Source organism: Ipomoea nil, unplaced genomic scaffold (assembly GCF_001879475.1).
Source record: "Ipomoea nil cultivar Tokyo-kokei standard unplaced genomic scaffold, Asagao_1.1 scaffold2845, whole genome shotgun sequence".
Classification (NCBI taxonomy): Eukaryota; Viridiplantae; Streptophyta; class Magnoliopsida; order Solanales; family Convolvulaceae; genus Ipomoea; species Ipomoea nil.
The window spans coordinates 6,339,606-6,409,311 of record NW_017619273.1 but is presented as its reverse complement, the minus strand read 5'-3'; the positions used below and the strand labels follow the sequence as shown (position 1 = coordinate 6,409,311).

At 34.2% G+C, this 69,706-nt stretch overlaps 9 protein-coding genes, 1 long non-coding RNA gene and 1 other non-coding gene across 24 annotated transcripts in view; 7 read left to right on the top strand and 4 right to left on the bottom strand.

Annotated features, from left to right (window-relative positions):
* Positions 1 to 1,004, top strand: part of LOC109160149 (protein-tyrosine-phosphatase MKP1-like) — a 5,035-nt gene extending 4,031 nt beyond the window's left edge. Inside the window, exon 3 of the mRNA XM_019308338.1 lies at positions 578 to 1,004. Within this exon, the coding sequence (XP_019163883.1) occupies positions 578 to 652 (75 nt within the window). The 3' untranslated portion in view covers positions 653 to 1,004. The remainder of the gene's footprint in view (positions 1 to 577) is intronic.
* Positions 1,005 to 1,044: 40 nt separating this feature from the next.
* On the bottom strand, positions 1,045 to 7,187 carry LOC109160150 (coilin-like). Of its 10 annotated transcripts, none has more exons than XM_019308340.1 (17): positions 6,841 to 7,186; positions 6,333 to 6,397; positions 5,971 to 6,255; positions 5,634 to 5,849; positions 5,211 to 5,280; positions 4,075 to 4,176; positions 3,922 to 3,987; positions 3,778 to 3,843; positions 3,636 to 3,701; positions 3,385 to 3,559; positions 2,838 to 2,869; positions 2,417 to 2,614; positions 2,183 to 2,254; positions 1,951 to 2,100; positions 1,717 to 1,871; positions 1,588 to 1,635; positions 1,097 to 1,485 (listed from the first exon to the last, which is right to left on the bottom strand). In XM_019308340.1, exons 1-15 carry the CDS (start codon positions 7,039 to 7,041, stop codon positions 1,743 to 1,745), a joined length of 1,893 nt encoding a protein of 630 aa, XP_019163885.1. In that variant the 5' UTR covers positions 7,042 to 7,186; the 3' UTR covers positions 1,097 to 1,485; positions 1,588 to 1,635; positions 1,717 to 1,742. The 10 variants fall into 10 exon arrangements, with proteins under 10 accessions (XP_019163892.1, XP_019163885.1, XP_019163886.1 ...); XM_019308341.1 differs by having other exon boundaries at positions 3,778 to 3,840; XM_019308343.1 differs by lacking the exon at positions 1,717 to 1,871 and having other exon boundaries at positions 2,018 to 2,100.
* Positions 7,188 to 12,640: 5,453 nt separating this feature from the next.
* On the top strand, positions 12,641 to 18,988 carry LOC109160275 (eukaryotic translation initiation factor 4B2-like). The gene is made up of 3 exons (XM_019308571.1): positions 12,641 to 13,836; positions 15,806 to 16,276; positions 18,428 to 18,988. The coding sequence occupies exons 1-3, from the start codon at positions 12,686 to 12,688 to the stop codon at positions 18,450 to 18,452; spliced, it is 1,647 nt and encodes a 548-aa protein (XP_019164116.1). The 5' UTR covers positions 12,641 to 12,685; the 3' UTR covers positions 18,453 to 18,988.
* Positions 13,845 to 14,142, top strand: LOC109160276. The gene is made up of 2 exons (XR_002050728.1): positions 13,845 to 13,919; positions 13,977 to 14,142. It is a non-coding gene; the product is annotated as an uncharacterized LOC109160276 (long non-coding RNA).
* A 220-nt stretch (positions 18,989 to 19,208) lies between the features above and the next one.
* TRNAR-ACG lies at positions 19,209 to 19,281 on the bottom strand. Its single transcript has one exon. It is a non-coding gene; the product is annotated as a tRNA-Arg (tRNA).
* A 2,043-nt stretch (positions 19,282 to 21,324) lies between these two features.
* Positions 21,325 to 25,697, top strand: LOC109159744 (GDSL esterase/lipase At3g26430-like). Its single transcript, XM_019307857.1, has 4 exons — positions 21,325 to 21,573; positions 22,141 to 22,523; positions 24,403 to 24,673; positions 25,169 to 25,697. The coding sequence occupies exons 1-4, from the start codon at positions 21,339 to 21,341 to the stop codon at positions 25,426 to 25,428; spliced, it is 1,149 nt and encodes a 382-aa protein (XP_019163402.1). The 5' UTR covers positions 21,325 to 21,338; the 3' UTR covers positions 25,429 to 25,697.
* A 6,184-nt stretch (positions 25,698 to 31,881) lies between these two features.
* On the top strand, positions 31,882 to 34,499 carry LOC109160338 (GDSL esterase/lipase At3g26430-like). 3 transcript variants are annotated; one of them, XM_019308666.1, is made up of 6 exons: positions 31,884 to 32,189; positions 32,312 to 32,521; positions 33,416 to 33,585; positions 33,677 to 33,947; positions 34,035 to 34,314; positions 34,352 to 34,499. In XM_019308666.1, exons 1-5 carry the CDS (start codon positions 31,946 to 31,948, stop codon positions 34,295 to 34,297), a joined length of 1,158 nt encoding a protein of 385 aa, XP_019164211.1. In that variant the 5' UTR covers positions 31,884 to 31,945; the 3' UTR covers positions 34,298 to 34,314; positions 34,352 to 34,499. The 3 variants fall into 3 exon arrangements, with proteins under 3 accessions (XP_019164212.1, XP_019164211.1, XP_019164210.1); XM_019308667.1 differs by having other exon boundaries at positions 31,882 to 32,150; positions 34,035 to 34,499; XM_019308665.1 differs by having other exon boundaries at positions 34,035 to 34,499.
* Positions 34,500 to 38,407: 3,908 nt separating this feature from the next.
* Positions 38,408 to 51,602, top strand: LOC109160340. Its single transcript, XM_019308668.1, has 17 exons — positions 38,408 to 38,591; positions 38,683 to 38,728; positions 39,448 to 39,529; positions 39,653 to 39,764; positions 39,905 to 39,988; positions 40,084 to 40,221; positions 40,359 to 40,442; positions 40,529 to 40,644; positions 40,735 to 40,836; positions 40,928 to 41,047; positions 41,118 to 41,174; positions 41,275 to 41,341; positions 41,425 to 41,478; positions 41,641 to 41,715; positions 42,161 to 42,196; positions 42,273 to 42,411; positions 51,331 to 51,602. Exons 3-17 carry the CDS (start codon positions 39,510 to 39,512, stop codon positions 51,507 to 51,509), a joined length of 1,383 nt encoding a protein of 460 aa, XP_019164213.1. The 5' UTR covers positions 38,408 to 38,591; positions 38,683 to 38,728; positions 39,448 to 39,509; the 3' UTR covers positions 51,510 to 51,602.
* On the bottom strand, positions 42,783 to 44,006 carry LOC109160341. Of its 3 annotated transcripts, none has more exons than XM_019308670.1 (2): positions 43,372 to 44,006; positions 42,783 to 43,269 (listed from the first exon to the last, which is right to left on the bottom strand). In XM_019308670.1, exons 1-2 carry the CDS (start codon positions 43,965 to 43,967, stop codon positions 43,209 to 43,211), a joined length of 657 nt encoding a protein of 218 aa, XP_019164215.1. In that variant the 5' UTR covers positions 43,968 to 44,006; the 3' UTR covers positions 42,783 to 43,208. The 3 variants fall into 3 exon arrangements, with proteins under 3 accessions (XP_019164215.1, XP_019164214.1, XP_019164216.1); XM_019308669.1 differs by having other exon boundaries at positions 43,383 to 44,006; XM_019308671.1 differs by having other exon boundaries at positions 43,400 to 44,006.
* A 3,519-nt stretch (positions 51,603 to 55,121) lies between the features above and the next one.
* Positions 55,122 to 55,871, bottom strand: LOC109159986. The gene is made up of 2 exons (XM_019308108.1): positions 55,778 to 55,871; positions 55,122 to 55,705 (listed from the first exon to the last, which is right to left on the bottom strand). Exons 1-2 carry the CDS (start codon positions 55,832 to 55,834, stop codon positions 55,166 to 55,168), a joined length of 597 nt encoding a protein of 198 aa, XP_019163653.1. The 5' UTR covers positions 55,835 to 55,871; the 3' UTR covers positions 55,122 to 55,165.
* Positions 55,872 to 67,569: 11,698 nt separating this feature from the next.
* Positions 67,570 to 69,706, top strand: part of LOC109159890 — a 3,567-nt gene continuing 1,430 nt past the window's right edge. Inside the window, exon 1 of the mRNA XM_019307999.1 lies at positions 67,570 to 69,706. This exon is cut by the window's right edge and continues 1,430 nt beyond it. Coding sequence (XP_019163544.1) covers positions 67,570 to 69,706 — 2,137 coding nt within the window.

The following is a 69,706-nucleotide window of genomic DNA, read 5'->3' as shown; positions in this document are numbered from 1 at the left end:
TTCTCAGATCTGAAGTCTTTTATACATGTTTTACAGAAATTTGTTAAAAGCTGGGCTCCAGCGGGAAGCATATCCGCATTTGAGAAATGCTTTTTCTCATATTATACGAGAAACGCATTTGCCAAATGCAGATTTGCAGTATACTACAGCCGCATTTGAGAAACGTAGTTGGAGTATTTTATATATCAGACGCATTTGGGAAATGCGTCTGATGTTGACGGGGAGAGAGAATAGCATTTACTTTGACCGAGTTTGGGAAATACGTTTATCAACCCAACCGCATTTCCCAAACTCGATTTTCCCTTGACCGTCCAAAATTAATCAGCGTCCTATTTTTGTCAAGTATAGTGTTGACTGTCCTATAACAGTCAATTTCCCGTAGAAGTCTAATAGAATGGACAGTGGGGGTGGTTGAAAGCATTTTCTGAAACTTGTTCGTAGACTTTAGGATCTCTTCCAGAATCTGAGAATGTGATAACCATGTATTTTTGGCAAAGCATACCAACATTTCTTTTGTATTCTCTAGTTTTAGCGAGCCAAATAATCGAAGCTAACTTCCAATACTACTGAATTGCAGATAGTGAATCAAGGCAAGGAACCCGATCATCTCCTTAAAAACGTATCCTGCCTCTCTCGAGAACGCACTAATTAGGCGAGAGGTATTGTAATCTCGGGTTTTTCAGCCGTTGTGCATCCACCTTGGCAAGCATCTTAGCGGTGGCGAAATGGCATCCTAGGTAGATGTTCTCGACTTTCTGCCCGTGTGATGTGTGGAAGGAGGAGATACATGCATGTACAGAGAAGAAGAAACTGCTGTCGTCTTAGGAATTACAAGTATATAATTTTGTCGCTAATAAGCCTCTACACCAACTTCTCTTAAAATTGTTTTATGGTTTGCCACCTTCCTCTGTTCCTTTCCATTTTCACTCAAGGTTTGTTTTTCTGCTACAGATACAGATATAATATAGCACTAGTCTCCTAGACTTTGTTTATTCTGTGTTTCATAAATTAGGCCATCTCTATTTTGTCACATCTTTACAACAGTTTTCCCAGAAAGCAGTGGATTACAGAGGTACCATACATACCCATACAGGAATGGAGAAGAAACAAAACCACACACTTGGATAAATATATATCCATAATGTTCTTTTGTTCATGTTGGGGCAACTAGATCACATGAATAGACAATATGAACATTAAAACTTCGGTTCTGGGTAGTTCTGTTTTGGGCTGTGAAATTAGTTCATCCTCGGCATTTCCTTCGCACAGGTTGGAAGTGATGGATGGAGCATACCAGAGCATAGAATACCATTTATCTCTTATTTTTCCACCGAGAGAAACCCTTTTTTCTAGGCGCATATCCACTGCCTCTCGAAGCTTCATATGACCATGAAATCTTGCTTGGAGTCACCTTACCCCAACTACTTTGCTGCTTTTTCGCAGATAAAGCCTCGCTGAGTTGCTCCCAAAGGTTCACTCCATTTTCTACCAATAGAGAGAGACATTATTAGGTTTTAAATAACATCTCAATAGGCAAAGATGTGACCAAGGTAATGATGGAACTGAATACAATTCATAGTTCCATACCTCTGCTGCAAGTATGCATTTGTTTTTCATGGTTTACTTCCCCATTTTCTGGAGAACAAAAGACAATATTTTAAGTTCAGAATAACTTCCATCTGAATTGCTCACTTCCAAAAAAAAAAAAACTAGTACCAGGAATAGTAGGTGTTTGCTTATCACTAGAGCCACTCGATAACTGTTAATGTGTTGGTGGAGGCACCAACACCAGTCCAAACAGAAACTTCTTTTGAAGGGTTAAAGGTGGTAGTTTTTACAACACGAACATCAACAAGTGATGACAAATCTATCTGCATACCAGTTATGGTTCAAATTTAGAGCGGCTGCACACAGTGGAGAGAGTTTACAAAAGAAATGGAGAGAGCTTACCTCCAATGATCCATCCTCTTTATAAAGAGAGCTATCAGGTTGCATGGCGCATTCATCTTCACCTGACTTTTTGGAATAAAATGGATATCCGGCAACTGGCATCAGTGAAGCTCTACTTGATTCAGAATTGAATGATGATACTTTGCCAACCTTCAGTAAAAGGGAATGTCAAAACTTTTTTTCTCATGATCCTATCAATAACCAAAATACAAAGCATAATGCAATGAAATACATGGTACGGGGAGAGCTCAGCAGTCCAGTTGGATGATAACTTAAGCAGCCGATATGCAATCACATCGCCTTCCTACAATAGAGAGAATAACACTTGGGATGTATATGATAGATATTGCAACACAAAATAGTCTTAAGCTATGTGTAGTAGGTTGCATATACCAATTCCGTCAAAGCAAAATATTTATTGTGGATGAAAGGTAGCAATTGAATTCAGTAATATACTCGAGCTAACCTTAGGTGTATCAGAGAGGGATGGAAGTTTAGCAAAGTCAATTGATCCATCACAATGTGTAATCTTTTCAGCACTTGACATTTCAGATGATTTTTTGTTCAACTCATTAATTTCATTTCTTTGAGAGAATGAAATTTTCTCTTTGCCCAATTTCTGGTCATTTTTCTTGTTGATGACCCCATTCCACCTGAAATTTTCCTGAAGTAAAACTTGGAAATTCATCATTCATGAAACTTAAGAAAACAAGAAAATTTTCTAACAGATCCTCCAAATAAAAAACTGAGAATTATCATGGCATAATAAATTAGCAATTACAATAGACTAACAGTTCTCTATAGATTTCAACTGAGTTGGAAAGCAGTAATGCACTAATGCACATCCAAAAAATATAAAATTTTACTAAAAAATTAGATTATTATACCGCTTGAGCTTGATTCTGTTGCACAGCTTCTTCTGCATCAACCAGAAAAATCTGACATGTTAGGTATTCTATAATACAGCATACCATATATGCATTTATTCCAAAAGGGATCAGGTCATATTTCTGAAATAGACAAATACGCATGCCTCTTATAGCACAACCCCAACCTCCACGGTGAGTTAGAAGATAAGTAAAAATAAGGAAACAAGATTCATATAAAATTAAAAATACAGGCAATAGTTCAAAAAATCATAGGTTCTAATATAATCTACAAATAAAAATATGCATTATGGATCTAGGTAGCATTTTACAATCTCAGTAATGATATTTAAGTGGATAAGCAAACAGAGGTGAGAAAAATTCCAACACTCATTCAGACCAAGTGTCTAATAATTGAACTTTCAGAATCCAGATTATCATTTGAACAAAGATTGATAAGTAATCAGCTGACAGCTTTAAAAAGCAGAAAAAGCCACAGCACAACAAACTAGACATCTAAGAGAATGATAGAGAAAATGTCTGTAAAGTGAGTGAAGGATCATAAGACCTTTCCCTGGAAGCTCAGAGTGGATGTGTCCCGGAGTAAGTTCAATTGGAACAACCCCATCTGCATTATCACTATTTTGATCAGGCTCACCACAGGAAAGGTTTTTAGAATTTGTACATTCCTGTTTGTCCATATCTTTAGTCATATCGTCGCAAAGCAATCCCTTCCAATATAGCTGCAAAAAATGATATACATGTTTGTTGGGAATTCTGTGACAGGAAGAGAAGATTTACATTTTTTCAATCACTCACAAGTCCCTTGGGTTGACCAGGGGTTTCTTTGATTTCATCTCCAGTTTGTCTCTGCTTCCAATGTATCTGGATATTCACAATATAAGCTTTAAATGACAATACAGTATCTAATAGAAACAGAAGCTTTATATATATTACTCACATGTCCTTTTGGTCGGCTTATATCCTCTTCTCTTTTGGCCCTAGCTTGTCCCTTCTTCCACTTCTGCTGCAAATTCAGATCATAAGTTGTTAATGGTGCCTATCCATGAAAAGGGGGAACTTTAAGCAAATTTATTTTACTTACACGTCCTTTTGGTAGCCTAACTGCCTCTTCGCTTCCATCTTTGGATTGCGTGTCCTTCGAACTGTTCTGTAAAATCAGGAATAGAAGTAGGCAATAGAGGTCAAACTACTGAAAGGAAAGTGGGTTCTCTGCATATTATACTATAGTACATACAAGTGCCTTTAATTGAGAATCTGCATTTTCCTTTAGAATTTTAGTCATTTCCCGTATGAGCCTCCTCTTTGCATATTGTCGCCTTGAGCTCCTGCTTGGCCGCTGACCAAATCAAGTATATAGACTATCATAACTTCAAGTGAATAACGTAAAACACTAAGAAATCAGCAATTTAATTAAGATGTTTGGTTCGCTTAAATTCCTAGGAAAATATTTCCAAGGACTGTATTTGATGGGAACCTAGGAAACATAAGAATTAAATTACCTAAAAAATTAATTAAGATGTTTGGTTCGCTTAAGCTTTCCTAGAAATTTTTTTTAAATCCCTAATATATCCTTGCTATATACAAACATTAAAAAAAATAATAAATAAGTAAATAAACAACAACAACAACATAACAAATAATTGAGAGTTTACTAAATCACTTGTAAATTAATAAACCATATACCAAAAAATCCCAGTCTACAACAAGAATATTCAAAATACAAAACAATATGCATGTAAAAAAGTGTTGAGAGAGACAATTTTTTTGATAAACAGTGTTATAATCTTTTGTAATGGTTGGAGAGACAAATTTCTTTATATTTGTAAGATACTCTTCACATGGCGCCAAAAAGGATAACGTAATTGAATAAATTTGGTAGATTCCCAGTTACCCGGGAAAAGGAATTAGAATCTCATTGACTCGAACTTTAAGTCAAGGATTGCACCAAACATGGGAATAATTTTCCCAACCTTTTAAATTCCCAAGAAAGTTTGAACTTTCCTGGCTACCAAACGCCCTCTAAGGGAAACTAATGGATGCACGAAATAAAATATAATCTGAGAAAAACAAAGCTGTCATCTGAAAGTGTTATTCAGTTATATTCATGAATTAGATTAGAATATAACGTACATAACAACCTCTTTTGGAGACAAATTTCCCTTACTTCTACAATCTCCAAAACAATGTTTCAAAGTATTTATAAAGCCATTGCAAGTATAGTAGTCCATAAAGCATGTTAGACATAGATTGAGAAACAGTTGTAATACTTCAAGCATAATCTAGTTTAAATTGTATAACCAAAAACTGACTACACAGTATGTTTCAATGAATCAACTTCAATAAAAAATCTTAAATTTTGATTGAGAATACCTTTTGTATTTCTTCCGGCTTGGCTGTCACGTCCACGCATTCCTTCCCATTCTCTTGAATGTGATCATTTCTAAAGTAACAACAAGGAAACTTAGATAAAACCAGATAATTTCTAGAAATCTAGAATATATAAGCAATATAAAAGCATATAATTTCTAGTCTGAAATATCAGCAACACTGGAGGGCCATGAAATGAAAGTGAGGAGATAGTCATGCAATAAGAGTTCTAGGTACGAGTTACCTATTTTCCCCTGGGGTCTAAAATCAATCAAAGAATCAGATTGGGGAAAAGTTTGAAAACATTTAGCCTCAATACAAATAAAAATAAAAACAAATGACATATAAACTCATAATTTAGACTATGGAGATCAAACACCACAAAACCATAGAAGAAAGACAAGGCATTTGAGTAATAACACATACTTCTTTGTGTTGGGCTTAGTATGATTGTCTTTAGTCATTTCCGCAGTTTCATTATTATCTTCAGCCCCATCCATCTTAGATTCAGATTTTCGTTGTTCCTTTTTATTACTTATCTTGGCTGTCCGATCTCGTTTAGATTTCTTAGTCGGCTGACTCGGCTCTGTCTGAGCATCAATGTTGCACTCCTCTGCAACTTGAGAGCACTGTTTCTTCTTCCTGTATTCAGAGAAAGTGAGTTATCCATTGGCCCATTTGAAGCTGTAACTGCAACCGCCATACAATTCTCCCACAAATTTTTTTAAAAGAGGAATCCACATATGGAGAGCTTAGTTCATACTTTGTGCTATGAAGTTCCTCGGATGCCTTCCTTTTCTTGGAGACTGCAACTCCATCCAGCAAATTCTTATGTAAATTGTAATCATCCACCTGGCCTCTCCTCTCCTCTTCAGGTCTGTCACTCTCATAGCCCCCATGTTCCTTGTTAAATGCCTCATTTGCCAAAAGCAGAGCTTTGGTATTTACAGATGGTTTCTCAACACTTTGGACATTCTCCACCAAATTAGGTGCATCCCCTACAATAACCAACGAACCTCCCTTCTTCTTCTTCTTCTTCTTCTTCACACTAACATAATATAGAAATCACATTAAAAGTGCACATAATTCACCAAAACGTAGTACACGAAAATTAGCTATACTCACCTGATTACATCTTTATCTTTAAAGAAACAAGTTGACTCAAAAGGTGGCAAGACAAACCCATCCATCTGCACACAATTAAGGCCAACACAAGCTCTCACAATAAATCTAATCTCAGAATCACCAAACTCAAATAAATATTTCCTAACACAGACGGTTTAATTTCATGCTTCATCTCACTGAATCCAATAAACCCCCCTTCTTCACCCACCCAAAGCCCCACTAACCCATTCCCAAATTCTAGCCTTTTATTTACTAGTTTTTTTTCTTCTCTTCCACTCGTTTCCAGAAATGGTAAAAGTATGTGAATCGAATTAAAGCAACAAACAACGATAACCAACACAAAACACCCATAGGCATTGTATAAAAGCATACCACTAGTCATTCTATAACCTACATTTCCAGATTATCCATGAAAGTAACAAGTTTCTCCCACATCAGGGCACGCCGCATGCATAATTGCATATACATACAAACATACATAGAGGGAGGGAGAGAGAGAGTAATTTACAGAGAGGAGGATGCCATGGGGACAGGAGTTATGGAGTTTGAAGTTGTGGAAGAGATCGGAAGAGAATTGGGAGATTATTGTGTGGTGCGTGGGTTTGAGGAGAAGCCAGCTTCTCTCGAGGCCCTCTGATTTCTGGGAATCATTGAGAATGTCACCATCTTCGAACACCACTTTGATCCTTAAACCCTCCTCGTCCTCCATCGCGTTTGCATATCACTGATTGATTGCTAACCTCCTCCCTCCGGCTTAAACCCTGGTACCAGCTCCGACGTCCGACGTAAACTTGGGAATAGCCTACTCTACTTCAGTACTTTGTTACTTGGTCGACCCTACAAAGGCCCACAACATTTTCCAACACATTATAAAGTCACTTTTTTTCTTTTTCCTTTTTTTTTTTTTAAAGCAAACACAAACAAACTCATGCATAAAATTATATTGGTTTGGTACGAGAGTAATGGAAGGTGAAATAAAAAATCACTCCCTATAATTTGACAAAGAAATCGGCTATTAAAAAAAAAAACAAATGTAGCACCAAAAGTGGAAGACCCAAACTCACTATTAAAAAATAATAATAAATGTAGCTGGATGTGGGGGTGTTATGAGAGACAGCTTGGGTGAATGGAAATATGGCTTCGTAGCAACCATTGGCACATGCACCCCACTAGAAGCAGAAGCCTGGGCATTGCTCAAGGGAATCCAACTCTCCATAGAATCGGGCTTCACTCGGGTTCACCTTGAGAGTAACTCAAAGGAAGCAGTCGACTTTGTCAATAGTAATATCCCTCCTCGCATCGCAGCACACAACATCATGACTGCCTGCAGAAAAGAGTTAAGAAGATTTGAAAGCTGGCAACTCACACATATTACCAGGGAACAGAACAATGTAATTGATGCGCTGGCGAAATTCTCTCATCACTTCAGCAATGGTCTACACAGACTCCCTGAGCCTCCTGATATCATTAGAGGCCCCTTAGAAGACGATTTAGATGAATTCCCTTTATGGCAAAATACTAATATGTCTATATAAACTGTACTTTGGGTCTTCCCCTTCCTCCTAGAAATAAAAAAAAAAAAACAAACAAAAAAAACAAACAAAAAAAAAACAAAAAAAAAAACATTAGATTGGACGCGTTTTCTTGCAAATGTTGATATAGAAGAATACTCATATTCACGCACAAATCATTGCAATATGTTTTATCCCTCTCAATTTCTGATACAGTTTTATCTCCATAAAATGATTCAAAGAAGAATTGAACAACTCCTAACTTTATATATACATTGGATCAAGAACATTAGCTAGTGCCATAATCTCATGCACCACTTCACAATATTTATCAAATTTTGCATGCATACTCTTAGTCATATTTGTCATCATTAAATCAGTTGACTCAACCCAAGTGCACAAATTATTAACCTTAATCTCAAACATCAATAAGAAAAAAAATATTGGAAGTTGGATATTTTCTTCCTGAAAATGCATTTGATGCAGTATTTTTTCACAAATGCTCTCAACTAACTCCCAATCTTGTTCAAATGGTGCACAAATAAATGAATTTTCATGCAATGCAACAGAAAGTATCAAATAAGTATAATTCCACTGAGTCTTACCATCTTGAACTAACTATTTGAGTATTCTATACCCAAATGTATTGCACCATTTTTAAAGAGTTGTTGTCTTTTTGGTGTAGCTAACCAAAAACTAACACTATCTCTAACTCTTTCTAATCCATTCCCCATCATTTTTAACCCGGCCATCTTGCACTATCAAAATTATAAGAAGATACACAAATTGCAAATTTAGTAATTTAATAAATACTCAACTACTCAAGAAGCCCACCTTCAACAGTTTGGCTAGTTACTTGAGTTTCTGTTTCATTCCTAGCACTAGTTGAATCCACGGAAGATGAATTAGGGTACTCTATCGGTGAACTCATAGGCGTTGGAGTAAATGAGTCACAACCGCCTACATAAAAATTGTCACCTTCCATTCTAATAAAAGTAATAATAATATATGATATAAAAAAAATTAGTTTAAGATATAGACAAACACAATAAAAGCTAGGTAAATAAACTACTTATTACAAAAATTAAACGACATAACACCGAATCATTAGGTAATCAAGTATATGTAGCACAATGCGAACCAATGAAGACCCAACATTATATGGTTCCATGTTTGGTATAATGTTGGGTGTCACATTGTCACCAACTTTCTATTAACAAAAATAATCTAAAAGTTGTTGGAAAGAAAATTAAGATCTTTATAAATTAACTAGTGTTTGCAGGCTCAACCAATATAGCGATGGTTTACAAAAAGGAGGTGAGAATAGAGAAATTTAGGATTATGTCACTGACTCACAATGTCACATAAACATATTAATAGAGGAAGTTAGGACTATTGACGACCTCTATTAACATATTAATTACCTAAAAGCAATGTTGAAAAAATCGTTAGGCGCCCTCTAGGCGCCTGGGGACCGCCTAGGGCGCCTAGGCCGCCTAGGAGGCCAGGCGCCTAGCGCTTAGGCGCTGATTAATCGGCGTCTAGGCGCGATTTTTGCAACAATGCCTAAAAGTGAGAATGGATGAATTATCTAAGTAGCATCGCAGAGTACCTGTCGGCATATTTTCTAAGATAGCCATGGTGGAGTATGCTACCTTTCATTTAGCCATCTTAGAAAATTTGCATTCATCCCATTCATTGCTAGTAAACATGGCCTTAATTCAACTTTTTTCTTGGCTAAACTTTGTAAAGTAAGGAATGAATTAAGAACTATTGAGTATGCGATTTTGGCAAGGTGTGATGGCATGTTTGAAGGTTTTTGCATAGTTGGTGAGAGCACTACGACTTGTAGGTTGTGATAAGAAGCCTTCAATGGGGTTTGTATATGGTGAGATTATGAGAGCAAAAGAGGAAGTCAAACATGCTTTGTCCGATGTCTCAAGGAATTATGAACCGCTCATACAAATTATTGAAGCAAAAATGAAAGATAGATTTGATACTCCTATTCATTTAATGGCGTATTTGTTGAATCCTTATTACCATTATAAGGATCCACAACTTCATCTCATTTAGATGAAGTTGTAAGTGTTAGAGTTATTGAGTTCGGTGATACTATATTCTTTAATGATATTGACATGTAAAATAAGATATTAAGTGAAGAATTGCTGAAATATAAAAATAATGAAGGAATGTTTGGAGGATCTATTGCGATCAAAGCATGTGAGGTGAATGATGACAACTTTAATCATGTTAAGTACTTTGAAATAAAATTTTCAAGTCATTAATACTTTATTAAACCGGTATCTCAACCCTTCTATAATGATTGCAGCAAATTGGTGATCAACTTTTGGTATCTCAACCCCCTTTATGGAAAAGAATAGCTTTGAAGATCATATCTTTAACATCTATTTCTTCGGGGTGCAAAAGAAATTGGAGCACGTTTAAAGCGGTTAATTATTTAGTAATTTAGTATTGAATTATTGATACTTCATTATTTCAATACTTAATTTAGTATTTTGAATATTTAATATTTTAATTTTGTTTGTATTACATATACATACAAAGAAGAGAAATAGGTTTGAATCAAGTTGTCTCGACAATTTAGTTTTCATCCAATTCAATGCTAATTTGATGAACATGCACAGGAAAAAAAAAAAAGATAAAAATATTGAAATGTTGCTTAATAGTGATGCAAGTTTAGTACAAGATTGGATTGTAGAAAATATTGAGAATGATGAGATTGAGCCGAGATTGGATTAGCAAGTGATTAGTGATGCACTGATGCTACAGGAGCAGATGAAGCATTACAACCTAGAAGAAGTTGTAGATTGAGAGATCTTGAGGAAAATAACTTTGAATCGGGAGAGGAAAGTGAGGAGCAAATCAATGATGTGGAACTTGCAAATGATGAGCAACGTGTTATTAGAAAAAATGGGTGTTGAACCATAATTCCTTTGGGAATTTGAAGTTGAATGTTCTATGTTGATTGTTGACAATGTTTATATGTTGTATTATTGTATCACTTGTATGTTGGATCATGGATGTTGTTCACTTGTTTGATACTTTAATTAGTTGGATGTTCTATTATTGTTTGAGTGTTTGATTTGTTTGAAAGTTTGGTGGTTTCACTGGTTTGATTAGTTGGAAAATTGGACTTGGATAATTGGATGTTGTTTGATTATTATCTTATTGCTTATTAGTTAAATAGTTATTAGTTATTTACTTTAAATGTATTGCTTATTGTGTTAATGTTAGCAAGAAAGGCAGGTTACGATGAAATACTCAAGATGGCCGATGGGGAATGGTGGGGAGGATTTGTGGGAAGGCAAATTATGGGGATGTGACCGTGATTGAAGTACTCAGGATGGCCGATGGGGAATGGTGGGGAAGATTTGTGGGAATGCATAATTATGGGGATGCGGCCGTGATTGAAGCCATAGCTATTGTTAAGGCTATGGAACGGGCTTGAGGGAAGGGTGTTAGAAATGTTGAAATACAATCGGACACTAAGAATGTGGTGAAGTGGATCAATGAGCGTGCTTCACTAAGGGGTGAAATCCGGGGTGTACTTGAGGAGGCTGCTAGTTGGATGGACAGAGAGCGGAAGATTTCAATCTGCACAATATACTGCGAGCAAAACAAGGAGTGGAAGATTTTGATCTGCGCAATATACCGCGAGCAAAACAGGGTGGCGGATGCTCTTGCTTCCTTGGACACTCAACAACAAGCCACTTTAGCTGATTTGGATACTTGCCCTCCTTGTTGTGAAGAGAGTACTGTTACTGATATTGTGCGGGTAATGAGTACCCGTAGAGCGAGGGAGAGTGGCTGGTTTTCCCTCGGAGTCTCCCATCCTGTATTGATCTAAAAAATGTTATTGTGTATTAATGTTAATATGTTATTGATGTTGCTGATGTTTTTTTTGATTCTTGACCTTTTTTTTTTTTTATCCAAGGTGTTAGGCGCCCTAGCGAGTTTCGTAACACTGATTAACATTGCACTTTTCGTCATTTTATTAATTTTTTTTCTCACTTTTCGTCATTAAGTTATACTAACGTTGCTAATTTCATCCATAATATTTTGTTAGTAAAGAGACTAAAAGTGCAAAACCAATAATAATTTAGGGTAAAAGAGTGAGCATCTGAGCATTATCACCAATTAGGATGAATTCTACAATTATTGTATAATTTAGAGACAAAAATTGCAATTAAAAAAAATAAGAGTGAATTTCATTTTTGGTCCTACTGTTATAGGGGCGTTTCCAATTTTAGTCCACCTTAATTTTTTTTGCCACTTTATAACCACTATTATTGAATGTGTTCCACTTTTAGTCCCACCGTTAGTATTTCCATCAAGAGGCCGTTTAATTTAGGGATATTTTGACCTTTCTTCTCATCCAAGACTATGTTTGACTAAAGAAATGAGAACATTAAACCTAAAATCTAAGAAACCTCGCCGGACCATGTTGGAACGAACGAAACAATGTAGCTTTGGCTTCCCATTCTCGTTGTTCGAAGAGCCATCTTTGAATATCGGAGGAGGAGGATGAAGCGCCTGGATTAAAAGAGAAGAGACAAACATAAAAAGACCAAAATACCCTTTGATTATACGGCCTCTTGACGAAAATATTAACGGTGGACTAAAAGTGGAACACATTCAATAACAGTGGTTGTAAAGTGGCAAAAAAATTTAAAGTGGACTGAAATTAAAAACGCCCCTGTAACAGTAGGACCAAAAATGGAATTCACTCAAAAAAATAATAATAATTAACACCTTTTATATATAAGTGTTCGTTTTAAAAGACAGTTTCTCATTTCTCGTTTTAGATCTTGATCTTCGGAAATGTCGAAATCTCCGTGGGGGAACATCGGCGACTGGGCTGCTGAAGCCGAGCGAGAGGAAGCGGAGGAGCGCGAGCGAGCTGCACAACATGCCGCCGCCGCTGCCAATAAGCCAGCCGCCGCGGCAGCCGCTGCAGGGGACTCTCAGAACTACCCAAGCCTTAAGGAGGCTGCCAGCACCAAGCAGAAGAAGAAGACGAAGATGAGCTTGCAGCAGTTCACGATGCAGAGCTCGTATGGCTCAGGCCATGGCTACGGCTCCACTAGCCGCTTGACGACGGAAGAGATGCTCCGGCTCCCTACGGGTCCCAAAGAGCGGTCCGCCGAGGAAATGCAACAAGGACGTCTGGGCGGAGGGTTCTCTAACTATGGGGCCAGGTCCATGGGCCCTCCACCGGGTCGGATCCGCGATCGAGACATCGATGGCGAGGCTTCCTGGGGCGGCGATCGGAGGCAATACGGGGGATTCGAGAATGAACAACGGAAGGGCCCACAATCTAGGGCTCCAGATTTCGATCAACCCTCGAGAGCTGACGAGGTTGATAACTGGGCTTCAGCGAAGAAACCCTTACCATCGTACAATTCTGCTCCTACTCAAGCTCCTGCTCGTTCAAAGTATGGTGCACTCGGAGGCGGCGGTGGAGCATCTAGGGCTGACGGGGATGACAACTGGGGCGCTTCGAAGAAACCCGTTTCTTCACCGCCCGCCAGATCTTCGACTTTTGGCTCGGGAATGAGAGACTCGAGGCCTGAACCCGATCGCTGGTCGCGGGATGGAGTTCAGAGATTGGTTTTGGAATCGCCCAAGAACGAACAGGGAGGTGACAATGTGAAGGTGAACAAGCCTAACCCATTTGGGGCAGCAAGGCCTCGGGAGGAGGTGCTGGCGGAGAAAGGTTTAGACTGGAAAAAGATGGATATGGAGAGCGAGGTGAGTAGACCAACGAGTGCGCAGTCTAGTAGGCCTGGAAGCTCACAGTCTGGCCGATCTGAAGGATTGCAGGGTATGGTAGAGGAGGTGGTGACTCCGGTGAGGGCAAAACCAAAGGTGAATCCTTTCGGTGATGCCAAGCCAAGGGAGGTATTGCTCGAGGAGAAGGGCATAGATTGGAGGAAGATTGATTTGGTCTCAGAGCATCAATGCAATGAAAGGTTTGTATTTTCCTTTTCCATCTTGAGATTTAGAATTGTTTGGCTTTATGAAGATGATGCTGATAAATCTATGCATAGTATTAGTGCTGTTTATTTATTTATTTTATATAGAGGAAAGGGCCTGAGAGGTAGCAGTGTAGTGAAACGAAGTTAGTGATCATCGTATTAGCTCTTGCCTGGTTTTGTGTGTCTTGATTTTGTGTATTGTATCTATTTCATGACTGGGATTGAGAACATAGTTGAGTTGAGCTAGTGCTTTATAGAAGCTATGAAAGAGGATATGTCACAAAGAAGGCATTTTAATTTTGTCTCAACTAAAATTATCAACTTAGCTTTGCATAACTTAAAGCATCTCCAACCCATTTTACACCAAAACACCGAAAATCTCCACCAAATATCACATCAAAAGGAATTTTCATACCAAATTTTATTCATCTGCAACCCATTACACCAAAACCCCAAATGTTGTTCTACACTAAAATAATTTGGTTTCTCAAATTTTAAGACTTCATTAGTTCGAATTTAATTAGTTTAATATAAAATATAATTTGTGATGTAAATAATATTTTTTTTAGTAACATTATGTTATTGTTATGCTTGATGTATTTTAATTTTTAATTAATATATATTTAATATTAGTCTTGTTTCAATCGTCTCAATGGGATCTTTAAAATGATATAATTTATTTTTAATAATACATTTTAAATTTAAGTATTTAACAAAATAAAAAAATACATATAAAACAAATAAATGATACAATTGAAATTATATAAATAAGCAAGGGCAGAAAAGTAAAATTGCATCTCCTCTCACATTTGCTGTGCGTGAACATGATGGATGTCTTTAATATGTCTTGTGAACTGATAGGTGAGGTTTGCCTGATGAATGTTTGTCGTTGTCTGCATAATGCTTTGTCCTTTTATGTGCTTAACTGTTGACTAATTTATGCATATGGGTCTCAACTAACTGTTTGGATATTTAGTTTGACTTGCTCAAATGGTTTGGATGAAATCATCCTTATAATTCTAGGTATTAAATTCTTTGGTTTATAGATCTGTTTCATTGATTGTGTCTTTTATATAGGCCAACTGATTTTATTGTCTTAAGAACAAATATAAAGAGTAAAGTGGGAAAGAAGCATGTATATTACTATCCCCCAACTTTGGATAAAATACTTAATGATAATAAGGCAACAATGAAATACATACACTTCCTTTCTAGAGTAATGCATATCACATGTAATAATAAAAGATTAATAATTCGCTAAATACAGCTTTACTATATTTTTTGGAATTACAGTAGAATCATGCTACTTGCATTTTGGTTCAGGAGTGTATTTGGCTGTGTAATTGTCATGGGGATGACTGTGCTATATTTGTGTCATAGGCCATGAATAGAATGAAAGTAATTTTCCTAGTGTTGTTCTTTTCTATTATCCAGTAAGGGAAGTGGAACTGTGTATGCAGTTGTATATGTAGTGAAGCAAGAATTAGAGGTATTCTTGTCTGGTTTTTAATCGTTCATTCTTCTCCAATGATAACTACAATTCAGAGTAATATGAAATTATATCTACTTCAACAGAAATGCATCAATAGACAATAGGTTGTATGAAGGGTTTTTTTTTTTTTTTTTTTTTTTTTTTTTTTTTTTTTTTTTTTTTTTTTTTTTAAATTTATTTGTGCCTGTATTTTTATCTTATACAAATTAGGCCTTAGTTATATTCAACATACAATATCACACCAGTTAGATGAGTTCTGTCTTCTGCCAAATGAGACATGATACTTGTTTTTCAAATGCATTTGCATATTTGTATAACCAATTGCTATTTGCTTGTATGAGCATTGGTGTATTATAAGTTCATTATATGATTTAACTATCAAAGTTCATCTCATGAGAATAAAGATAAAAGAAGAAAATGAATAAAATATCTCTATATCTAGATGTGTTTAATTGGAGTAAAATATTTCAGACCAGAGTCAGAAGAGGAGAAGAAATTGAAAGAAGAAATAGAGAGCTTGAAAAAGGAGGCACTGCAGAGCTCTGGTGAAGACCAGGCTCGCTTGCATCATCTGATAAATGAAAAAGAAAAGGACTTGAATGTGCTGGTCCAAGACTTGGACAAAATTCATCTTAGTGAGAAAGGCATGGAAAGGCCAGGCTCAGGGTCAGGCAGAGTTTCTGGCTTTTCTGAGAGATCCCCTTCTCAGCGAGGAGGCCAAGGATCTTTTGATGAACGCAGAACTGATGATTTTGTGGAGAGGCCTAAGCTGTATGGTACACAAGATGCATTGTCAAGGCCATTTGACGATAGAAGAGCCTTCCAAGCTGGTAGAACAGGTGAGGATAGAAGAGCCTACCAGGGTGGTAGGCACGATGACAGACGATCTTTTCGAGGTGGTAGAGAGAGAGGAGGATTTTTTAGCGACAGGGACATGGAGAGGTACTTCTCTCTCTCTCTCTCACACACACACACACCCACACCCACACACACCAATATGCACACACCGAAACACATGCGTTGTTAGAGAAAACTAGAATGACCTAAACATGTGATAGATGGAGATGACAAAATTTTATGAAATTTTTTGTAAGTAGTCAATATGATTGTAAAACTAGTCAAGATATAATGACCAAAATGATCCAATAATCAACAAATTTTATGCATCAGGATTGAGATATATTTTACGCTATGACATTAGCTTTAGTGGAGAAAAAGAGTGAAACTACATTATTGATGCACTTAATATTATATACGGAGTAGCTCTTTTTTAAAAAAATAAAATAAAATTATTTTCTACATGCTTGAGATACACTTCAAATTTTTAGTCCCATGTACATGTGATATGTGTTTGAATGGAGTATATGTATTTAATTAATAACTCTAATACACTCTTTTTTAAAAAAAAATTGATTAACATCTTAAATGTTTAATTGCCAAGATTTTGAGGTTTTTTTTTGGTTTGAAAATAATATAGTACCTCCTATATTTTGTAAAATAACAATGACACTAAGAAGTGTTACTATGATTTATGATAACACACAAATTATGGCTGGCTTTGTAGTGGAACTACTTGTGTGTGTGTAAATGTCAGTCTTCCAAAAAGTGGAATAAGAAAGTGGATCATTTTTTGAAAAATGGGTGAAGAATTTTGATTTTAGTTCCAGTTGTGGTCCACATCCTATGTGGATATGCTTTTTCTTTGTTCAACCTAGGGGCATCTCTGGGACTGTTCTGTCCTTTTATTTTGAAGGACAAATGGGGATAAGGAGGGGGGACTACAAAATATTATCCTCTGTACTTCAGAATCTAGCAAGTTGATCTTGGTACATATAGAAAACTATGCATTCTTGAAGGTTTTTTTTTTTTTTTTTTTTTTTTTTTTTTTAAATTCTTAGTAATTCCACTTGATACTTCAGAGTAGGATGAATGAGTTGCTTTGAGGAGGCAAGCAGTTGAACTTTGGACTTAGTAACTACAGAGAACAATACATTCTGAAAGCTGTCTTTATTTTAAGTATTGGTAATCCTTATTTGAAGGCACCGCCAGGGGATTTAACCCCTTTATATAGCAGTGCCCTGTTGTGTATGTTTAACATATCTACAAAGCTTAACAAAGATATAATCACAGGAAGATACTCTCCTTCACATCACCAAAAAGAAAAAAAAAAACAATGCAAAATAGTTTTGTATAGGTGCCCTAGGCGGCTGCTATTATTTTCTAAAATTTTGTTTGTATGTGTTATGGTTAGAGTATTACGGAGTATATTTTAGAGTATTATGTGCTATGTTTTGAATTTGTGGGAGGAATACTTACTAGAAGTCGAAACAACCAAGACGCCGCCATATGCAATTTTTTATTTTTATTTTTTAAAAAGGAACTAAGTTTATTTTTAGTTGTGCATGTAGGCGCCAGGCGCCCATCAAATGCCTGATGGGCACCTAGCAATGTTTACAACATTGCAAATATCAGTTTTGCCACTATTTTTCTTTCTACGTTAAAAACTGATGAAGTTTACTACATTTTCTTAAGAGGATATTTGCTAACAGATTTCCCAAATGCCTTTTGCATATTAAAATGTCTTTTGCAACCTATTACCTATTGCCATGAATTTTCATAGTGGAGCTGGACTTCTTTATATTATCACAGCTGTGTGGACCATACTATCAAATAATGTACATTCAGTACACAAATAATGTACTTTTAATATATTAAAAATGTACATTGTATTCAGGGAAATTACATTATTTGAGTACTGAAAGTACATTATTTTGTATAATGAACATTCGGTACACGAATAATGTATTTTTAGTATATTAAAAATGTACTTTTTGTTATGGTCCACGCAACACTGTTTTGCCTGCCTTTGGGCACATGGCTATGTTTCCAACTTAGGGACAGCCGGATGGGCCATATCTCACATTTTGTATTTTATTCTTTCTGTACGAGAATTGCACCAGAACGTCTAGAAGTGGTATCCATCGTAATCATTTATGTATAACGGGGAAGTGTCATTTATTTATCTCTAAACTGTTGTTGATTTGAGTGAAGTTCTTACAAACCATTAATTTATTTTATCATATCGTTTGGCAGGTCAAGATCCGGTAACAGATGGTGAATCTCAGCTGCACTGGTTTCTCTAATATCTGACAAAGTTGGTGAATTTCTGCTGCAGTGGTTTCTCTAATATCTGACAAAGTAGTACAGAATAATTTTTACCACCTCTCGCTATTTATCCTAATTTTACTGCAAGGATTGAAGCTAGAATGGCTGAACACTGGCACACCTTTGCCTTCGCGGTGATTATGACACATCTTGAAGCCGCCTTGAATCCCGATTTTGCACCCTTTCGCTTCTGTCTTAGAGGCGAAGAATGGTTTTGCTTATTGGTCAGAAACACTGATGTAACAACACCGTATCTGCTCTTGCGGTCTTCTTTTTGGGTTTTACGTATACGTAGTTCCATATTCTATTCTTTCCGAGTAGTTTACGTTGGAAATTTGGTTGTGTTTCGGTCTTAGATTAAAATGCTGCATTGTACGGTAAGACATTCTTGAAATGCTTTGTCTATCTATGGCTAATGAAATCATCTGTATATATTTTATATATATCTAGTGGTGTCCCACTGCTTGATTTGGAGAATTTCGTTTAAAACTTGCTTTGTATTGTTTGGTACTCCTAATTTTGGTAAAAATATACTAATCAAAGATCAGAGAAAATTATTATTACTAATGAAAGACCATAGAAAATAGTATATAGAATGAAATATCGGAGAAGTAAAAATAATATGACAATGAGATTGAAGAAAATTACAAATAATAATAGAGAAGTAGTAGTGTAAAATAATGGAGAGTGGAAACCAAAAATAGTGAACCGACTCCACTGGGGATCGAACCCAGAATCTCTGGTTTCGTAGACCAGCGCCTTATCCATTGGGCCATGGAGTCAATTTGTTAATAAGCTTAACTGTAAATATAAAATAATAATATTTAATTTCTCAACAATGACATTTTCCATTTAGGGTGGTCCGTTTGAAAATCCGAAAAATAATTTTTGAGAGTCATTTTTTAGATTTTCATGTGTTAGAGTATTCAAAAAAGTAATTTAATAAAAAAATATTTATTATGGTCAATAGAAAAGGGATTAAATTTGACAAAAAAAAATGTCTTTCTAAATTTTTAATTGGAAGACATTTTTCAAATTCGTTATTTTTCATGTTTATCTTCTCTAGTTTCCATATTATTGTTATTACCACGACCATAATCACCATTACCATCACCATCACTACCATCATGACCACCACACCACCACCACTAGACCACTACACTACCATCACCACCACCATCACTTTATTATTATTATTATTATTATTATTATTATTATTATTTAGCAAATAATATGTCCATTTTTAGAAAAAAAAAAACAAAAAAAAATGCAATTTCTTAAATTTAAATTTGACAAAAAAAAAAACAGTTAATTTTATGACCTTAATCCAAACATTAAAATATTAAATTATTTTTTGAAAAATGAGCCTTTTTCTACAAATTATTTTTTTGAAATTTTTTTTTTTTTCATGTTTTGAAACCGACCTTAATCATAGATATCAATTCTGTCAAATTAAAAATCATCAAATTTAATTCAAAATGTACAAAATATTTTTTTTTTTTAATTTTATCAAACTGTATAGTATTTCAAGTAATAAAGATATTTTGAAAATTTTGGATAGAATTTGATCCAACTGTGATTTTGGATATACATGTGCAGGTATCAGAATAGGTAAAGTTAATTTTAGTTTTGGTGTCTTAATTATTACATTTGTTCACTTTTCAATTTTTAAATTGAAATCTACTAAATTTGGTCTTTTGATTATTTAAAAAACTATTTATGTTTGATAATGTTCCTAAAATAAGCTTGTAGCTTAAAATAATCTAGTGGCTTTCTAATTTTTTTTTTATATCTTTATTATTTTAAAGAAATGACATCATTTACCCACCGATTAAAATTATTTTCTCTCTCCTTTATTTTGACAAATCATTTAGATTTAATTTTCGAATATGGTATTATTTTCTGATTTAGTTTTAATTAATAATTTGGCCTAATTTTATATTTTAACTCCATTGGCTTTTTCATTACCAATTTCATCATTTTGTTGAAATTTGAGAATAAAAGATAAATTATTATCTTATTAAAATATTTAAAATAGAAAAGAATTTTATGGTCCGTTTAGAAACACGAAAAATGATTCCTATATAGACTTTTCTATGTTTGATTATTCAAAAAACAAAAGTTAAAGTAAAATATCTATGAAAAAATACTCCATTTGAAAGAAAATGTCTTACAGCCAGAAGATATTTGCTGTATTCTTTATTTTTTCGTCTCCCTCTTACCGCTCAATCTCTCATATATCTTCAATCTTGTTTCCAAATTATTACTCTGTATTATTATTAAACACCACAACACCACAACCATTTATTTATTTATTTATTTATTATTATTATTAGTGTTGTTGTTGTTATTATTATAAATAATATATGTTTATTTTTAAGAAAATGAACCAAACGAAAAATACAATTTGTTAATTATCAACTAAAAAGGAAAAAGATCGTTTTCAAGTCTTTAGCCTAGCATAAAAAAAAAAATTAAAACATTTTTAAAAAAATAAGTCATTAAACACAAAGAACTAATAACGCCAGGCTTAAACCCACAAACTTTTAAATGAAAGTCCAACACAGGTACCATTAAATCACATAGTCTTGATATGTGGTTAAGGGAAAAAAATACGGAATAGTAATTAAAGAAATTTGATCAATTGAGAAATAAAATTTACCTTTTTAGTCATAAAATTTTACCAAAAAAAGGAAACAAAAATTATAATCGAATGATGAAATTAAACACACGCTAAAAAGTAAAAATCATCTCTTATAATGCATTATTACTGCTTGGCACTTCTTTCTATATATATTGCTATCCATTCTCTTGCTAATCTTACCCCACCTTCCCTTTCATGGATTCTCAATACCTTCTTGCCCTGCTTCTGCTACTCCCAATCTCCATCTGCATTGCGAAGAATCCGCCGCCGCCGTGCGATTTCCCCGCCATATTCAACTTCGGCGATTCAAACTCCGACACCGGCGGCTTGTCGGCGGCCTTTGGTCAGGCGGGGCCGCCGCATGGAGAGACGTACTTCCATCACCCTGCCGGACGTTACTGCGACGGCCGTTTGAAGATTGATTTCATCGGTAAATGCAGAGTTCATTAATTTTTCCGATTTGAGGGTTAAATTTTTGCTTCATTTTTCAGCATTATTGATTACGGATCCCGCCGACACTCAACTCTCTTGTCTGCTTATATACTTTAAATAGAAAGTTTTGACACACTCTGATTGAATCAAAACGAACAAGTTTATCATAAAATCTTTTTTTTTTTGCTTCCTTTAATAAACTTGAGTTTTATTCCAGAAAGTGCAATTAACATTTATGGATAAAATGTCTTGACATTTATTGCACCCACATTTATATTACTTTGTTCCCAAATAATAAGGATATTGATGGAAAAAAAGTTAAAAAGCTAGAAGCTTATTTTGAAACGCTGCATTTTAAAATAAACTTTTATTTTAAGATATAAGTTTATTTGGAGAACATTATCAAAGCTTATTAGTAGCTTAAAATAAACTATAAGCTCATAAATAAGCTAAACTCTTATTTAAATATATAAGTTTATTTGGAGAACATTATCAAACATAGTTTATAGCTTATTAGTAGTTTAAAATAAACTATAAGCTCTCTAAATGTATGCTAAATATTCAGCGGAGAGGTTAGGATTGCCACATCTGAGCGCCTTTCTGGATGCTCTGGGATCCAACTTCACGCACGGAGCCAATTTCGCCACCGCCGGATCAACCGTGAGGCCTCAGAACACCACCCTCCACCAAGGCGGTTTCAGCCCTTTCTCCTTAAACGTCCAGTTTTACCAGTTCAGCGACTTCCACCGCAGGTCTCAGATTATTCACGGCGGCGGCGCCGCTGTGTTCCGACGACTGATGCCCAGTGCCGACCATTTCTCCAAAGCTCTGTACACCTTCGACATCGGCCAGAATGATTTGACCGCCGGCTACTTCCTTAACATGTCCACCGCCCAAGTTAGAGCTTATGTTCCTGATGTCTTGGATCAGTTTAAGACTGTCGTTAAGGTACTTATCCATTGATCACCAAACTCTTTTACTTCAGTTATATACATACAGCAAGTTTCCATTGATGATAGAATGCATGCCCGGTTGAGAGCATATAATAAAAGAGAAAATGATACTTTTTTTTTTACCATGAATTACATATATTAGTGTTTTTTTGGTCTGAATTATTCATATCCACATTAATCCCTTCATTATTTTAAAAGTAACATTTTCTCCACATTTTTATTAAATTGACATTTTTACTCTTAAAATAAATATTTTATTTATTTTAAAGAAAATTATTATTTGGTCCCTAAATTATTTTGTAATTGTTAATTTAGTTCTTAATTTTTAATTTGGTCAAATTAACCCTCCTATTATTTTAGATTTCGTCAATTAAATGTCCTTGCCATTGTTTTGGTAACTAACAGTTAATTGACGGAATAATGACTATGGGACATAATTGATAAAATTTAAAATAATTGAATAATTAATTCAATCAAATTAAAAATTAGGGACTAAATTGACATTTGTAAAATAATTGAGGGACCAAAACAATGATTTTCTCTTTATTTTTCTTCTCCACAAATTATTGCAAATGGTGTGATTGATGTCTGTTCTTTTTCATTTGTGGTCCTCTTTACATATAAGCACTACTTTGTTGGAGAACAAAAATAAATGAAATATTTTTTTTTTAAGAGTAAAAATGTCTATTTAACATAAAATAGAGAAAATGTCACTTTAAAAATAATAGAAGGGCTAATGTGAATACATGAATAATTTAGAGAAAAAACACTAGCATATAATTCAAGAAGAAACCGCCATTTTTTTTATATAAACATACTAGTATTTTTTATGTGCGATGCGCAAAAAATAGGTGCCCAATATTAATACATTATATTAAAATTTTAAATTTATTTAGATTTTAGATATTTAAATTATTCTAAACAATAATAATAATAATGTAAATCATTTTTATAAATTTGATATTTGTATTTTATGTAATAATTAACATATAACTCAAATATATAATGTGTATATATTATTATTAATGAAGAAGATAAGAAAATATATGGTGGATACATGTGCATGGTAACAATAGTGGAAAAGATAACGGTAGGGGTATGTTTATCCAAAATATTTTAATGTACAACCTTTATAGCATAATGTACAAAAAAAAACTTAACGGAAAAAGCGGACATAAATGAGTTAATACCCAAAATCGTCCTCGACTATAGTGGTTTTTCTCATTTTCGTCCTAAACGACTTTGGTAACCTAATATCGTCCCAGACTTTTGTGTTTCGCTCCATTTAGTCCTCCATTTTTTATTCGGTCAAATTGATGTTAAATAAAGGGACAATTCAGTAATGTCAATATTGATCTCTCTTTACTTTCAACTTGTGAAGTGCGAAATTCATCTTTCTTGTACGAATTACACCCAGAATTACTCCCGGACCTGCAAATCAAATTTTATATTTGCAGTTTTATGAGTAATTCTGGGAGTAATTCGTAAAAAAAAAAAAAAGGATTTCGCAGTTCACATGTCTATAAGTAAAGAGATGCCAATATTAAAATTACTGAATTGTCTATTTATTTAACATCAAATGGACAGAATAACAAATGAAGGACTAAATTGAGCAAAAACACAAACGTATGGGACTAAATTGAGCGAAACACAAAAGTCTGGGACGATATTAGGCCACCAAAGTCGTTTAGGACGAAATTGAGAAAAACCACTATAGTCGAGGACGATTTTGGGTATTAACTCGGACATATATTAAGGGTATAACTTTCATTCACACTTATTATGTTTTTAGATATGTGTAATTCAACTATCACATTAAATTTTTAGTTGGAATGAAGCACATGTTTCAATTTGTTATGTGTTTAAAAATGCAGTATATATATGGACAAGGGGGTAGATATTTCTGGATACACAATACTGGTCCCGTCGGGTGCCTGCCGTACGTGATGGACCGGCTGGCGGTAACGGCGGCGCAGGTCGATAAGGCTGGATGCGCCGCTCCGTTCAACGAGGTGGCGCAGTATTTCAACGGTGGGTTAAAGCAGGCGGTGCAGCAGCTCCGGCAGGATCTCCCACAAGCTGCTCTCACTTACGTTGATGTTTATTCAGCCATGTATGATCTCATCTCTCGACCCAAACAACACGGTAAATAAATACTATACTTACTCTTTTTATTTATTTTTGGAAAAATTACAATTTTAGTCAATCGTTATACCGTGCACCAGGGCGCACATTGTACTTTGCGCCCCGCGCTTCTCAAAATGACGCCGTTTTGTTAAGTTATTAAAAAAAATCACCTATTTCGAATACACATAAACTCATAACAGAATACATATAATCTAACATAATACATAATACACATAAACTCATAACACAATAGATATAAACTTTTAATTGAATACACATAATGAGTTTGGTTAACATAATACACATAAACTCTTAACTGAATACACATAAACTCATAACACAATACACATAAAATTTTAACTGAATACACATAATGAAATTTGATCTGTTCGGATGGACGGAGTGATGTCAACATGAAATGCGCGCGTTTTATGCCTGGGCGCACATTGCTCCATATAAATTGCCAATTTTAGTGGTAAGTCTCATTTTTGTGGTTTGTGTTTTTAATTGCAGGGTTTGTGCATCCACTACAGGCCTGCTGTGGACATGGGGGGAAGTATAACTACAATATGCATATTGGATGTGGAGGGAAAATTATGGTGAATGGCACAGAAGTGTTGGTGGGAAAAGCATGCAGAGATCCATCGGTTAGGATCAATTGGGATGGGGTACACTATACAGAGGCCGCTAACAAATGGGTTTTCGATAAAATCGTCGACGGCTCCTACTCCGACCCTCCGGTCCCCCTAAGAATGGCATGCCATAGGTTTTAGGCCGGCCGGCGTGTTGCCGGAACTTCAACTGAAGCAATCTCAGAAGTTTTTGAGAATGAATTGAAGCTGTGTTTTAGGATTTTGGTTATGGGCTTTCAATTTCAAGAGTTGGCCAAAGTCTTTGATGCGCTAGGACTAGGAAATAGGAAGGAACAAAATTGCTAAATTGTGATTGACCTTTGATTTCTTGGTATTCTTATTTGATGGATAAGAAATTGTTGGAAAAATAGTATTAAAATGGTATTTTAAGTGGTTATTTTGTGTTACAATTATTAGTGGGGTTCACTTTCGATTTTGGTCGAATGAAAGTGGATCCGAATTTTTCGATATATATATATATATATATATATATATATATTGTACGCTCAAAACGGATAATGGGTGAATGAGAAATTGAGTCTCAAAATAGACCCATTAAGTTGGAAAAATAAAGGGAAAAGGTTGGGAGTAGCTTTTGTCCAAATTAGTTTGGGAAGTGGATTTGCACCACTATTTATACAAGAGTATTTCTAAAGCATATTGAATTGTACAATATAGAGGAAAGAGTGTTTCGTTCGACTCGTACTAACACACTCTTCTTCATCTCCTTTCTTCTCGGGTTTGGGATTATGCTCTAAGCATCGAATCCTTGTTCTATATATATTGTTATATATAGTTGTTGGTTGGAATTGTAATCTGGAGGATTATAAATTCCATTGTGGTTGATATATATATATATATATATATATATATATATATATATATATATATATATATATATATATATATATATATATATATATATATATATATATATAGAGGAGACAAGTGAGAGCGCATACAATTCGTCCACGTGTCCAGATCTAAGGGATAAGAAACACTAATTTTTATTAAAAAAAAAATGCGGTAGCATTTTCTTAAATAATTGAATATCGAAGTGCAAGTAAAATGTATTACAAGTGTAAGTAGCAGTTTCATATAGTGCACCTCAGTGCATGTAAAATGTATTACAAGTGCAGGTAAAATGTATTACATGTGCAAGTAAAATTTACACTGAGCATCAAAACTAAGTGCACTTAACGTATAACTAGATGCACCTATAGTTATAAGTAGTTGCACCTATGTGCATGAATGTTAACAAGGTTAAATTACATGCACTTGTAAGTGATTTTACCTGGACTTTTTACTTGCAAAGGTACACCAGCCACTTGCTCTTATAACACATTTATATGCACCAAAGTTCGAGTTATTTACGAAAATACCACCGCGACGTTTTTTTAAAATTACATCTGATTTGTTGATCTGGACACGTGAACGACGCTGAGTGGTTCTTATTTCTCTCCTGGACGGTCGTTCGAATGAGAGCGTGACCCTATATATATATATATATATATATATATATATATATATATATATATATATATATATATATATATATATATATATATATATATATATATATATATATATATATATATCTACAATTTTAATAAGAGCCAATAATGTTAGGCCCTTAACTGGAACAAAAAAATGTCGGTCCTATTGTTTCTTAAAATGAATGGTTCATATTATACTATTGTTTCTTAAAATGAATGGTTCATATTATTTTTATTTTAGTATTTTTTATTGATTTTCCTTATTTACTCTCTATTATATTATTTTCTTCCCTTAAATAACCTAAATTCCGTTAGCATAAACTTTAGTAACGGAATATTCCGTTAAGTATCTATTATTTTAACTTATACATTAATTTCTATAAGAAAAGTCTTAGTTTCGAACCACATCCCAATTAGAGTTGGCATAATTGTTAAACATATATACTACGGATATGTTAAAATATATTTAAAATATAAAATATATATAATATAAAATTTGACATAAACTTTGTTCAAATAATTAGTCTGACTAAATATATAACATTCAAAGTTAAGCATCAAAGATTATAAATCAAGAAATTTAAAAATCATTTGATCAGAAAAAAACTTAATATTCTTTTGATTATTTAGATCAGAAAAAAAGTTAATATTTCAATTATACTTTTGCATTAATATTTTTTGTATGTATTTTTTTTAAAAAAATCAATGATTGCATTATTGTTGATGAAAAGTATATACGCCACTTTATTACTCTTATTAAACTAAATAAAGTAGTAGCTACAACAAAAAATAATACATATTTAATTTAGAATTAGATGTCTATAATGCATTTATTTAAAAAAAATTATTCATTATAAAAAATTTAAAAATAGATATAATTTCATTAGTTATATTATCTTTATTTTCTACAATTCAAAGATTCATTACTTTCAAATTTATCAATTTATTATATTCACTGCATTGTCCATTATCTTCTTTTTACATTATCTTGTAATTAAATATCAAAGTTATAATACAAAATACATTATATATACTTATTTACCAATTAAGTCTTTTATACAAATATAATAAATATTAATATTTTGTTCAATACTTTCACATGATAACCTACATACACATCTCACAATGCATGAAACATGTAGGGTAAAACTACCACTACCAAATATCGATTAGAAAATTCAATAAATATTATCTTGCATTTATATATTTTGAATTACCGATTTAAATAAACAAATTCAATATTTATTTACATATGCATGAACATCTCCGATATAATATTGCATTGATATACTTTGAAATACTTATTTAAAAATAATCATTGGGCATTATCCCATTCGCGCAAAGCGCGTAAAAAAACTAGTATATATATATATATGAGTGTATATTATAGGTTATTTCGATCGGTTGTGAATTTACGAGGGAAAAGAGCTAAAAACAATGTTGATTGGAAGGAAATTGAGATATATATCAAAATTAGAGTATTAATATTTTTTTACAATTTTATTAGTAGTGTTTTTATTGTTTAACTTATTAATATATATACATAAAAACTCATATTTTGTAGTGTCCTCGGCAACCGGGTTATGTGGAGTGTAGGTATTATGTATTGAGATACATTTTTGAGATATACACTCTATATTATGAATTTGATAAAACGGTATGTAAAATTTATTAAAACTAAATACTTTTAAATTATACTTTATTAATGTTAAAACTAATTATTTGATTATTTAAATTTTTGTAGGCATTTGCGTCAAAGTCTTACTCAAAAGAGCAAATTGATGAGATTCTTGAGGTTTGGGCCAAATATTTTAGTGAAGATATGTTTATGAATTTGATATTCAAGTGTTGATGTTTGAATGTTGTGAGTACTTTAATTGAAGTGTTGAATGTATGAACTTTAATTTTAGTTAATTGGTTGAAGTGTTGAATGTATGAGTTAGTTTTGTTGAAGTTACTTTGAATTAGTTTTGTTGGAAGTTTTTTAGTAATTCAAGTTAGTTGAATGTGTATTGTGTTGAGAGCATAAAAATTGTAAAGTGGAAGTGGCAGGTGTTGGTAGTGTGATTTTTGTACACGAAAAAAAATTAGAAATTTAATCAAATAATTAAAAAATAATAATAATTACTCCGGACGCAGATTGTATTTAAAAACATATATAATTATTATATTCGTCCAGGTTTTATGAAATCCAAACGCATATAGTATTTAAAAAAAAAAAACGAAACAACTTCATATGCATATAGTTACTATTGTTGGAAAAATTAGCTTAAAATGGCATATTAAGTGGTTATTTTGTGGTACAATTATCTGTGGAGTCCACTTCCGATTTGGGTCGGGTCAAAGTGGATTCGGATTCTTCGTAGTAAGACGAAGAGATTGATATATTGTACGCTCAAAACGGATAATGGGTGAATGAGATATTGATTATCAAAGTAGACCCATTTAAGTTGGGAAATGAAGGGAAAATGTAGGACTTTGTCCCACATTGGTTTGGAAACAAGATTTGCCCCCCTTATATACATGAGCTCTTTTCAAACTTGTAGAATTGTATAGCATAGAGGCTCTCTCTCGCGCGCGCGCGCGGGGGGGGGGGGGGGGGGGGGGGGGGGGGTGCAAATCAAAATCCAACTAGAGGACATCAAAAAGGCTTGAAATCAAGCCCGAGCTCGCGTGGGCTGGCCTTGCGGGCTAAGTTATGCCTAACTTCGGTATCATTTTCCATCTGGTATGGTCACTTGGTTCGGCCAGAACCGAACCGAGAGCACCTACTCTCGTGTGTAGCACGAGAGGTTGTGGTGCACCGAGAGCACAACTCTCGTGCATCTGTGACCACGAGAGATGTACTCTCGTGTTGACTGGTCCGTGTGCTCTCGTGTGAACCTGCAACCCTGTAACGGTCTGAAACCAGAAAGTGCAGAAGATTAAACTCATCTGTTACGGAATTAATACTGTTTAATTCCAATTTTTAAATTCTGAGTTTAATCCTACTTAGTGGTGACCGTTACAGGTGTTACACAATTGGTTTTAACACCAATTTAATGGTCATGTTGAATGCTATCACTCCAACATCCCTATATAAAGAGAGGTAGAAGCAGTAGCATTTTACACAGTGAGAAACAAAAGGAATTCCAGTAGCTTTTCATCTCAAAACTCTGCCTCTACTCTCTTCTTTTAGCCAACCAGTGTTCCAGCTTTGCTTTGTTTGCCGGGTTCCTTGTTTAGGTGCTTAAACAAGGAATCGTAGCACGTTTTATCCTGGGAAACCTAGGCTACAACGCTCCTAGCACTTGTGGGAGGTAGCAAATAAGGTTTTAAGGAAAAGAACTTCGTGTTCGAACTCGTGCTAAACCTTTACCCAAACACTCAACCTTTTCCTTCCCAATTTTCTGTTTTCCCATATAATATTAATCTTTCCGTATGATTATTATTATTTTGGGATTTTACAACCATATTACCCAACAACTATGCGTCCGAGCAACTTCGGATGCGAATTGCACATTTCCTCGGACGCATATAACTGATTCTGTGCCAAAATTTTGGTGAATTTACCATTTTAACATTTTGACCGAAGTCAAAAAGCTAAAAAACCGTTTAATAACTCAGCGGTTTGAAGTAGCGATTTGCTCCAAACCGTTGAAATTCCAAACACTTCATTTAGCTGCGTTTGGAGTTGACGTTTTGAAAAAGGATAAAACACCCTTCAAAACAAAAAAAAAAAAAAAAAACACCCTCCATCATATAAAAAAAATTAATACTGTTAAGAAGTTGGTTGAGGCTCTTTAATAAAGATGCATCAGACTTCTCAACTCTTGCCCATCCGATGTGGGATAGACAAGAGGTAAAACGGAAGGGCATTGATCTCCCTTATAAGGTTGCTCAACGTTTTTTTTTTTTTTTTTTTTTTTTTTTTTTTTTTTTTTTTTTTTTTTCTTTTTAAACTTTCGATGTGAAGATCAGAATGATTCCACATCTTTTTTTTTAAAATTATTACTAGTATTTTTACCGGTGTGTTGTACGGAATATATTTGTTATAATATTTTAAGAATATTTAGATCGAATATTATTATTATTATTATTATTATTATTATTATTATTATTATTATTATTATTATTATTATTAAACATTTTGGTCATTTAAATGTTAACCGCTAATCTAAACAGTTAATTTTACTAAACATCTTTTTATAAATCACTGATACAATATACTATTCGTTAACCGCTAGTACAATTAGCTAATCGCTGCATTCAAAAAAAAAAAAAAGCTAATCGCTGATTGCCAAACAAGCTCTATACAATCCCAATTTCCATTTTACTGTACCCGTTCAATAGGGATGGGTAGGTGAGTGCATAGGTAAGTAATATATGTAATAGATAAGTGAAATAGAATGATAATGGTAATTATAAATGAAATTATTTGTGCTTTTCTATTTGGAAAATTAATAATTTTTTTAAAAAGCCTTTATTACTATAATATGTGTAATAGATAATGATAATGGTAATTATAAATAAAATTATTTGTGTTTTTCTGTTTGGAAAATTAATGAAAAAGTATGTTTTTCAAATTCCTTTACTAAGTTGGGAGAATGGAAAATTATTTTCCAAATAAAGGACAATTTTTTATTGAAAGACTGTGAACATAATTTTCAATTTCATTGTATAATTTTAAATTTTATTTAAATAGAAAATTTAAATGCGGTTAACCATTATACCTCTCTGTCTCATTTTATATGCCATATTTACTATTTGGTCAAATCAATTCTTTCTTTTTTATTTATTTTTTAAAATATTTTTTATTTATTTTTAAATTTAATTTTTTGTGTTTTTTTTGAAAGGTAAAAAACTGAACTATATTAAAAGCTTTGAAATGGAATAAGGGAGAACAGTGTCTCAAAACATAGCGTACTTAATATAAATATACTATATTAAATTTTTTATTTTTAATTTTTAATAGTACTTTTATTATAAATTTTAAATATATATATTTTATATAGTAATATTAAACTTAATATTATGAAAAATTAAATTAAAAATTTTAGTGTATTAATTAATCCAGGCACATAAAACGGGACTGATGATGTTGTCATCAATTTTAAAAATTTTTAGTAGGTACAAAATGTCAAAAGCATAAAATAATGGATACTGTCAGAGAACTTTAATCAATGGATTCTTGCAAATATGAAGCTCTTGTCTTGCTACTCTCAATAGCATTACTACTCCCATTCAAAACAGTTGTTTGTTCCAGTAGCTGCACTTTTCCGGCCATTTTCAACTTCGGCGACTCCAACTCCGACACCGGCGGTCTCTCTGCGGCGTTTGGCCAGGCTCCTCCGCCCAATGGGGAAACATTTTTTGGTGCCCCCGCCGGCCGTTTTTGCGACGGCCGCCTCATTGTTGATTTCATCGGTAAAAACAGAAAAAAAAAAAAAGCTCTAACCGATCTAGTAGTTTCTTGATGTTTACTGGGCTAAACTGGTTCTTGAATCTTGATATATTATTCAATTGCTTTTATTTATTTGTTTTTGCAGCTGAAAGCTTGCGGTTAAATCGCCTACATGCGTTTCTTGATTCTGTGGGTTCTAATTTTAGCCATGGGGCAAATTTTGCGACTGCTGGATCGACTATCAGGCCTCAGAACACGACCATTTCACAGAGTGGGTATAGTCCAATCTCATTGGATGTTCAGTCTGTTCAATTCTCAGACTTCAAGAGAAGATCTCAGGAATTCAAGCAATCTGGTAAGATTGTTGATTGGTATCTCTCAACTTTGTTGAGGTGATACTTGAGAAATGAAACTTGACATAATAAAATTTGAAATTTTGATTCTACAGTGTAGTTCTGCAGAACCTTTTAGCTTATATTTGGCAAATTTTGTTAAAAATAGAGGTAATTAATCATAGAAAAATGCTAATGCCTTCCTGTCCTAGTGCCAAGATGGAGGATGGTGCCAAAGTGTACAGATCCTTATGCACACCGGCATTTGGCTTTGTTTATGAGCCATTGAACCACTGTGATTTACATTCTCTCAAATATTGTGTCGGGCCGTGGTGTAGGGCCCATAGGGTTGGGGATTCAACCTTTTGGGAGAATGAGGAAGATGGAGGATGGTGGTGGGGCAACCCCTATCATGTTGGTCAACTGTTGACTTGATAATCATAAAGTTACAAGTTCGACTCATAGGGGTGGCCTATTGGCCTTCTTGGTTTGAGTGGTCAACTATGAGCAACCTAGACTCGTTTATCTCTTTGTGGTCCTTTGCTAACTAGGACCACAAGACGAGTTTACCCAATACATACCTTCGGGTAGTGGCTGTGGATTTCCCTCGTCATTCGAAAAGAAAAGATGGAGGATGGTGGTGTTTTTAGAGCTTTTTTGCTGAGTTTGGTGTTATAAGATGGTATTTGAGGGTATTTAGTTCTTGTTAATTCAGAGTTGTTGCAATTGGTCTTTGATAGTTCATAAAGTGATTATAATTGCATTGTTATATTCATTGGCTTGAAAGCTTGTAATAGCATTATTGCACTCTTCAATCACAAGTACATAATATGATGGTACTACAAAATAATTCAAGAATTGAAGTATGTTAAGGTTTGATGTTCTAATGTGTAGAATGATGTTTGTGTGAATATCAGAGAGTATATTCCAGAATTTGTTGCCAAAGGAGGATGACTTTTCTGGAGCATTATACACCTTCGATATTGGGCAGAATGATCTCACAGCTGGCTACAAACTCAACATGTCAACCGAACAAGTCAAGGCATATGTTCCTGATCTTGTAGCTCAATTCTCCAATGCAATCAAGGTAAGAACTCGGGTACAAGTAAAGAAGTAATCAATTCTTGAAATTCTCGATGTTTTTTACTTTTCTAAGTGTAAGAATTCATCTTGAACAGAATGTGTATGCGCGGGGAGGAAGGGCGTTTTGGATACACAACACAGGCCCCGCGGGTTGCCTACCATATGTTATGGACCGGTTTCTTGTCCCAGCAGCTCAAATCGACAAGTTTGGATGTGCCACCCCGTTCAACGAAGTTGCAAAGTACTTCAATCTAAGGCTAAAACAAGCCGTGATAAAGCTCAGGAAAGAACTTCCGTCTGCTGCAATCACATACGTAGACGTTTACTCTGTCAAGTACTCCCTCATCACTCGTGCAACGAAGCTAGGTAGAAAATTTTTCACCTTACAAACTGGCAAATTAAACTAACTCGCGCATAACTCCTGGAACTCACGAGTTTGGTAATGAATGGCAGGGTTTGAGAACCCGTTCTTGGCTTGTTGTGGGCACGGTGGGAAGTATAACTATAACAGGTCAATCAAATGCGGAAGCAAGAAGATTGTGAAGGGGAAAGAGATAGTGATCGCGAAGTCTTGCAAAGATCCATCGGCTCGGGTTAGTTGGGACGGGACTCACTTCACCGAAGCAGCTAACAAATGGGTATTTAATGAGATCTTGAATGGTTCGTTTTCAGACCCTCCATTGCCTTTGCATTTGGCTTGTAACAGGATGGAATAACTACTAGTTCTACCATATATATATGTGTTCTTTGATTTACCAAAGGTTTAGAATTGAGTAGAAGTGTTTATAATTTGAAGTGCAAGTTAGAGATGGTTTGTTTAGGCAAGTGTAAGTTCATTCTCTCAATTACATATTTACATGTCATTGCATGTGTGATGTGTCTCTTAATTATTCACCAAGACAGCTATTTTCATCTCTTGGGTAGTGAAAGTGTTAGATGGAAACTCAAATAAGCTTGAAATAGAAAAGGGTAAATTTGTACTTTTACCCTCGCCTTCTTCCTTGTTATGGCTTAAAGGCTGAACCTTGGGTGGCTGTTTTCTCTCTTCTTTGTTTTTCGCACTTTCTATACCACAATAGTGCATTTTTCTTGATTTTTAGAACAGTAAAAAATTGAAAAGCAACCACAATAAGTCATTTTTCTTATTTTATCCTTATTAGTTCTTCAGGTAGTGTCTATGATTTTAAATTCTCTATTATTAGAACAAGTAAAGAATTGAGCAACCACAATAACTTTTCATCATTTAACATCATTTTTTCTTGATTTTTAGAACAGTAAAGAATTGAGCAACCACAATAACGTCTTTTAAATATGAAAAGAACTTATTTTTTTCCTATTTTATCCTTATAGTTATAAAATGACGTTATCTACCCCTCTCATTTAAAATTTTATCTCTTTCATCTCTCTCTTTTCTTCATTCTTCCTTTTGTAAGATTTTTCTATTATCTCCATTTTAAATAATAATAATAATAATAATAATATTAAAGTCCTAAAAATGGACCGCTCGATCACTCGGTCAAATGTCCTTTTGTTAGTTTGCAAGTTTTCATTTTGATAAAAAGTATTTTATAAATAAAAAGAAATGAAATGCCATATTATCTTGAAATCTTTGACTTGCAGGGATGGACGACATAGTTTTATTTTTATTTTTTATTTTTTTTTATTTATTTTTTTATTTTTCATTTACATTGTTTTGATAAAGGGAAAATTCATATTTTTAAAGAATGGTGAATGGATAGTTGTGGATTTGTGGGGTATCATGGGATTGATATGCGCATGCATATTATACTCGACAACTCATGTTCAATATATAGTTGCAATCCGAGGTTCAATATATTTGTTTAAATTTTAATCATTTGCTTTTAAAAGTGTTTCACATCTATTTCAAAATATTGAGATGCCCTTATATGTGCGAAGTTTATTAAAATTTTCACGAAGTGATGAAATTTTGGATATTTAGAATGTGATGGATTTAATTAATTCGGGGTAGCCCGAATTACTAAACCCGATAAATAGAGAATAAATAGAAAAAGACAATGAATATATGTCGCGGGGACAACTTTCGTATTGATAGTATTTTGTAAGAGAATTACAAGGAATATGTAATATTCAGACAAAGTAGTACTAGCCGCCCTAAACCAGACAAGGATGCCTCCTTATATACTAAGCTTCTGCCCAACTGCCCCTTGAGAATAGGGTGGGCGGTTGGATCACCTTTGACTAGGTCCACTTGCACACCTTCCGCCACTGGCCCCTGGGTCGTGGTCGCCCTGGCTGAGGTCGGCCCCCAACCGGGGTCGACGCCGACCTCTAGCCGGGTCGACCTTGACCGAGGTCGACCCGCTCTGGGCCCCCCCTTGCCGCGCCAACTCTTCTCCGGTCAGTTCGCCTCGAGCCCATTGCTAATATATCCATCAGAATGAAAAGTGATTGGTTTAAAAAGTTGATAATTAAAAGCGGAACAAATCAAAATAAAAAAGATATAATTATGATATGTCTGCATGACTGCATGGGAGAGCAGCGCCGCATCTGAAACAAATATTAAGTTTCGGTGGTGCACTAAGTGCTAGTGAGTGATGCACTCATGAGTGCTCTGTGGTGCATTACGTGATGCTCTGTGGTTCACCACCAAGTGGATGGCTGAAAATAGATTAAAAGGAAAAAAAATGTGGTGACATTTTTATAATTTTATACACCATGTATATTTTGGTGGTGAATTAAGTGTTAGTGTGTGGTGCATTGCAAAAAAAGGAAAAAAAAAAAAAAAAACGCGGTGGGTTCAATAGGCCCATTGAGTGGTGTAATACAATAATTGCACTACGTATCACTCAAAAGTGCACCACAAAGCACTTATAAATGCACCACACACTAACATGTATTGTATCGCCGAAATATTCATCCATTTGATCTTAGTTCATCCAAATAAGATTTGTTCTGCTTTTAAAACCATATTCAATTTCTATTCCTTAAACTAACCAAACACTAGAATAACATTTGTAAAGTCTATTCTTTAGCAAACCAAAATATAGAATACAAATCATGTTCTATTTTTCTTACTTATTCCATTCCCTATGAAACAGCATTCAATATATTGTAAGAGATTTAAATCCAGTAATAGGTATTATTATCACCACTTTAATCGTTCCAAACTCATTACTTTCTCAAATGAAAGCTCGAGTTTTATTGCAATTTGTTAATTGTTATTTTTAATTTTATGATTTGATGAGTGGTGTGTATTTGTATTTTTGAGACATTAATATGCCTGCTTAATAATTTTTTTCTTCACTTCAACAATCAACAATAAAAAAAAAAAAAAGGGTCATTGTCACAGGCATTTGGTCCACATTTCCACAAATTAATTGGAGTACTTGACAAGTCGTTTTTGGCTTGTGTTAGGATCCAATGGACCAGTACACCACTCATCCTCAGAACACACATAATTGATCGCATTACCACACCACCAAGCTTCTATATGGAAAATTATTTTTATATACAATATAAGAAGATATTAAATTTGTCTATTAAAATTATTACCTACAATTTTTATAATGTACTTACTAATTAAATACAAAAAAAAAAAAAAATTAAAGTAGTGTTAAGTAACGAGATAAATAGTAAGAGGTAAATATTCAGATATAAATTTAAGAAAGGAATATAGATGATAGATTGTTTGTCCTTAATATTACCTATTGAACTAGTGAGTTAAACTCGTACAAACTAGATGATAGATTTCTCGTAGTGGGATTAGTAGCCAAATGAATATAAAAGAATTCTATTGTCACATTCAAGATGTGAAAGAAAAATGTTCTATCAAACAAAATACATGTTATCCGTGTATGGTATAAATATCTATCATCTAAAAACAAAAAACAAAAAAATAAAAGGAAATAAAGAAAAGTAGATATCCTAGATTTGAATTGGTAAAAGTCTTTCAAGTCTCTGTAACGTGTTTTTCTTCTTTGGTCTATAGTTTCTACCATGAAAATAATTTCTTCTTTAAATTGTGTCTCCAAAAGCTTACATTAAACAATTGTCTTTGGGGTTTCAACATCCTCTGTTTATTCTGTAGACCTTACATTAAACAATTACCCTTGGGGTTTCAACATTCTCTATTTATTCTTACAGTAACAAATTACATATTGTCAATTGTTAAATTGTAGACGAGAGCTGTTCAGATTAGTTAACGGGGTGTTTGGTAAATAGCTATAGGTTAATTGGGTTAGTCGGTTTGATTAGTTATAACATTAGCGGATTATAGAAAGATGTTTGGTAAATTAACTGTTAGCTGATAGCAGATTACATGCAAAATGACTTTTTCAAAAAGATGCTTGGAGTAGTTTTTTGAATTTTAGCGTTTTAGAGCAATAAATTATTATAAAAAGTTAATTAATCAAACACTCCTATTGGTTGTTTAACCAAGTCAAAACAGTTAATAGTGGTCAAACAAGTTAAAATTGGTTGATAAGCTAACTATGTTACCAAACAGGGTCAACATATATTATATATATACTTTATGTATATTCAGTTTATTTATCGGTGCATAATTTATTAACTACAAATACGTAATCTAAATGTCGTTTTGAATTGTAAAAAAAAAAAAATCCTATCATGATAATTTTATTTGGTTTAAATTTTCACTGTTATTACCAAAAGAAATTGTCTTAACATTGTTAAGCTCCAGAATATTTTTGTTACCATAAAAATTATGGATGCAACATTATGAGTACACAATTTAATAACATATTCCTCATAAATTATCATTATTTAGCAACATTTATGTTAATACTTTTTCTCTATATGGAAAAATCAATTTTTTAAAAGGAAAAAAAAGGCAAAATTGAAGTAAATTCTTCTCCTTCATTTTCCCTCTCCATCTCTCTGTGCCACCAACAGAGTCTCTTATTTTCTGAACTCAAAGACTTGAAGATTTCTCTTCATGAACTCTTCTTTTCCCATTCTTTGATTGCTGTCAGCTCTTTAATTTCCTCATCTTGTTATATACAACTTCAGGTGCTTTTCTTCTACTCACTGTGTATATAAAGCATGTAATTTACACATAAAAACGTAAGATGTTTATCCTGCATGTAATGTTTTCTTACAGCATCTGCCATACTCTAACAACTGTGATGTGAACTTAATTGATCATGGTATTATTTATTTCATTTGAATGATGGAGATTTTGATGGTCTTGGTGTGTACCAATTGTTGTGTAAGCAGTCAGTGCCACATTTCGATGGCAGGATATTAGACTCGGCTCTCCGAGCTGTAGCCCAACAGTTATTTTGAAGTTTTTGATAATTTTGGTTATAGGTTTGATTTTTAATAATTTAGAACATTTTCGCTACTTTATTTCTTTATACTTGTGTAACAGTCAGCGTCATGTTTCGATGACAGGATATTAGACCCGGCTCTCCTAGCTGTGCCCAATAGTTATTTTGAAGTTTTTGATAATTTTGGTTATAGGTTTGATTTGTGGTTCTTACTGGCTTTTAGTTTGTGTTTTTGATGAGATACTATGGCCTACGGCCCAAGACCTTATAATCTAGTGGCATAAATATTCGGGGTATAGGATATTTCAAGTTACTCTCAAATGTACCAAAAGAAAATTGAGTTATAGGTGATGATTGAAAGTTGGAGCTTATTATGTTGCTCTTTCAATGGAAGTTATGAGAGCTAGTAATTAATCTCAGCTTATTTACATGTCTTCTAGCTTGGCTTTATGCTGCAATATAGCTCTGTATTCTCATAAAACGTGAAACTATATCTAATTAAACTCTTTTTTTCCCGTTTCAATTGGTTCCTTAGATCTTCGTCCTGCCATATCTAATCTAATCCAACCCTCGGTTTGGGGGTGGGTCAATGTTAGGAAATTATTTGAGGGATGCGGGGAAGCTGCTGTATCTATCTTCTGGTAATCGGGTTTGTACAATGAAGAATTTTGGACACTGGTATGTTACTATGTTAGTCATATGTGGCTATAAGTGGTTAATTGCTTTTCTCGAGATTTCACCGGTGCTGTTGTATATGTGATGCTATTGCATCTTCGAAATTTTTGCTTCTTTTTTCCACAGCTCGAATGGTAAAAGGCAAAACGAAACAGTGAAACTTGTCGTCGCAGTTACCATTGGAGTAATTTTTGGCCTCTTTATCGGGTTCTCATTTCCCGCACTCTATTTAAACAAGGTAGAGTACTTCAATTCATGTTCGTGTATTTGTCTCTCTCGTACATAATCAAATGATTGTTTGTCTTCTTTACTTTGTTAAATGCTCAAAGTGTTTCGGGTACTTAACTCATACTATGCTTTGTGCTTCGAATTTGGTAGTTAAATGTCACAGCAAGTCTTGTTAACAACGTAGATGATAGTAGCAACTTAACAGAAGATCAAACCGTGATGGATCCTACAAAGGTAGTACATCCTTTCTGAAACAACAATTTATCTTATTTTTGCTGGATTCATATGTTTAAGGTTATCTCGGATTTGAAGAGACATTTTAACATTAGGAATTAAGGTTGTTGTTTACCGGTGTTGATCAGATATGGGTTCCATCAAACCCGAGAGGGGCAGAGAGATTACCACCAGATATCATTGTCCCCGAGTCAGACTTCTACCTCCGAAGATTATGGGGCGAACCCAGCCAGGCAAGTATACTTTAGCCCACAGCTTTCATTCCCTTTGTCTATGTGTTCCCGACGTGAGTTACATAAACCACTTAATTCCCGTTTTTATCATCTTATATATTCATCCTCGATATAGTTATCTTTCGATGTATCTGCAGGACCTAACAATGAAACCGAAGTATTTACTAACACTCACAGTTGGGTATAAACAGAAAGATAACATAGATGCTGTTGTGAAAAAGGTTAGCTTTTTTGTTTCTCCCAAGTCTCCCCTTAAGTTCAATTGTATGAGTTTCTCTTCTTGATCGAGAATACGATCCTTGTATAGTTTTCAGACAATTTTACCATTCTGCTGTTTCACTACGATGGGCAAACAACCGAATGGGATGAATTCGAGTGGTCCAAGCGGGCTATTCACGTGAGTGCTCATAAGCAGACAAAGTGGTAAGGAGTAATGTATAGTTCAAGTATTTATAAGTTCAAAGTGTATATATCTCGATCAGCATCGCCCATATTTCTGCAAATTTGTCTAAGGTGGTATGCCAAAAGGTTTCTGCATCCCGATATTGTTGCCTCGTATGAATACATATTCATCTGGGATGAAGACCTAGGAGTTGAGCATTTCGATGCAGAGGAGTAAGTTAATAGTACTCGATCACAAGATTTTAATCCTTTTCGGGATCTCAAAATTGACTCCTGGTCCCTTTCTCTGCACCTGCAATTTCAGATACATAAAACTTGTAAAGAAACATGGGCTGGAGATTTCGCAGCCCGGTTTGGAGCGAAAGAAGGGAGTTTGGTTGACGTGGGAGATGACGAGGAGAAAAGCTAACAGTGAAGTTCACAAGTAAGAATGTCGTTGGAACAGGATCACGTTTTGACAGTTCTATAAGTCGGATCTAATTTTGTGTCATCAGGGAAACCGACGAGAAACAAGGCTGGTGTTCTGATCCTCATTTGCCTCCATGTGCAGCGTATGAATCGTTAAAACTTGATGTCTGAAATTTATATGCTAGTATCCCCGTGGAGGAGTATATATAACTAAGCTCGATCGTTATATGGTTCTGATTTTAGATTCGTGGAGATCATGGCTCCCGTCTTCTCTCGAGATGCTTGGCGTTGTGTGTGGCATATGATTCAGGTATACATGGAAGTCGGGATCGGGTAGCCAAATATGCTTTTATGCTTAAGTAGATCTAATGAGCTTAATTGTGTGAATTGTAGAATGACTTGGTTCATGGTTGGGGTCTTGACTTTGCCCTTAGAAGATGCATTGAGGTTAGATCATTCCACTCTACCTTAGTACGCACTTGAGGAATCTATTATAGTTATTACATTAACTTACCGTTCCAATCGTTTTTCAAAAAGTCATTTGAATGAATTGCAATTAAATTGTCCACTCACATGTTACTAAAAAAACATTATGTTAATCCATTGTAGTATGCTCACGATAAAATTGGAGTGGTTGATGCCCAACCCGTTGTTCACCAAGGGATTCCTTCACTTCGGAACGAGGTAATACAACATATATACACATGAACACATATAAATATTACCAGATCGGAGTATATTTAATGTACAATATAATAGAATCAAATCACCATCATACCGTTCAGTCAGGTTTCTGTGCGGACAGTGCTTTCCGTACAGTCGTGCGGTCACTCACCAGTAAGTACGCATAAATGCACCACAAAGTGTTCGGAAATGCACCATTAGGTGTAATGTATTTTTTTGGTGTGGTGCATTTTGTGCTGCATTAGTGCATTTCCGAACACTGTGTGGTGCATTTTGTGCTGCATTAGTGCATTTCATTGTGGTGCATTTTCGAATACTGTGGGGTGTATTTTTGCATATCTAAATGGTGAATTCGCACCGACTGTATGGGAAACACTGTCCGCGCCCCGCATTTGAACCCGTATATGTTTTATCTTTAATTCCTTTCCCCTTTGCTTTTTTATAGGGACCGCAAAAGAGTGGGAAGTACAAGTCGAGACTGGTGAATGATCTGAGATGGTGCTTTCTTAAAGCATTGGAAATTAAAACAATTAATTTTTGTTTACTTTAATTTGCAGGTGAAACAGAGATGTAGAAGTGAATGGCAAACATTTCAAGATAGGGTAGCTAATGCAGAGAAGGCATACTATAAGGCAAAAGGAATTCAATTTCCAACTTCACATCATCAGCTCACTACCTACCTTTCATCAAATATATCAACTTAACACAACATTGATAATTTGATATTTGGTATTATTGAAAGTTTCCACAATATATATGACAATATTGAACGGAAATTTGGAAAGAGCATATTTGTTTTGCACGTTTAGTAGTAGTAGTTGTTGTTGTTGTTGTTGTTATTGTTGTTATTATTATTATTATTATTGTTATTATTTATCAAACAAAGTGGTAACTTTAGTGTCTATGTTTTGAACAATCGTTTAATTTTGTCCTATTTATTTTATTCAAGTTTAAGGTGTTAACTATTTGAATTCTTATCTGAATCCAAACTATATTTTAAATTTCGAGAAATCCGATTAGTTCTTAGTTAGAATATTTTATAATATGCTATATTCAAATGTAAATATTAGGGTCGCGAGTAGCTCGGTCAAAATTGAGATCGAACCAAACTCGAGCGGCTCGTTTACTTATCTAGCTCGAGTCGAGCTCACATATCTTATGCTCGTGGCTCGACGAGCCTTATATATATAATAATAATTATTATTAAAAGTTAAAATTTTACACCGTTCTAAGGCTTACTCTACTCCGATACTCTCGCAGTTTCGCACTCCCGCCCGCATTCCCCCCAAGCCCTAACTCTGGGGTCTGGAAGACTGTCGACGAACGACGACACGGAGACGAGATATGGAGACATCGGAAGACTGCCGGCCGACGATGACGACCCTTGTCTCCGGTCTTCACCTTTGCCGGTGACGAACTGACAAAGCTGCTGCAGTGCTGCCCGATAGTCGACTAGTTGAGATCGGACGAAGCTGCTGCCGACACGGACGAAGCTACACGGATTCCCATCGAGCCCGAACTCGAGCTCGAGCTCGGCTGGACTCGTTTACACCCCTAATAAATATAGTATGAATATTGATTGTTAAAATTGTATTTTTATTTGAACAAAATAAAGGTATAAGGACTAAATTGAACAAAACGTTATAGTACGGGAACCTCGTAGGTACTTTGACCGGGTACAGACCGTTCGTGGTCGGAGTAGTGAATGTTGGAGCTGTGTTGTGTTGGTTGTCATACAAATCTTGGAACGCATTTCTCCCTATGGGCCGTAACTTTTCATACTTGTCTTGGTTGCGGTCGTCATCTTGATACTTCTCCTTCACATTGAAACCCTCATAAAACTTCAACTTATTTTCATTATTGTACCTGCTGTCTTTGTTGAAATTCATCATGTCATGGTGGTCGACGACGACGACGACGACATAGTCATTTTGACAGTTTTCCTTGACGACATTCAAACTCCCACCTCGTAACTCCTTCATATTTTCATATTGGAATCCCTCCCAGAATAGCTCCTTGTTTTTATCGTGCTTGTCTTTGGAATTGTTGTGGTTGTTATCTTGGTACTTTTCCTTGTTTTCATCGTCTTTGATTTTGTTGCATGGGACATAGCCATCTTCATAGTACTTTGCCACCACATCGAACTTCTCCGAACTTTCACTACATTCGTCTTCTTTGCAGTGGCCAGAGTAGCCGCCGGCTCTTGGAAATCGACGACGAAAAACAAACCTGAGGAATTGACGAGAAACCATCTTGATTTGATGAAATTGGAGATTTTTTTTTTTTTTTTAATAACTTCCTTGGGTTGGTGAAAATTGAGTTCGGTTTTGGTGAATTATTTATGGGGTTTGCAATTGATTCCAAAAAGATAAGAAAGACAGGTTAGATTCTTGTTCAAAATTCTGCCCAATATATAATAGACATTATTCAAACTGCTTTAATTTTATTTGATTCCCAATTAATAAATTCTTCCTCCTTTTTTAGGGAATAACTCATCATACATATGTCTTGCTAATTAATGTCTCACAACTTGGAGTGTTGTTGAGTGGAAATGATTCATCCATCCTTAAGCAAAGGTTAAGGGTTCGATCATTGACTTTGGATATAGATCAACCTTAAACCTATAAGCCAGTTATCCACCCAAAAGAGATAGTGTCTACAATTTAATGAGGAGATTAATCATTGTGTGAGGGTGGTAATCTTGGGTACACAAAAAAAAAAAAAAAAAAAAAAAAAGTCTCACAAGCACCCTTTTATTTCTGAAAATGATCAGGCGATCTTCATTAATCACCCTGTCTTTATTTTCTTTAGTAATTTTTTTTTTTAATTTTTTGTGTTTAATAGTACTTTATTTTAATGTATTTTTTAAATATCTAAATTAAATTTTGTATATTAATAATAAACTTAATATAATGAACAATTGAATTAAGAGTGGTCTAGAAGACAAAAAAATGACTTCTGGAAAATAAGTTATTATTCAAAAAAATATTTTCATTTCCATGTTTGGATACATTCCAGAAAACTATCTTGGTGTATTTGGGTCATTTTTTTTGAAAAATGAACATAATTATGTAATTAAACATGTTTATTGTTTTGTTTAGAATATAACAACATTAATTGTTAGATATATTAAATATAATATATTTAATATAATATATATTAAATATAATATAATATATCTATAATTTATATTAAATATAATATGTATATATATTATATTTATATATATTGAGGAGAGAGAGAGAGAGAGAGGAATAGATAACTTGATTGATAATAAAAGCTTGAATACAAAGACTATTTATACTAGATAAGATAACTCAAATGCTAAAATTAAGGAATTAATGCTCCATGTAAAGCTAACATCATGGCCATGTACTGCACCTATAATTACTCTCATTATTTTTAACTAACTAACTCATCTTACTTGGTTTAATATAATAATAATATTATTATTATAACATTGTCTCCTTTAAACCAAGTTGGATATATTGGTCATCCCAATATCTCCTTCTTCAATTTAAGAAATGTCTCCGTCTTCAAGTTGGATATACGGACTTGTATTTCGTTCTGTAAACTCACTTTACTCCAATTGGCTTCTTCCCAAGAGGTACATCTGTTAACTCCCATGTACCATTCTTCTCAATGGCACGTATCTCCTCATCCATCGCCTTAAGCCAATGAGTTTCTGTAGCAGCCTCCTCAAAAGATAAAGGATCACAATATGCAAAAAGAGCAAATTGAATAATCTCTTCATCCGACAAGTCATTATCATGACCCAAAACATAATCTTGCAAGCGAGCTGGTAAGTGGCGCTCGCGCTGAGATCGTCGAACTGACGACTCTGGCTGTGAAGGAGACTGGACATTATCTGGAATCGGTTGCTCTTCAACAATATTTTCAACAGCAGGAATAACAACTGAACTTTCATCTTTAGCTAACCAATCCCAAGCACCATATTCATCAAAAGTGACATCACGATTTATAACAACCTTTTTAGTTTCAGGATTGTATAGTTTATAAGCCTTTGAAGCGTCACTATAACCAATGAATATGCATTTCTCACCTTTATCATCCAACTTCTTTCTCAATGGATCTGGCACATGTGCATATGCCAAACATCTAAAAACCTTGAGATATTTGATAGAGGGTTTTCTCCCACTCGAAGCTTCTTCGGGTGTCTTATCCCGGACACTCTTAGTTGGACACCTATTCAACACATAGACAGCACAAGCAACAGCTTCTGCCCAAAAAGGTTTAGGCAGATCCTTGGATTTCAACATGCACCTTACCATATCCATGATAGACCTATTCTTCCTCTCAGCCACTCCATTTTGTTGTGGAGTGTATCTAGCTGTCATCTGATGTTGAATACCCTTCTTCTTCAGAAAATCATCACAGGCAATATATTCTGTACCTCTATCAGTTCTCAAGATTTTAATTTCATAACCACTCTGCTTTTCAACAAAAGCCTTAAATTGTTTGAAAACATCACATGCTTCAGACTTTTGCTTCAGAAAGTAAACCCATGTTTTTCTACTGAAATCATCAATGAAAGTAATAAAGTACTTACAACCTCCATGTGAGGGAACCTCCAACGAACATAGGTCTGAGTATTTCAACTGTTTTGTAGCTCTCCTTGACTTGCCCACGGGAAAGGGATCTCTATGCTTCTTCCCAATCACACAAATCTCACAGATACGATCAGGGACATTCACAACAGGTAAATCAGAAACAAGTTCCTTTCTCGCAAGATAGTTTAATCCAGAGAAATGGAAATGCCCAAATCGCATATGCCATAACCAATTATCATCACAAACTTCAGAATTAAAGCAAGCAAGTAGAGTATGCTTAATTTTCAAAGGAAATAGTCGATTTTGGGACATATTTACCTTTGCAATCAAAACTCCTTTAGCATCTGCAATGGTACAACACCCCTGAGCAATATGTATCTTATATCCTTTTCCTGACAACTGACCCAAACTCAACAAATTTTGGTGTAGTTCAGGAACATAGAACACATTGGATATAAAATTGTGAGTACCATCCTTCAACTGAATAGAGATTTTACCTTTTCCCAAAATTGGCACCTTTGACTTATTGCCAAATGTCACTTCAGACCGGACTGATTCATCCAATTCAGAAAACAATTCTTTCTTCCCACACATATGGTTACTACACCCAGTATCCAAGAACCATATGTTCTTATCTGCATAAAAACTATCGCTGGCTAAAAGTAAAGTTTCAGAACTCTCACCAGACTTTTCAGCAGTGTTTTCATCAATGTTTGCTTGATTTCCACGATTGTTGTCCTCATTATACCAACAATCTGCAATCTTGTGCCCATACTTGCCACAATTGTAGCAATGAAATGGAAATTTACCTTGTTTGGTATTACCTCCACCTCTTCCTTGGTTGGAGTTACCACGTCCTCCTCCTTGGTTGAAGTTACCACGACCTCTTCCACTAGAACCTCCTCTTCCTCTTCCACGACCTCTACCAGATCCTCCACCTCTTTGATTAGTGCCAGTCACATTAAGGGTGACTTGGCTCTTCAAAGCTTTTTCTGCTAGTGGTTCCGATTTTGACGCAATCCTGTCAATATGACTTTCTACCATACCTTTCAGCTCTGCAATTGATAAGAGCTCGGTTTTGTGTGACTCTGTTATTGAAGCCACCACATGGTCATACTTCATCGGCATAGTTCGAAGAACTTTTTCAACCACTGCACCATTTTCAATCGTATCTCCATATAGCCTCATCTTATTCACCATATCAATAAGACGAGTGAAATACGCATCTACTGTTTCTGTAGAGGTCATCTCACAATTATCGTACAACCTTCTCAACGACTGCAACTTAGACTTCTGTGCCCGATCGACTCCTTTGTGTGACACCTTTAAGATGTCCCAAGCTTGTTTTGTTGTTTGAGCACGAGCTAATTGCCCAAAAATAGAATAATGAACACCTTGGTGAATCTGACCCAAGGCCAATTTATCTCGCCGTATAGCGGCTGCATCAGCTCCTTCGAGTAGACCGGGATCAACAAAGCTCCAAAGATTTTGAGCTTGCAAATGTGTGGACATCATAATTTGTCAATAATTGTAATCGAGTTTTCCGTCCAATTTGGGACCCGTCCATACAATATTGAAATTTGTAGCCATATTTCACTACGGGAAATATCTCGGGGTTGAAAGGTTGACTGGCTCTGATACCAAATGTTAGATATATTAAATATAATATATTTAATATAATATATATTAAATATAATATAATATATTTATAATTTATATTAAATATAATATGTATATATATTATATTTATATATATTGAGGAGAGAGAGAGAGAGGAATAGATAACTTGATTGATAATAAAAGCTTGAATACAAAGACTATTTATACTAGATAAGATAACTCAAATGCTAAAATTAAGGAATTAATGCTCCATGTAAAGCTAACATCATGGCCATGTATTGCACCTATAATTACTCCCATTATTTTTAACCAACTAACTCATCTTACTTGGTTTAATAAAATAATAATAATAATAATAATAATAATAATAATAATAATAATAATAATATAAATGGTGGTAGTGGTAGCGGTATTGGTGGTGAAAATTGGAAAAAAAAAAATAAAAATTCCTTGGGTTGGTGAAAATTGAGAGCGGTTTTGGTGAATTATATATTTATGCAATGGGGTTTGCAATTGATTCCAAAAAGATAAGAAAGACATGTTAGATTCTAGCTTGTTCAAAATTCTGCGCAGGTGATGAATCAAACACAGGCATTCAAACTGCTTTAATTTTATTTGATTCCCAATTGCATGCATGTCATATTTGTTTAGTCACCAGCTACCCAAGAGTGTGCACTGGGATCTTAATCAGTAATGGACCACAAAAAGGTAAACCAGCCTAGGTTGTCCTTAGTTGACCGGCTCGAACTAAGAAGGTCAATAAGACACTCACATTGAAAGTCAAACTTATAACATTGTGGTTACCGATCAACAGTTGACCAATTTGGTTGAATTGTCCCTTCTTTGTTTGACATATTATACTGTGGACCATATATGAATAAATTTTCACCTAATATATTGAAGGTAAATTATTTGTACACCGAAGGTTTGTTATTTGGCAGTATACCAAATAATAAAACTTCATACTCAAATAATATACCTTCAAAAAATAAACATTTATTATAATAAAAATATAAATTTAATATATTAAAAATGTACCTTATATGAGTGATAATTAAACATTTATTATAATAAAAATATAAATTTAATATATTAAAAATGTACCTTATATGAGTGATAATCTTCTTTGTAAAGTAGACGATGGTCCATGGTAGGGCTGGAAATCCTGCAATCAACCAAGTTTCTAGGCAACATCAAAAATATAAATTAATTTTCCTTGTAAAATTATTCTCAACAAATACATTTATTTAAAATATTTTCCTAGAAATTTAAATTATGGGAAAATACCAAACCCACGATCTAATTGAAAAAAATATATATAACACAATGTTGCAAAAAAAAAAAAAAAAAAAAAAAAAAAAGAGAAGGAAAATAATTAAAACGAACCCCTCGCGTGAGGGTGCGCGCTGTCGCGTATCGCCCCCCGCGCAAGGGCGCGCTGTCGCGTACTGCCCCCACGCGAGGGCACACTACTGACATATTATATCGTGGACCATATATGAATAAATGTTCACCTAATATATTGAAGGTAAATTATTTGTACACTGAAGATTTGTTATTTGGTAGTATACCAAATAATAAAACTTCATACTCAAATAATATACCTTTAAAAAATAAACATTTATTATATTAAAAATGTACCTTATATGAGTGATCTTCTTTGTAAAGTAGGCAATGGTCCATGGTAGCGCTGCAAATCCTATATATATATATGGATGCACTTAGGTGCGAATAAGTGCCCAAGAGGGAATATGCGAACGAATCCGCGCGCGACACTTGTCCAGATCTAATAGATTAAAAAAAAGGCGGTGGTATTTTTGTAAATAATTGAACATCGAAGTGCAAGTAAAATCACTTACAAGTGCACCTACTTTCACTAAGTGCATGTAATTTTGCCTTGTTAACATTCACTTCCCGCAAACATTCATGCACCTGGCCGCACCTACTTATAACTATAGGTGCAACTTTGTCTAAGGTGGTATGCCAAAAGGATTCTGCATCCCCATATTGTTGCCTCGTACGAATACATATTCATCTGGGATGAAAACCTAGGAGTTGAGCATTTCGATGCAGAGGAGTAAGTTAATAATACTCGATCACAAGATTTTAATCCTTTTCGGGATCTCAAAATTGACTCCTGGTCCCTTTCTCTGCTCCTGCAATTTCAGATACATAAAACTTGTGAAGAAACATGGGCTGGAGATTTCGCAGCCCGGTTTGGAGCGAAAGAAGGGAGTTTGGTTGACGTGGGAGATGACGAGGAGAAAAGCTAACAGTGAAGTTCACAAGTAAGAATGTCGTTGGAACAGGATCACGTTTTGACAGTTCTATAAGTCGATCTAATTTTGTGTCATCAGGGAAACCAACGAGAAACAAGGCTGGTGTTCTGATCCTCGTTTGCCTCCATGTGCAGCGTATGAATCGTTAAAACTTGCTGTCTGAAATTTATATGCTAGTAGCCCTGTGGAGGAGTATATATAACTAAGCTCGTTATATGGTTTTAGATTCGTGGAGATCATGGCTCCCGTCTTCTCTCGAGACGCTTGGCGTTGTGTGTGGCATATGATTCAGGTATACATGGAAGTCGGGGTCGGGTAGCCAAATGTGCTTCTATTCTTAGCTTCTACTATGACACAACTATCTTGTTTATTCATAAACATCTTATGTCTTGAGTAGATCTAATGAGCTTAATTGTGTGAATTGTAGAATGACTTGGTTGAGGTTAGTTCCACTCTACCTTAGTACACACTTGTGGGTATATTGACCCTGTCACCTGTAGTATCTGTTCATGTACTTTCTCAACCTATTGAAGCTCAACGAGTCAAAATCGCCTCCACTGAAACTCAAACCCATGATTTCCCAGTTGTACGAGTCACTTTATGTCGCTTGACCACAATGCCATTTAAATAAATTGCAATTAAATTGTCCACTCACATGTTACTAAAACGTTAAACCATTGTAGTCGGCTCACGACAAAATTGGAGTGGTTGATGCCCAACCCGTTGTTCACCAAGGCATTCCTTCACTTGGGAACGAGGTAATACAACACATATACACATGAACACATATAAATATTACCGGATCGGAGCATATTTAATGTACAATATAACATAATCAGATCATCATACTGTTTTATGTTTAATTCCTTTTCCCTTTGCTTTTTTATAGGGACCGCAAAAGAGTGGAAAGTACAAGTCGAGACTGGTGAATGATCTGAGATGGTGCTTTCTGAAAACATTGGAAATTAAATTATGTTAAAACTTAATTAAGCTTTGTTTACTTTAATTTGCAGGTGAAACAGAGATGCATGTAGAGTGAATGGCAAACATTTCAAGATAGGGTAGGTAATGCAGAGAAGGCATACTATAAGGCAAAAGGAATTCAATTTCCAACTTCACATCATCAGCTCACTACCTACCTTTCATCAAATATATCAACTTAACACAAGCATTGATATTTGGTATTATTGAAAGTTTCCACAATATGACAATATTGTACGGAATGGTCTTATCTTATATCTATAATAAAGTCAGATCTTTTGAGAAAAAAAATATTTTCGTTTTTTCACCCAGTGAAAATGACGTAGTTTTGATAGATTTGTAAGACATTGATTGTGTATTTATTATGTTTACATTTACTGTAACAAATAAAATATGTTTACAAATTTTGAAAATCATATTTTTGAATTGCAAATGACTTTTACCGTCTCCAAGACTAACATTAATTGATTAAAATGAATTTAAAATTCAAAACCAGTATTTATATATATCTACTTCAACACTATAAATAAGTTATCATACCACAACCAATACTACAAAATTTGTTCTTGCAACAATCAATTAATGCTGAAAGTGTGGCGGAGTATTGTTAGGATGCTCGTGGCTTGAATTTAGTGAAGATTAACCATTCCTTTCCAGATCAACTTAGATCTCTTATGGAGCATTATACGGTACAATCTAGAAAAGATGAATATTTATGGGAGCTAGAGAACTTAGGTAAGTTTTATGTTTCCTCAACCATTATTTTCTGCCTCCAAATATGTATTCGCACCACTGCATGTCAATCCAACCATTTAATAGTGATTGAGTTAATATAAGCCATCGACAAAAAAAAAATGTATAGATGAAGTATTTTTGGTCCTTGACTATTGTTTTTTTCAAATTAGGTGCATGACTTTCTAACTAGTATCACTTTTGGTCATCCGATCTAATTTTCCGGCCACATATTACCGGAGTTCCAACCGAAAAAATAATATGTTATAATTAGAAGGGTATTTTGGTTCTTTTAAATTTATTTCATTTTTCTCTTTTATTTTTTTTCTTCTTCCCGCTTTCTTCCTCAGATCTCTATAAAGGCAATGTTTTTCTTCTTTTTGGTGTGGTCAGAGAGTATTTCCATCTCATAAGTTTGCAAGCTTCTCATTAATTGAGCTACGGTTTTGTTCTCCCACCTGTCATGTTCTTGAATTGCCATTACCTTCATCCCGAAACATTGAGGGAGTGAACGAAGAATCTTCTTGACTAGTTTAGGTTGAGGGAAAAGTTCGCCTAAAACATTTGCAAGGTTTGCAAGTTCCTGAACACGGGCATGGAAGTCCACAATTGATTCATCCTCTTTCATTTTAAGATCTTCAAAGTCAGATTGGACCAGTTGTAACTTCGACTGTTTGACTGAGTCAGTGCCCTAAGTGGTTTCCAAGATATCCCAGGCCTCTTTAGCCAAGTCACACCCTGCAATAAGCGTAAATTGGTTTTCATGCATTAAAGAAAAAATAGCATCTAATGCCTTATTATTAAAACCAGCCGTTGTCATCTGATCAGGGACAATCCATTCAGTCTCTGGCTTGAAGACTGGAGGATCTTCTGGAGTGGCTCCAGCTTTGGTAAGATGAGTCCACCCAGTAAGAACCTCCCTCCAGTCCCTCTCTCCTTGAGCTCGTCGATGCATTTTGATACAAGCCTTTCCAGCATGCATAGTTATCACCTGTCAGTTCAGGAGGTGGCCTATGTCGTTCAATGCTGCAAGACTGAATGCACAGTGAGCAAAAGCAAATAACCAGAAAAGCAGAATACATTAAAGAACAGACAACGAGGGCTCGAGTTCAAGAAACACGAGAAAGCCAAATCAGTTAGACTAATATTTTATTTCCCCAAGCTCTGATACCAATTGAAAAAGATGGTGGATCTTGAATGCAAGCAATTTCCTAATGGTTTCTACTCAATTTTAAATTCACTTATTAATCTGGATTAGCTACAGGATCTACACCCGATAGAATAAAGAACAAGCGCCAGAAATATAAATGGAACCAGACACCAAGAAATGTTCATGCAGTTCGGAGCACTTCTTCTACGTTTGCGAGGCAACTCACATCAGCTCGATCAATCCACTAGATGACCACCAAAGGATTACAAAGGAAAATACAATACACACTACGGTATACAACAACTACTCAACACATCATCATCTATTCATACGGGTACGTGCATGCCAAAAGCTCTACTTCAGCTTCAATAAATGTTCACCAAATCTCAACCATGAAAGCACATCCACTCACACATTTCATATAGTACTGTACGTATAGCTTTATACGTAAGAAAATATATAGAATTAAATAATTAAATAATACAGGACTAAGCCTTGGAATGCAGCAAATCTCTTTTCCACTTTCGAATTTCCCTTCAAAACAATATATAGAGTAAGCTAATCAAAGGAATATTGTAATTTGCTGCATGAACTTCACCTTCGAACTGCTAAGTATTATTTAGAATATCAATGCAGTAGCTTCTCCTGCTTCTGCCATCCAAGCTTCTCTATATACTAAATATTTTAGATGCAACCACCCTTAATATTAGCTATAAAATCTCTTTGAATTAATAAGCATCACAATCTCAAATCTTGCCTGAAGACCTCATCATTTAACACATCTTTAGACAAATGAGAACCACTCATTTAAAACCATGTCTGAGACTTCATCTAATCATCTCTATAGCCCAACTGATAGCATAATTTGTCCTTCCTGTCTAAAAAATAATTGCCTAACAAAATTAATCTAAAGGGGGTGTATTCAATCATGACTTTTGTAGAGTTTTAAAAATTTTTAAAATGATAGATTTTAATAAACTTTGCGAAAATCCGAGATGTCATGTTCTTTCAGGTTGCAACGGATGGTTGGATGGCAAAGAAGCATGGGCATGCTGAATTTTTATTTTTATTTTTTGGTTTTATATATATATATATATATATATATATATATATATATATATATATATATTATTTTATATTTTTTTAATAATTAAATAGACAACCTGTTAGCAACCTGCAAAAAAAGTCAATCAAACAAATTTAGCTGGTAGATGGGCCTACTTGACACTTAATTTAGTTCGTGGTGGGAATTGAGCACTTCGCAATAGTAGATGAGCCTATTTGACACTTGCCTATATTTTAAGCTAGTAGTTTATTTTTGAAACATTACCAAACAGAACTTATAGCTTATTAGTAGCTTAAAATAAAGTATAAACTCCTAAATAAACTATGGCTATGTTTGGCAAACCTAGTTGAAAATGTAGCTGAAAGCTTAAAGGAGCTCAAAGTTGAAAAGCTATAAGCTAAGAGCTGAAAATTGAAGTGATGTTAAGCTAGCTGTTATGTGCTTGAAAGTGTTTGGTAAAATTAGCTTTTCAATAAGCTATAAACGTAAAAAGACAAAAAAGGATATCTTCATAAAATTTAAAATAGTTTGTTTGCATATTAAACTTTAATATTTTGTCTTAAAAAATTTTAAAATTTTAAAATAAAATTATATATTAGCATAAATGCATAATAATGATCTAGCATTCCATAATGAAGTAGCAATATTGTTGCGAATCTCCTTCATCTCATAATAATAATAATAATAATAATAATAATAATAATAATAATAATAATAATAATAATAATAATAATTGGGGTGAAAGTTGCGGAGAAGAGAAAGGATTTTAATCGGAAATGATAAAGGATGTCATTTCTTTAAAATAATAAGAATAAAGATCGAAAAAAAAAAGTTAAGAAACTACTAGCTTATTTTGAAATGCTACCTAAGATAACGTTTTCAAAATAAACTCTTATTTTAAGCTACGAGCTTATTTTAAAAAACTTACCAAACAGAGTTATATTATTTTAAAAACATTACCAAACGGAGCTTATAGCTTATAGTAGCTTAAAATAAAGTATAAACTCTTAAATAAGCTCGGTCAAACAGACTCTATGTTAAACGGAGTCCATCATACATTTGAATAGCATTTACAGGACCACACGCCCGAGTGCACTTGTTCGAGGTCGGAGTAGTGAATGTTAGAGCTGTAACCAAGATCATCAAAATCCTGGAACGTTTTTCTCCCTTCGGCGTTCACCTTCAGGCCTAACTTCGAATTCTCATACATGTCTTCGTTGCGGTTGTCATAGTGACTGTAGTCATCATCTTGATACTTTTCCTTAACATTATTGAAACCCTCATAAAACCTGTTATTTTCTTTGTACTTGTCTTTGTCGAAATTGCCATGGCGGTGGTCATAGCCATTTTGACAGTTTTCCTTGAAATTCAAACCCCCATAGTACTTATTCTCTTTGTTGCGGTTGTAATAGTCGCCATAGCCATCTTGGTACTTTTCTTTGACAATATCGAACCCCTCCAAGAGTAGCTTCTTCTTGTTTTTATCGTACTTGTCTTTGTTGCGGTTGTCATAGTAACAGTAGCCATTTTTGTACTTTAACTTGTTTTCATCGTATTTGTGTTTGTTGGGTTGGACATAGCCATCTTCATATTCTGCCCCCTTGACATACAAATTCTTCTCCAAACTTTCAGGATATTTGTCTCTGTTGTTGTAGTGGCCATAGTAGTGGCCGTCGGCTGGTTGAAGTCCACAAACCCTAACGAATTGATGAAGAACCATATTGATATGATGAAATTGGAGAATTTTTTTTCCTTGGGTTAGTTGGTGAAAATTGAGTGCGGTTTTGGTGAATTATTTATGGGGTTTGCAATTGATTCCAAAAAGATAAGAAAGACTGGTTAGATTCTTGTTCAAAATTCTGCGCAACATTGTATGGTGATGAATCAAATTGCCCTTATTTGATTCCCAATTAATAAATTCCTCCACGCAATGGACGGTGGATCCTTGACTAACTTTATCTATGAGTGCAAGAGCTGGATGAGGAAGAATTGGAATACTAAGTGGTGGTTTATCAAAATAGAAAAATAAAGAATTTTTTTCTCCTTTTGTTGTTTGCCCTGTGCATGCCATTACTATTTTTTTTTTTAATGTCACTTTTCCCTTTTTTTTTGAATGCTACTTTTCCCATTATTATTATTATTATTATTATTATTATTATTATTATTATTATTATTATTATTATTATTATTATTATTATTATTATTATTATTATTATTATTATTATCATTATCATTATCATTATCTTTTTTCTTTTTTTATTTTTCTTTTTTCCTCATCTTTATTCACACAAATTTGTTGTTATTGTTGTTGTTATTATTATTATTATATTATTATTATTATTATTATTATTATTATTATCTTTGTTGTAGAAATATACAAATGCTATATAGGATGATTGCATTTAACAAAATAGAAAATTAGAGAAATGAAAAATTGGATAAATGGAGAAATGAAAAACTGGAGAAATAGAGAAGAAAAACTGGAGAAATGGAGAAACGGAAAAATGAAGTAAATGATTCCTTAATGTTACCATGTTCTGCGGATAGTTATGCTGTGCATCCGTATGCACCACGACGTCGTTTTATTAAAAAACGTGTGTCTCCCTTTTAAAAAAAATTCAGGTTCGATTCCCAGCTACAACATTATATTGTTCAATCATTCTGGAATTTTAGTTCATAGATTATGGAATTATAGTTCATTGATTATGGAATTATAGTTCATCTATTATGGAATTGTAGTTCATCAATTCTGAAATTTTAGTTTATAGATAATGGAATTTTAGTTAATTCATTCTGAAATTTTTAGTTCATAGATTAGATTATGGAATTATAGTTCATCGATTATGGAATTTTAGTTCATATGTTGTTGCTGGGAATCGAACTTGATTTTTTTTTTTTTAAGGGGAGACGCGCGTTTTATTAAAACGACATCGTTTTTGTATCTGTATGCACCATGCATGGTGCATACGGATGCATAGCATAATTCGAGAACAAAATTAAGTTGCGGATTAATTTGTGAGGAATCGTGAACCCGTGATTTGGGCCCCGAATTGGCCTTGCTGTCTTTTGTCGGTCTGGTGATCTTGAGGTACGTGTTCAGAGAGATGTGATCAGAGTGCCTACATAGTACCTGTAGAGATTGATTTTATTGTTTTGTTAGCCAAGGCTTCGCCCTTTCCTTTCTCTTAAAAAAAAAAAAAAAAAAATTGGTTTGTGTGGGGTCAAAGATTAATAAATTCTTCCTTCGTTTTTTAGGGAATAACTCCAATTTACGATATCCACATAATAGGCTTTACCTCCTATTTACGATATTCGATCTTCCAACATACATATCCCTGTTCTTTTATGAGATATTTTTACTAGTGTTCATCTAAATTTAATCCCATCCAGAATTAATTAATTTTTTTTTTTTTTTTGCATGGTTCAAAATCATTCAAATTTTATTTTAGGGTATTAAAAATTAGTGTGAATCCCGATATGTGTTTGGTTGTGGTTCATTTTGATGCATAATGCATCATTATTTGATGAAATTATACTTGTGTAGTTTTTTTTTTTTTGAGTCAATAGTAAAAAATAAAAAAATAAATACTTGTAGGTTATTTTAATTTATATTTATTTTATTTTTAATGTTTGTCATTATGTGGATGGCTTCTTTTTAATTTTATTTTTGTTTCGTTTTGTTTTGGCAACATTGTGTATGATTTTTATTTTTATTTTTTCATTTAGAGGGTGTGTTTGGTATTTTCCCATAATTAAAATTCCTAGGAAAATGTCAATGATGACCTTGTGGTCGATCTTGTGGCATGAAGTGACTTTTCCGAGTGGGAGGTCATGGATTTGAGTTCTAGTGGGGGTGATATTAACTTTTTGTGCTTCATAGGTTGAGAAAGTAGATATGAATAGATACTACATTGTAACAGAGTCAGTAGTACTCAAAAAAAAAAAAAAATCCTAGGAAAATATTTATATTTTCAAGGAATGTATTTGTTGGGGATAATTTTACAAGAAAAATTAATTAATTAATATGATTGATGTTATCTGAGAAACATAAAATTTAATTAAGATGTTCGGTTCATTTAAAATTTTCTAAGAATTTTTTTTAAAAAATATCTATAATATATATCCTTACTATATATAAATAATATTTAAAAAAAAAAACAGAACAAATGATTAGAAGTTTATATATATATATATATATATATATATATATATATATATATATATATATATATATATATATATATATAGAGAGAGAGAGAGAGAGAGAGAGAGAGACACACACACACACACATACTCCTGGATGCAAGGAATCGGATTACAAACAAGACATGAAAACTCTATCAGAATTACAGTAAATGAAATTAAAAAAGAAGAGAGAGACATGCATCGCTATCGGAAATTATATTTGAGATAGAAACTAATTTAGAATATTGGTAACATACCTATATGTAATTTTTGTTTGATAAATACTATTGTTATCTTTCGTAATGGTGAGAGAGATAAATTTCTTATATTTATAAGAAACTTTTAGTCTGATGCCAAAAATGATAAATACGTAATTGAATAAATTTGGTAGATTCTCAGTAAGGGAAAAAGAATCCTACCCCCATAGGTGAGACTTACTTTCCTTGATATTATGGAATTAGATTCTCATTGACATGAACTTTTCTCAATAAAAAATTGCACCAAACATGGAAATTATTTTCCAACATTTTAAATTTTCAGAAAAATTGAACTTTTTAGGCTTCCAAACACCCTCTTAGGGTCCGTTTGGAAATCTAGAAAATGACTTCTGGAATTCATTTAAAAAAGAAAAAAAAAATCACATGGATATTCAAGTAAAATAAAGTCAAAAGAAAATATTCATTATGGTGAACAGAAAAAAGACTCAATTTGGTGAAAAATATCTTTCTAGATTTTTAGTCAGAAAACATTTTCTGGATTCTTTATTTTTTCCGCATTTATCTTCTCTCTCTCATCTCTCTTCAAACTAGTTTTAGTATTATTATTAAAACTACCACCGTACCACCACTTATTATTATTATTATTATTATTATTATTATTATTATTATTATTATTATATGCATGATGTGAAAAATATATGCTCAATATGACAATATTAACACTCAATGTTAATTTTTTTTTTAAAAATAATTGTGTGTGTGTACGTATTAAATTTATAGTTGTAGAATTTATAATTTATTAAAAACATAATTGATAAATTTGAATAATACTTATGGTATGATTAATATTATTAAAGTAAGAATTTTATATATGATTAATTAATTACTAAATATAATTATGCATGGTAATTAACTTTTAGTTAACATCTAGTGAAATCAAACTTATTTTAAGAATATATAAGAAAATATATTGTGTATATATGCATGTTGATAAGGTATATGCCCCGGGTCCGTGCCATCGCTCGCAGTCGGGTCGGGGTCAAAGGCGACGGGTCAAACCCGAGATGGGTCAAACCCGCCGCCTCGGAGGCCTTTAAAAGGGCTTCTAGCCCTTTGAGGAGGGGATCTTTTTGGCCCATTTGGCTTCCTTCCCCATCTCTCGGCTCTCTCTCTCTCCCTTCCTCTCTTCTCCCCTTTCTCTCCAACGCAGAGACACACACACAAGCAAGACATTAATAAAAGAGAGGATTTGAGATATATTTCTGGTGTTCTTCCCCTTGTTTATACACATACATATTATATACGGTACGAATTAGTACTATCACATGTGTATGGTAATAATAATAATGGTAAACAATAACAAATTTATAATGGTAGGGATATATTTTTGTCCAAAAAATATATATACTACACCTCTTATAGCATATTGTATAAAAAATTGTAACATAAAAAAGGGACATAACACCTAGATTGATATTTATTATGTTTTTATATAGCCGTTTAAGAACTCTTCAGTTAAATAATAAAACACAACTATTTATTCCAGTTGCTGGAATAGCTCAGTTGGCTAGAGCGCGTGGCTCTTAACCACAAGGTTAGAGGGTGAACCTCTTTCTAGCGGAAAGTATATTATATTTACACATATATGATATACGGCCTATCTCAATTAAATTTTATTTCTCATATTGTACAAATATCATATGTACTACAATGTTTCTATTACCTATTATATAGGTTTTTGACTTATCGTCATATATACTACAATGTTTCTATTACCTATTATATAGGTTTTTGACTTATCGTCAACTTCTTTACCATTTGGCCGTTATCAACCATTTGGTTGATATTACTTTCTGTGAGCCTTACTATACATAATTACTGAACCATTCGGTTGTTCTAATTATATGATCTTTCCACTATTTGGCCTTTGCATCTTTTGGGTCTTCAAGTCGATCTTCGTCTTGTATTCTTCGGTTCTTCATAAATCTTCAAACCATTTGGTTATATTGACTTTTTGGATCATAGACTATCCGGTTAGTCTACCTTACGCGCAGATTGAACTAGCTAGTATCCGGTTGTTTTACTTTCTGGGTGGTATAATTCGCCCTTTAGTACCACTATGCGGATGTGACAACGAAAAGTTCCTAAGTCTAAAAATTTAAAAGAGTTTGGAGCTAATATCCTACCATGTTTGGTATCATCAAAATATATTACAAATGGTTCCTAACAAATGGTCCCGAATTGAATTGAAGGGTTTCTGAACAAGTCTAGAGGGAGCTGAGGGAGGGGGCCGGGGGTAGTTGAATAGACTTAGCTTGTTGTATTTTAAAAATCTTTTTGAAATAGGATGACTTGGAAATTTAAGACTTTCACACTACTTGGAGTGATCTTGTAATCGTCCTAATTACTTAGTCAAAAGAGTTTTAAGTACGCAGTGGTTATAGGGTTGTTAACGAACCAAACATAAACGAACGGAAGTTGTTCGTGTTCGTTTGTTAAGAATTTTGGAGTGTTCGTTTGTTAAGGCTTTTGAAAATCCTGTTCGTATTCGTTTGTTAAGCGTTCATTAATGTTTGTTAATATTCGCGAACGTGTTCGTTAATGTTATCAATCATGTTCACAAACATGTTCGTTAACAAAACACGTTCACGAAAATGTTCGTTTGTGGTCATGAACACGTTCGTGAACACTTAATAACCAAACACATGCACATATTCATGATCACAATTCGTTCGTGAACAAGAAATAATCTACGTTCACGAACAATAATCAAACAACAGGCAATCAAGGAGATCTATATGGATGGACTAAAACAGTAGACCGTATGTGTTTCAATGCATATATATATATATATATATATATATATATATATATATATATATAAAAGACCGATATAAATAAACATATATATTTGTAAATAAACAATTTTCATATACAAATGCATCTGTATCATATATAATTTTCAATGCATACTCAATCCGTCCCATTTTATGTGTCTGGTTCGGTTAACGAGACTTGATTAAAGTTTTTTTTTTTTTTTTTGAAAACGCTTGACCAAAGTTATTTTTAATACAATTTTTCATAATATTAAGTATAGTATTAGATAGTATACAAAATTTATATATTTGAAAACTACACTTAAAGTACTATTAAACACAAAAAATCAAATTTAAAAATGAGTAAAAAAAATACTAAAGAAAATAAACAAAGAAAAAAGAGTTATTTTGACCAATGAATAGTGGGTAGGACAAATAAAATGGGATAAGATGGAGTATAACCAATTAAGTTTACAAGTGAATACTAGGATTAAACACTAAGAATATCCAAAATAAAAACAGAGAGAAATCTTTAAAAAAAAAAATAGAGAGAGAGGTACCTTACTTACAGAGACTTTAGATGTGGAGTGGGCTGGTGGCTACGGCGCTCGGTGTTGGCTGGGTAGGTGGCTATGACGCTCGATGATGGTGGGCTGGTGGTGGTTACGGCACTCGGCGATAGTGGGCTGGTGGCTACGACGGTCGTGATGGCGGAGTAGCGGTGGAGGTGTGAGGGCGGCGTGTCATTGGCTCGCTGGTCGTGCTACGCTGGAGGGTGGAGAGAGCTAGAGGGTCGTACTGCCAGTGGAATAAAATTTGTTATACCTTCTTTTTTTTTTTTTAACATTTTAGACACTTTTATCTTGTTAAAAGATCGATATTCGCAGTTTGTAATGCAATGTGTAAGTGTAGAAAGTAAATGCAATAAAGTAAAAGTGAGATAGAAATATTTTTAGTGGCTCGGCATACTACTTACTCCACTCTTCTCCTAGAATACTTGGGAGGTAGTTCGACTAGTATTTTCACCCTTATATACAAGTTGTGAAAACTTGTGCTTTGATCACAAAGCTAGCTATAAGTCTCAACAGGTTTTCATAAGTTCTAAACTTGTTACTTTTCGTCTATCTATTCCTCCAAGTAGAGATTGTTGTTTGAACACCAAAATTGTAGTTCTTCTCCAACTTGGTTGACTCGGCTTGAGGTTGCTCTTGAATCTGCTGAGTCGTGGTCTTGATAATTGCCTTAAAGCCTTAGCTTTTATCTCTCATTGATCTACTAGATCACACTTGAAAGCTTTTTAATTTGAATTCTCTCGTATACATGCTACTTCTCAGAAAAAGACCAACACCTCTTTCGACTTGAAATGAGGTTTTATAAATTCCTTTGAATATTTTTCATTGGAGGGAAACAAAATTCAAATAGGTAGCTAGTCTTTGTCAATTGTGTAATAACTAGTGATTTATGTATGTTAGGTTGTCCATGTCATTTTTGACTTGACTGTCGTTAAAACATGGCTTTTTGGCTTATATAGAGCCAAAAATAGAAAATCCATATTGATAAATATACCTAGGTAATTTTTTAAACCTTGGGTAGCATTCCCTTTAAGCACAGTACGGTATGGAATGTCCTTAATCAGTTCACTGACATGTGATTGTGCAAATTATATTATATTGTAACTTGACTATCCAGATGGTGAGCAAGTCACTTCTCGGATCATGAACTTTGCGAAGCTTCCAGTTGAGACTACTCCTTGGTCTTATAGCACTATTCAGACAACCATTACTATTCAAGTGTTTGACTGATAGTGAATCGGCCATTATCAAGTATTCAGTTGTTATTACTTCTAGTGAATCTATGGAATTACTGAACCATTCGGTTCTTTTAACCATATATATATATATGGTCGTTCCATTGTTCGTCCTTTGCATCTTCCGAGTCTTCAACTCTTCTTCTTTTGGGTCTTCAAGTTTGTCTTCTTACCATTCAGCCCTATTGACTTTTCCAATCATAGACTGTTTGGTTAGTCTACCTTGTTGATTGAACTACTGTCCTGTTATTTTAATTTCCAAAAAGTTCCTATGTCTAAAAATTTGAAAAGATTTGGGGACCTAATTTAATTTCTTAGTATGTTTATCAAAATCTATTACAAATGGTTTCTAACACAGGATTTCAAGTTCGACCCCCACATGGATCTACCTAAACTTGCCTTATCTACCGGTTATATTAGTTTAATTAGTTGATGTTTTTGTGTTCTAAATAGATTAATAAAATCATATTTTTTAGAACCATTTTCTCAAAAATTTGCATCAAACTCAGCCACATACTAATTAAGTATAGCTTTTGGGATCATAAAAAAGGCAAAATTTGTAGGTATAAAATGTAAACTATATTTTGATTATGCACAATGTTTTTTTTTTTTTTTTTTGAAAGGAACCAATGTGGTTGCATTTATAGATAACTCAAAATAGAGTCAGGCAGGACAACATCCCAGTACATAGACATAGTGTGATTAAAAGCGTAGATGATAAAGTATGCGCTAAATAATTCTGTGATCTAGGAATAAAATTAACTGAGCAGTAGTCAAACATAGCCATGTAATCTCTGCAGCCATCAAGAGCGTAGCCAATATAAGATCGAGCCTGGGCATTAGTTGAAGATAAATAGCCCTGAAGTATCTGGCAGTTCATGTATAGTCTAACTGACCGTTCCCCACGTGTTTTGAGCCACGACAAAGCTTCTTTGCACGCAAGAGCCTCGGCCATAAGTGGTGAGAAACTTCTCTGTAGGGGCGCACTGTAAGCCGATATGTATCCACCATAGTCGTCGAACAAAACTGCTCCAACTGTGACCGTCTTCGACTCCGGGCGATATCCTGCGTCGACTAAATTAAACACTGTCTCGGTCGTTTTGCTGCAGTTCCGGTGATGGGAATAGGTGGCTGCTGCGTGGGCGGCAGTGGGTGCTGTGTGTTGGTAGCGTCGGTGTTGCTGGGCGGCATTGGATCGGCAGAAAGACGCAGTTGCTGCCACGCCTGCATGGAAGCTACAGCCGCAGCAATCACCTTCTTCGGCATTGGTAGGCATGCATCCCAAACCGCTCCGTTCCGGGTCCTCCAAATATTGTATAGAATTGCAGCTGCAAATAATATTTCATTAGTGTCTAGAACATTTAGGATTGCTCTAAACCATACATAGAAAACATTTATCACAATGTGGGGAAGTGGATGGTTAGATTGAGCCCATATGAAATTTGCATATCCACACAATACTAATGAGTGCATAGTGTCCTCATGCATGATTTCACACATGGCACACATCGGATTAACATCCACCCTCTATATAAGCAAGTTGTTGGTAATGGGAAGGATATCATTTATACCTCTCCATAAAAAGGTATTCCACTTTGGTGGGATTGCCCAATGTAATTAAGTTAATACTTTAAACACACAAAATTTTCCTTTGTAAAATATTCTTAAATTGGCCAAATAGCAAAGATATTAAAAGTGAATCAAAGAAAAACGTTCGCAAGTTGTGACAATAAGACAAGTCTAACAAGGGCAGTAATAACATGCAAGTAGTAAGGCAAACCAATATATAGTAAGGAATGTAAGAAGTAAGAGAAACAAGCATTAAGGCAAGCCAGCAATAAGGCAAGTATTAAATAAGGCAATCACACTAAGAGATACTTAAAAGATATTCTCGAAATTAAACAAGATATATAAGAAGTATACGAGATACATATTTCATTGATAATTTTGGACGTTGGTACATTAACTAAGATATATCTATGCCAAAATAAAAAAAGTTGCATAAAAAGGAGTAAAGGTTAGAATATAATTTAAAAAATAAGTTGCAAGCAACCATTGGGTAAAAGTCCATCGCTGTTAGATCAAGACAAATTAAAATAATTCAGGTGACATACTTTAAATTTGTCTCTCTCCAACGGTAAAATTTGAATCAAAGTCTAAATAGGAGTAAAATATTGAAAAAATTAACACATAGAAATACAAACTACACAAGGAATACAAGATCTCAAAACTTTTAGCAAATTCTTCAAAGGTCGATCCGGATTACTCCAAGACTCTCAAAGCTTCAAGCATCATCAATCTCGCTCTCACTTTACCTTATTTCATTTCATATTCATACTTAGTTTTATTCGTCTTGAAAAAGTTCTTTTCTTAATCCATCTCTGTATCCACATGTGCTAAGATAATTTTTCGCTGCAGATCGCTTAAATATTTTGACTATCTAGTTACGATTTCAATATATATATTTAAAAAGTATTGTTGAGAAATTAACTCTTTTAGCCAATCTCAAAAAAAAAAAAAAAACAAAAAAAAAAAACAAAAAAAACAAAAAATCTTACAAAATATATATGTGAACAAGTTTTAAAATTATATTGTCTGTAACTCTCTAAATGAATTGACCAGGCTGCTCCCATCCATCTAGACTTATACTTAGGGGGTGTATTCAATCATGACTTTTGTAGAGTTTTAATTACTTTTATGAACTTTAAAAGTTTAGAGGTATTCAATTTAAACTTTTAGAGAGTCTTTAAAAGTTAGGCGATATTCAATCAAGATTTTTAAAGAGTCTTTAAAAGTCATGTGGTATTCGATTAAAACTTTTAAAGAGTCTTTAAAAGTCATGTGGTATTCAAAATGTTATGAACTTTTGTAGACTTTTTAATTTTAGGACTTCTGTAGACTTTTCCTTCTCAAATATATATAGTTGAAATCCAACCATCAACCCCAAGATTTCAAAAAAAAAAAATTCTAACAACTCTTGAATGTTTTCTATCTCTATTTAAACTATATTTTTCTCCCTATTTAAACTTTATAAACCTATCTAAATTTAATAAAATTATTTTTTTCTTCATTATCCTATATTTTCCTCATACCTAAAATCTACCATTTTTTTTCTCTCTCCTGAACTTTACAATCTTTCTCTAAAAATTTGAAATAATATTATTTTTACTTCATTATTGCTTGTTTATATTGATTTTTATTTTTTCTATGAATTTTTCATCTCTAACTTTCTCTAATTCTCCCTAAATACATGAACAATGTAAAATTTTCATCGTCAAATCTTAGTATATGTTTCATAATATTCATATAAATACTATGTATTTTGATTTTGATTTTTTTATGTTTATATTCATAATATATATTTTTCCTTTTTTTTTTTAAACAACAGGTTACTACGAATAGCGAACTACTGTTCGCAACAACAATTTGGAGTTGCAAACAGTAGCACCTTGTTGTTGTTCGCAGTCTCAAATTGCTATTGCAAATAATAGTTCTTTGCGTGATGCCTAGCAATATATGAAGTATAATTTTTATATATATTATTAATATTAGATTTTAATTTTTTTTATTTTATGGAACTTTCAATTATATTTTTAAATATTTTATTTCATCAATTCTTTTATTATAAATTTTATTGTTCAATATTGTTATGAATTTCTAATGAAATAGTTTTTTTTTTTTTTGTTGATGTTTATTAATAATATATATATAAGTAATTAACATATAAGTCTCAGCATACTATGGATAAAAATAATAATGTTGAGAATGTTGTTGTGAGTGAAGAACTATATAATAAGAAGAATTTTATGATATATTATAAATGTTTTGTAAGAAAATTATAAATGATAAGAATCAAAATATTATTGAAAGTTTGTAAGAATGTATTCAATTTAGAATTTTAATGACTTTGTAGACTTTTTAAAATAAAAAGTTGATAAAAGTCTATGAATGTGACTTTTATAGAGTCTTATAAAGTTTTAAAAAGTTTTGAACGACTCTATGAAAGTCAATCAAAGTTTATTAAAATCTATCATTTTAAAAGTTTTTAAAATTCTACAAAAGTCTTGAATACACCCCCCTTAAATCCAGACCATCAATTGTTTTATAAACTATTATTTTAAGGTCACATAAAGCTTATAGTTTATTTTTAATTCAAAATAAGTTATAAGAAGATAAGTTATAATTAAACTCTGGCAAATCAAACTTAGAATGCACTTACCTTGATGTTCAAGTTAAGTTGCCTGGCAGTGAACCTTGGAGGTTAACATGCTTCTATGGCTTCCCTAAAAGAACTAATCGCCAACAGTCTTGGGATCTTCTACGGTCTCTTAAGCTCAAGTCCAACTTACCTTGGTTGGTGGCTGGGGATTTCAACGACATTTTAACACCAGAAGAGAAGCGGGGGCTACACCCTCATCCTCACGCTCTTATGGAAGCCTTTAATCAAGCACTGGATGACTGTGGTTTATTTGACCTGGGGATGAGAGGAAGAAGATTCACCTGGGAAAAGGGGAGAGGAACAGCCAACTGGGTTGAGGAACGTTTGGACCGGGCTGTGGCCGGAGCTGACTGGTGTGACTTATTTCCACATGCATCAGTCCATAACCACTGGTGTGACTGGTCGGACCACTCTGCGATATTTGTCGAGATTCATGGGCTACGGCAAGCTAGGCAACGCCGTAGGTTTTTATTTGAGAATGCATGGCTGGCTGAAGCGGGTTGTAAGGATATTGTTCTAAATGCCTGGAACGTGACTGCAGGTGATTCTGTCCCCACTCGTCTGTCTTACTGCGGAGATTCTCTCTATGTTTGGGGAGGGGATTTTGCGAAGAAAACTGAAAGGGAAATTAGACAGTTGCATGGAAGACTTAATATGATTCGGGACAGACGTGATGAGCCATCTCTAGCTGAAGTTCGGCTCTTGGATACTAATATTAGAAACTTGAATGATCAACTTAACACTTATTGGCGGCAACGGGCCAAACAACACTGGTTGTTAGGGGGAGACAGAAATACGAAATACTTTCATGCCTATGCGTCTGCTAGACGAAAAAAGAATCTGATTACTAAACTTAAGGATGAGTCAAATCTTTGGGTGGAAGGAAATCACTTAATTCCCCTAGCTGCTCGTTATTTCCAGTCCATTTTCACGTCTAAAGGAGTTGATTTAGGGACCAGTTTAGATTCTTTTACTGCAAAGATTTCCCAGGAGGATAATCACTGCTTATTACGGGCATTCACTGTTGATGATGTTCGTGAGGCCTTGTTCTCAATGTCACCTGATAAATCACCGGGGCCTGATGGCTTTAATCCGGCCTTTTTCCAACACTTCTGGAGCGAAATTGGCCCCGATATCTCAGCCTTTATCTTGAACCTGTTGACTACTGGAGATGATTTCCCGGTTGGATTTAATGATGCTTATGTTACTCTAATCCCGAAGAAGAGTAGCCCTACAACAATGGGGGACTTGCGACCAATCGCCCTTTGCAACGTCATCTACAAGGTGTTGTCTAAAATGCTAGCTAATCGACTAAAGGAAGTTCTTGACAAGGTAATCTCCCCATCTCAAAGTGCTTTCTTACCTGGTCGCCTGATCACGGATAACGCTCTAATCGCTTCGGAGGTTATTCACTATCTAAATCGTAAAAGGCAGGGTATTGATGGGTGGTGTGCGCTGAAATTGGACGTTGCCAAGGCATATGACAAGATGGAATGGGAGTTTTTACAAGCAATTATGTCCAGGATGGGTTTTGATGATCGGTGGACTCAACTTATTATGAGGTGTGTGACTACGGCTCGGTATAAAATTAATGTGAATGGCATGCTCACCGATTATATTGTTCCTACATGTGGCCTACGTCAGGGGGACCCGTTGTCACCATATCTTTTTATTTTATGTGCTGAAGCTCTCTCCCATTTGCTATCAGAATCAGTGGATAAACGGATGATTACACCATGTATTGTTGCTAGAGGAGCCCCGGGAATCTCACACCTCTTCTTTGCCGATGACAGCTTGCTATTCTTTAAAGCAACTATGCAAGAGGCGGTGAATGTAAAGGAGTGCCTAGTAAGCTATGAACGCATGTCGGGACAAGCGGTTAATTTTAATAAATCTTGCATTCTATTTAGCCGCAACACTAATGATCTCTCGAGGATTGCAGTTGCTGGAGTATTCAATGTGGCACAAGTAAATAATATTGGTAGGTATCTTGGCTTACCAATGGGAGTAGGGAGGAATAAAAAGGAGGTTTTCAGCTACATTGAGTCCAAAGTCCTGCAACGTCTAAATGCTTGGAATAAAAAGGTTCTTTCAAGAGCTGGGAAAGAGATTCTGCTAAAGACTGTTGCTCAAGCCCTGCCAACTTATACAATGAGCATGTATCTACTCCCGAGCACTTTTTGTGAACGTCTTGAACGTCTTATGAATAAATTCTGGTGGGTATCTAATAATAATAATGGCGGAGGGATAAGGTGGCTAGCATGGAATAAAATGTGCTACCCAAAAGTACAGGGTGGTTTGGGTTTTAAGGGGTTAAGCAAATTTAACTTGGCTCTGTTGGCTAAGC

Bases quoted from the DNA above. Each gene is read 5' to 3' on its own strand.
- LOC109160341 (XM_019308669.1), bottom strand. From the start codon at position 43,967: ATGGTTTCTCGTCAATTCCTCAGGTTTGTTTTTCGTCGTCGATTTCCA. The intron at 43,270-43,382 runs GTACCTACGAGG...TATATTTATTAG, and splicing joins ACGGTCTGTACCCGGTCAAA to GGGTGTAAACGAGTCCAGCC.
- LOC109159986 (XM_019308108.1), bottom strand. From the start codon at position 55,834: ATGGTTCTTCATCAATTCGTTAGGGTTTGTGGACTTCAACCAGCCGAC. The intron at 55,706-55,777 runs TATGGCCACTAC...AAGGGGGCAGAA, and splicing joins AACCAGCCGACGGCCACTAC to TATGAAGATGGCTATGTCCA.
- LOC109159744 (XM_019307857.1), top strand. From the start codon at position 21,339: ATGGATTCTCAATACCTTCTTGCCCTGCTTCTGCTACTCCCAATCTCC. The intron at 21,574-22,140 runs GTAAATGCAGAG...CTAAATATTCAG, and splicing joins TTTGAAGATTGATTTCATCG to CGGAGAGGTTAGGATTGCCA. The intron at 22,524-24,402 runs GTACTTATCCAT...TTAAAAATGCAG, and splicing joins AGTTTAAGACTGTCGTTAAG to TATATATATGGACAAGGGGG.
- LOC109160275 (XM_019308571.1), top strand. From the start codon at position 12,686: ATGTCGAAATCTCCGTGGGGGAACATCGGCGACTGGGCTGCTGAAGCC. The intron at 13,837-15,805 runs GTTTGTATTTTC...AAAATATTTCAG, and splicing joins GAGCATCAATGCAATGAAAG to ACCAGAGTCAGAAGAGGAGA. The intron at 16,277-18,427 runs GTACTTCTCTCT...ATCGTTTGGCAG, and splicing joins AGCGACAGGGACATGGAGAG to GTCAAGATCCGGTAACAGAT.
- LOC109160338 (XM_019308666.1), top strand. From the start codon at position 31,946: ATGGATTCTTGCAAATATGAAGCTCTTGTCTTGCTACTCTCAATAGCA. The intron at 32,190-32,311 runs GTAAAAACAGAA...TTGTTTTTGCAG, and splicing joins CCTCATTGTTGATTTCATCG to CTGAAAGCTTGCGGTTAAAT. The intron at 33,586-33,676 runs GTAAGAACTCGG...CATCTTGAACAG, and splicing joins AATTCTCCAATGCAATCAAG to AATGTGTATGCGCGGGGAGG.
- LOC109160150 (XM_019308340.1), bottom strand. From the start codon at position 7,041: ATGGAGGACGAGGAGGGTTTAAGGATCAAAGTGGTGTTCGAAGATGGT. The intron at 3,702-3,777 runs GTGAGTAATATA...GTGAATATCCAG, and splicing joins TAAGCCGACCAAAAGGACAT to ATACATTGGAAGCAGAGACA. The intron at 3,560-3,635 runs GTGAGTGATTGA...CATTTTTTGCAG, and splicing joins CTGGTCAACCCAAGGGACTT to CTATATTGGAAGGGATTGCT.
- LOC109160340 (XM_019308668.1), top strand. From the start codon at position 39,510: ATGAAGAATTTTGGACACTG. The intron at 40,222-40,358 runs GCAAGTATACTT...ATGTATCTGCAG, and splicing joins TATGGGGCGAACCCAGCCAG to GACCTAACAATGAAACCGAA. The intron at 40,645-40,734 runs GTAAGGAGTAAT...AATTTGTCTAAG, and splicing joins GCTCATAAGCAGACAAAGTG to GTGGTATGCCAAAAGGTTTC.